Source organism: Pteropus vampyrus, unplaced genomic scaffold (assembly GCF_000151845.1).
Source record: "Pteropus vampyrus isolate Shadow unplaced genomic scaffold, Pvam_2.0 Scaffold31, whole genome shotgun sequence".
NCBI classification, from domain to species: domain Eukaryota; kingdom Metazoa; phylum Chordata; class Mammalia; order Chiroptera; family Pteropodidae; genus Pteropus; species Pteropus vampyrus.
In genome coordinates this window covers 1106467-1174311 of record NW_011888812.1, presented here as the reverse complement: position 1 = coordinate 1174311, position 67845 = coordinate 1106467, and the positions used below count along the sequence as shown (strand labels likewise).

Sequence of the window (67845 nt, the reverse complement as noted above, 5' to 3'; positions counted from 1 at the left end):
CCAAGAGAGACAATAAAGCATTATGATTAAGACCCCAGCTCTGGACTCAGCTGGGCAGAGGTTCAAATATCAGCTCTGCAACATACTGGCACGGTGAGTTCAGGCAAGATACTCTACTTCCATGAGCCTTAGTTTCCTCATCTGCAAAATGGAGGTAACAGTAGAACCTCTCTCACAGGGTTAGAGTGAGCATTAAAAGAAAAAAAATTAAAAGCAAAGTGCTTGGCATAGTGTCTTCAGGTAGAAACCATCCATAAATTATAGACTGATCAAATATTGGAATTTATTCACTCCGTTTCCCCAACACCACTGGGAAGCTGGTATGTATTCCCATCTAAGAGATGAAGAAACTAAGGAGTGAAAAAGTTAAGTGACAAGTTCACAGTCTTCAGCTAGTTAGAATTGAAGTCAGGACCAGAAAAAAAAAAAAAAGCCTGTACTTCCTCCATATCCTTATGAAGTCTCTGAACTGAGCTTTGAAAGGCTAAGTTTTGAGGGTAAGAATGCAGAGGGGGAAGAGAAGAGGGTTTAATCTGAGGAAACACATGCAGTTAGAAGGATGAGAAGCATAAGAACTGAAGAATGAGAGCTCAGGAAAGCAGGAGAAAACATTTGCAGAAAACAAGGGAGTAGATCTTTTCCTAAAGTACAGAGGGAGGTCAAAAATCATGAAGTTAAAGAAAGGCCTTAGAACTTGAAAATAAAAGGATCCTTCACTTATTCAACAAATATTTATGGAATCAGGTACATATGTTAGGCACAGCCTAGCTCTAGGAGTATGTTGGCGAACATGGCAGACAAGGTCCCCGCTCTCCTGGAGCTTACTTTCTGGAAAGGAAAATAAATACTAGAAAAGTAAATTAATAAGTTACAAATATAATTTCAGATAGTGTAGGTCCTGAGAAGATAAAATGAGAATAATATAACAAGAAGTGATGGGGAGTAGGTGAGCAGCTGAAGCCAGTGTGACTAGCAAAGGTGACTTTTTGAACTGAGACCTTCATGACTGGAAGAAGCCAGCTACATGAAGATCCAAAGAGCAGTTTGGCAAAATGAAAACAGACTCACAGATACAGAGAACCAACTGGTGATTGCCAGACGGGAGTGGGATTGGGGGACGGGATGAAAAAGGTGAAGGGATGATGAAGTACAAATTAGTAGTTATAAAACAGTCATGAGGATGTAGAGTACAGCATAGGGAATATAGTCAATAATTATAATGGCTGTGTATAGTGCCAGATGGGTACTAGAGTAATCGGGGGATCATGTCATAAATTATATAAATGCCTAACCATTGTGCTGTATACCTGAAACTAAAAAACGATAAAAGAAAAAGAAATAATTTAATGTGGTAGGTATATGGAACTCTGTGTGTTCGTTTATTTGGTAAATCTAAAACTGTAGCAAAAGAATATATCTATTAATTATTTTTTAAAAAGTTTTAGGCACAGGGAATAACTAAGCACAGTTCTTGAGACTGGGATGACTAACTGTGACATTCAAGAGGACATTTTCAGTGCCTTGATGTGAACAGAGGCCAGATTATGATAGTCAATGAAAAAGAACTGACTTATCAGGACACTGCTTATGGCGTAGACTACTTATTCAAGAAGGTGGTCTTAAAAAGAAGGAAGATTATATTAGTGTCATTTATAGCACACAGTGGGCAGGGCCAGCCATTTCTATTTAGGGATCTTTTACTTTCCTTCCTATTTCAGCGATCTCCACTCAATGCCAATATTCTCAACCAGAAAGCCACATCCTTGGAACATTTATATTAATGACTGTAGGGTATTTGTGGGGTTTGGGGATAAGAATCGTCAAATCCTCAATAATCAAATCTAAGGCTCCACTGACAGCACTAAACTTGTTTGCACTCGCAGATACTGTCACCATTCCAGCAAACACAGAGATATTTGCTTTGGACATTTTTTTTTTTTTTTTCGTTCTCTACAATTCAGAGTCACCTTTGGTTTCTAAGGCAAACTGGATCTTATTTCACTGTTGGTTAGTTTTGCTCACTACCGTTTCTACACTTACCCCATCGTCCCAGGTCAGAATATAGAGCAGTGCCATCCAATAGAATTTTGTTTGATTACGGAAATGTTCCCTATCTGCGCTGTCCCAATACAGTAACCATTAGTCATATGTGGCTGTTCGGCCCTTGAAATGTGGGTAGTGCCATTAAGAAACTACATTTTTCTTTTATATAATTTTAACTAATTTAAGCTTACACAGCCATGTGTGGCTAGTGCCTATCATTTTGAACAGATAGTTCTGAAGAGTTAAAATTCAGGAGAGTTCATAGTTCCCCAAAAAGAGTCACTTTGCAAGTTCTTTGTGAAATAAATAATGCTCGGTGCAGTGAGGGAATTTCTTCAAAATGAGAAAAGCAGAGAAAGATATACAAAGTTGGTCAAATTTGATGCGCATGAATATTGTCAGCATACTAATTTGGCCCAGACATGAAAATACTGCTTCTTCTACATCAGAGAAGAAATCACTAAAGGTGACCATTTCCCTGAGTGTGTTTTAAAGGGTACTGGTTTCACAAAATCTTCTTTGATGAAAAGGGTCCATTGTCAGATAGGTTTGGGAGATTGGGAACACTTTTTCTCTCTCATAGATTCACAGTCCCCATCATCACAACAAAAGCCCTGAGAAATCATGGCAGTGAATAACTTTGTAACAGATTGTTTAACTCAGTATTCATCATAAAACTCTGTGTGTGTGTGTGTGTGCGTGTGTGCGCGCGCGTGTGTGTGTGTACATGTGCGTGTGAGAGTAGTAATAGTATCCTGATGAACTAGAGAAATGTTAGGGTTAAGTGTATGAACTGGGTGAATAATGCCAACCTTCCAACTTATTAACTAGATGTGTAACCTTGAGAAAGTCATTTAACCCTTCTAAGCTTCATTTCTCTTCATTTGAAAATTAGGGATAATATCTATGTGTCACAGGCTTCCATGAGGATTAAATGTACGTAAAGAGTATATTGCAGTTTCTGGGACCAAGGGGATCTTCTCAAAATGGTTAGCTATTATTATTTTCATTATTATTTATGAAGTTAAGTGACTGAACGACTGAGACTTTCTGGGTCCTGGAATACGTTATGAACTGGTAGAACTCACTTACTGCCTTGAAATATTTTTAAGTATTGTGTTAGAAACGCAAATGTGAGAGCGATCTTTTCTACCTCCCTTTGTTCATCCTTGAGTAAAAATGTACACTCAATATTGAATGCCTTCTTGCAATTCATTCTTAACACAACAGCCAGAGAGGTCCTTTGAAGCCAGAAGTTGAAGCTTGTCACTCCTTTGTGGCCCCACTTCTCACTCAAAAGAAAAACTAGAGCCCTCATTCATGGCTTCCAAGGTCTGTGTGTGATCTGGCCTGTCGGTGCCTCTTTCACATTGTTTCCTACTATTGCTTTGTCCACTCTGGCAAACAGATTTCCTTGCTGTTCTTTGGACACGTGAGGAGAACACTCACCTCATAACCTTTGTACTTGCTGGTTCCTCCAGTAAGGCATCATTCCCCCAGTTACCTGCATGGCTCCTTCCCTGACATCCTTCAGATCTTTACTGGAATGTTTCCTTCTTAACCCTGCCTAAACTTGCAATACATCCTTACGTACTCCAGCACACTCTTCTTCCTTGCTCTTCATTTCTTGACTACATGTCTGATAAGCTATATTTTGTTTATTTGTTCGTTAGTGTTTTGTTTCTCATCTGTGTCCACCCATAGAATATAAACTTCGTAAGAGCAGAGTTTTTTATCTCTTTCATTCTCTGCCATAAGTCAGTGCCTAGGACAGTGCCTGGTACAGAGTAGATGCTCAATAAATGCTTATTGAATAAATAAATGCGGGAACTGCATACATTTTGTTGCTATAGACTAAGTGTATTTCCTCTAAGTCCAGTTATGGATGGCTTGTTGAAGCATGAAACACTCAGTTACAGGATGGTCTCTGTGGTTTTTATTAGTGTTTTGGGGGACCCATCAAACAAAAAGCCATATTTTGAAAAATATAATTCTTTCATAAAAGAGAAATTTGAATTTAACATAGTTTAAAGGGCAAGATTTCTGATTTTTAAAAAATAGTAGCAGTGGGCCGTTACCCACAAATTGTCAACCCAGAAGTCAGATGGGAAGAAAAGCAAGAATTGTGCAGGTAGCTACAGAAAGATTAATCCCAATTTAGCTAAATTTGTGAAGGCTTACACATCTCAGTGGTTCATAAGACATATCCTCGACAGGTTTTTATTAAATGCTCTCTCTCTTATTCTAGAAATGGAATCGTGAGAACCAATGCTGAGGTTAATTCAGCTCTGATATTGTGACTGCCATGCTGGTCTTTCTATCATACAGTAAGTGTTCATCCAATAGGTTCACATGAAGTATTTACAAAACTATATATAATATATATATATATATATATAGTTAGATAAGCACATTTCTGGTTTTGTGCCATGCACCTAGTAGGCATTCAACAAATGCTTTTTCAACTCTAGAAGAATAATATAATTGCCTTTCCCTCTTACTATTTTACCTTTTCTTATATTTCATACATTTGAAAACAACACACTTGCAAAACTAAAATCTAATACACATGACTCATCACAAGATCTCTCCATATTTTTCAAAAAGAATATATATATATATATAAACCAACCCCAAAATACTAAAACTTAGAACTGCTTTACACTTAAATAGCAATTTACATCATATAAACACATTCATAATCTTCATGGTTAAAAGAGTTCAAAGGTTTATTACTGGCTTCTTATACCAGATAAATCTCACAGTTCCTAATAAGGCAAGAGAATTCTCATCCAACATGTGACTTGAGGAAGCAAACAGCCCGTTTGGTTTCATTTCAGCACAAGTAGGAAGGCAAAGTAAGGAGTCTCACAGTAAAATGTCATCTAATAAATAATACGTTCTTGAAGGTATGGCCATTGTGCTCTTATTCCAGTGAAGAAATGATTCACATCCCAATTATAGATATGGCCTTCGAATCTGAAGAGTCTTCCAGAAGACTTGCATTCATTAACTCAACTATTTATTGAGTACCTGTATCATGTTAGGTACTGGGAAAGAAATAGTGATGATATAGTCCCTGCCCTCAAAGAGCTTACAGTCTAGAAGGCAAAGCTTGGAGGAAGAACCAGCATGTCCAAAGGAAAACTCATAATCTGGGACTGCCTGGCTCAGAAGGCAAGTACAAGAAGGTATAGGTATGTCCCTGGGAGCCAGGGCCTTACTCAGGTTTCATCAAGTCAACTATCTAGGAGCTCGGGCAATCTAAGTCTGGCAAAATCTTAGCAATACATTTCCTGCCTCAAGTTCCCATGAAAACGATAAATAAGCACCCAAGCTTAAGGAGGGTTCAAGGAGTCCATATGTAATGACCACGTCAGCATTCAGCACAGATGAGCTTCTCAAATGAGAAGCTGTGTATCCTTCAAAAGAAAGGGGGCTTCACCTGATGTTGGCTTATCTCTGGGATTTGGCTCTCCCTTTCGACACTGTGGTGGGAAGTATTCTTTTCACACCCCAAGTTGGCATGGCTTGATTACCTTGAGTTCTCCAAGTCACGAACAGCACATAGAAAAATGCAGCAAATTCAAGCCAACACAATAGAGAGATAATGCTGAGAACTTAATCCTCCAGCCTATTTACATAGGAACTGGTGCCAAGAAACTGCCACTTTCAACAAATAACACAATCTGGTAATTATCTGCAGAACTGTTCCAGCTGGTACTCCCCAAACTCACTCACAACTTAGCAAAGATTTCTCTTCAGTGGAGAAGGTACAGAAAGAGCCAAGGCCAATATGGAGGAACTTATAGGTGTGGGGAAGGGTGAACTCAGAAAAAATCTGGCCACCTTGGATGATGAACAGGCAAAGCCAGGGAAGGAATAGCAGAGAGAGAATTAGCAGATGTCCCTGATATCCTCACACAGTTCAGAGACACACAGACACACAAACATTCACATGTCTATATCAAATACCTGAATGTTGAATTCATTCTGTGTGAAGTATAGTCAAATGGTTCTTTAGTCTTGCTTGAAAAGCAAGTTGAGTCTTTTTTGCAGGAATGTCTAGGATCTGGGCTGCTCATTGTTATTTTTCTCAGTTCCCCCAGTAACTGTCACTTGACAACGCTGAGTAACAATGGACTTGGTCGTACCTTCAGAAGGTCATTCATCTCACTAAGGTAGTTCTCCAAGGTTACCATTTATAATGATTCTCATAATTAGAACAAATTATTATTTATTTTTACTTTCAGCCTTCTGACTATATTGCAAACACCTTGCAACCATTGACTAAGAATTGCTCACCTTCGCTGGGTAAGGCACTGTGGCGTGTGCTCCATTAGTTAATGAAGAGCACTCCCTCTTATTGATACGTGTCTTCAGCCACATATTATTGCTCAAGAGAGGGAGGGGAAGGAGAAAGCCAAGGACATGGGGAGCCAAAAAGAAAAGTTGCAAAAGGGATCTGGATGTTCAAACCCATTAGCTAAGTGTCTACAGGCTCACAGTCTTCCCAGACCGCAGGGCCCAAGCATAAGTCTCCAGGCACTCCAGAACCATCGTGTCATCGCAGAAGTCCCCAGGTCATTATTGCTCATAGTTCCTGAGCTGAGTTTTCTGTTTTTCTCTTACATCCTTCCTTTCTTATGTCTTTTTAAAAAAAAAAACAAAAAACAAAAAACAAAAACATTTCTTTGGTTGGAAATCTAGGCAACACGCCTTTCACTTTGATGAGTTCATATGAGGCAGGAAAGAGATGATCAAAAAGAGGAAAGATGATAAGAATTAACATCTGCAAAAAAGATTTTCCCTGGATATTTTTTTTTCTCTCTACATTTTCTTCTACAGTGTAATTTTTACTCTGTTTCGTGATTCCAGTGAAAACGTTTTTTTTTTAGTTCTTGTACATTATCTTGTTTATCTAACTTTGGCTCTAATCTGGACTTCTGAAAAGAAGTTCCTTTAGATATTAAACTCACTGTCCCTAATATTTTAAAAATTAAAAACGAGCTGACTTTGAAGTCTTGCTTTTGCTTCTTTCTAGGGACTAAAAGATCTTATTCATCTCTTTGTTCTGAGAATAAATCACTATCTTTGTCTTAACTGGCTAAATCAGTGGTTCTCAACCAAAGTCAGTTTTGCCCTCCTGGGGCCAGTGGGAAATGTCTGATGACATTTTTCATTGTCACAACTTTGGGGACAGGAGTGCTACTGGCATCTAGTGGGTAGAGGATACTGCTAAACATCCTACAATGCACAGGACAGCCAACTAATATACAACAAATAATTATTCAGCCCAAAATGTCAATTGTGCCAATTGAGAAACCATGGACTATAAGAATACAAGAGCAAACTCATCACCATCTCCTTTTCCCATTTATTTTTAAGCAATTGAGATAAAAATAAACAAGGCTGGACCCTGTCTTAAATAACTAGAAGTGAGCAGAGATGGCAATTGAAGTTTTTTTACCAATAACCCAGGTGGGAAAGGCAAAGATAGCCTTGGCATCAGGGAAATCATTCCCGAACGAGTAAAAGGCCCCAGTTTTACTCTTCTCACTGATTTAAACATTGCCAAGTCATGTGATTATGCAGTGATTAGTCCTCCTGGATTTTGGAAATCCTCATTCTCCACTCAGTGGCTCCTAAGGGTCAGGTTAAACTTCCCAGCATCCTCTGGTTCATCCTGTCTGTCTGAGACCCTGGAGTTCATCTTAGCAACCTGCCCACCTCTTTTGATGAAGCCGTGTGGATGCTTATGTGCGAAGGATACGTCACCTTTTCCTAAATCATTTTACATATAAAAACATTTAATGCCCTCTGATTTTTTTTTTTTCTTTCTCTCAGCAAGAAGCACAGGGCAGCAAACCCTGTTCTTCTTGTAGTGGAAAAGAATTTCACAATACAGGCAAAAACAAATCACAACCGCATACAGCATCATAGTTCACAGAAAACTGTGTACATTTGTTCCCCATATAGAACATACTTCAAAGTAACAAAATAATTTTTCGACTGTAGTGTTCCTTCTTCCCGTTAGAAGTAGATTTTTCCCCCCATTATGGTACATAAATATCAGAGAAAAATAGTCTTTGAAATATTTATGTCCAGAAGTTTTTGGTTTGTTATGATTTGGGGTACGTTCAGGTTGTGTTCCAAGTGTCAGCACCTTCAATTTTCATTTTCTCTCCAACCACGTGCATTCTTCCCAAACTTATATACCAGTCTTCGTCCATCAACACGTTCCAGAATTTCTCTTTTGTAGTAATATCTGTAACAAAGGACATTGTGTAAGGTGGCTCGTCAGACTAAGCCTGCCAGGGAAACAGCTGGTCGTGTGGCCTTCTCACGTTCAGAGACTAGAAACCGCTCACCTCATCGCTCGGCTGAGTTTTTCATAGGTCATACTGCTATTGTTTTTCTTTTTTCCCCATAGCTGAGCTACAGCTTCGGATTTCAAGAACCTGAAGATACCCTCAGACCGGTCTTCCCACTTGATTAACCCTGGATTTTTGTCTGGGTTCAGGAGGATGTCACGGATGAATTCCCATAAGTGAGTCCCTCGTGGATCTGAGGAGAAGCAGAAACGGCATCTAGTAATGGCCCCAGTCACAGTGAATTAGAGGCAGAATGACCAAAGAGTTGGAGTATCTTCCATAGAGTAGGAGATACTCAGTTCTCCCCTACCCGCCAGTGAAGCCAGATCACAGAATTCCCAAATATTAGATTTTTTAAAAAGGTGTTTGAGAAAGAACTAGCACGAAGTTTTCAGTTTGCAAATCAGGAAATAGACACAGAGAATTTAAGTGACTCGGCGAGGTTACACAGCTAACAAATGGCAAAGCCACGTTGAAAGAATAGGTCTTAAGTGCCCTGCATCATGAGGAGTATCTTCTAAATATTGTTGACAAATTGCTGGGGATTCATTTCAACTTGTTGCTTCCCAAGGGAGCAGCTTTCAACCAATTTTATTTAGTACCTCAACCAATTAAATCGCTCCCCCCCAGCAACTGTGTTTTAGCTAAATGCACATCAGTTGGGTTCTAGAATTTGAACTCCTTGAATAGATTCAGGTGAGCTCTCACAGAGGTTAAGGAAGGCAATTTGAAAATGAAGCAGCTACTTTAATGAGATTAGTAACCAAATTCAATTTCACCCGCACTAGACTTGTGGCACACAACCCCACCCCGAGTCCTCCAGTTTGAGGGGCTGTGCTAATTCTGTTCTGCGAGATGACATGGAATAGCAGATAAATATAGATGTCCAATTCCCTATAACTTCTAGGTTATACTATCTCGATTTCTTTCTATGCCTCCCCCTATGCCTTGTCTCTGATATTTCATACACTTTTATAAGGTTTTATTATTGGGGAAAATGCAACTCTCAAGTAGCACTGTCGAATCTTAAGAATAAACAGTCATTTCTCGGAATAATAACTCCACAAAGGTAGGAAGCCAACATTCAGCAAAAGAAAAAAAATAATACACATCAGTTCTTTCTTCCCCTCTTTCTCCTCCTTCCGCTTTTTTTTTTTTTTTTTTTTTTTTCCTGGAGAAGGGGAACCCTCTAACTCCATGCCTGCAAGCAGTTCTTATTCACTGAGCATCTCTGTTAAAACAAATAGAACAGAATGAGGGGGAAATACCCATTGAAGTTCCACTTTGAGAAGCAACTGTCGTGGGGGTTACTTTGTCAGCAAGTGATGCCTTTATTTTCTCACCCTCCTCAGTCTGAGGTGAACTGGGGTCAGTAGGCAGAGGCAATAATTGTCTAAAAACTAGTGACCTCGGGTTACACCCAACATGAAGGGACACGCCCAGCTCCATCTGAAAGCCAGACAACTTACTGTGCTTTTTGTTGTGGGACTTGGCAGGGTGGTCTTGCTCCTTCTTTATATCAGGTGACTCTGCTAAAGAGAAAAATGAGAGCTGCTTAATTTACCTATTTCCTTCATTCATTCATCCACTCATTTAACTGATATTTATTTAGCATGTACTACATGCCTAGTGTCCAAAACAAAACAGAGATAAGTACTATGGAGAAAAATACTGCAGGGAAAGAACTAAGAATGAAAGTGTGGAGATGGGGCTAATTTGTAATTTAATATAAGGTGGTCACAGAAGACCTCTCGGATAAGAGGACCAAAAGGATGTGTGAAGGAGACAGCCATGCAGAGAGCTTGTGGAACAGTCTTCTAAGAATGACAATAGTAAGCGCAAAGGCCCTGAAGTCATTGTGTGTTTGGTATGTCCACAGAGCAGGAAGTGGGCTGTGAGTAAGAGGCAAAGGGTAGGAACTGAAGTTCAGATCATTAAGGCTTTGTGAGACCTTTTTAGGATTTTAGCTTTTATTGGAGAGAGATGGAAAGTCATTGAAGGACCTAGGTCATTGAAAGTAATTTTCTTTTCTTTTTTTTTTTTCATAATACAAAAATGTAAACGTTTATAACAAAGAAAAATGACTTTTAAGCCAAAGGAGTGCCTTTTTTGGCATGCAAAGTTACATTTTAATCAGCCTGACAAAGAGGCCATTGACTGGCCTGAGCTCAGTACAGAGGGCCACCATGGACTATGGAAACACAGATTAGTTTAACAAATAACTCATTATGGTAACCTTTGTGACTATCACCAAAGAGATGACAGAGGCGGATCTGTGAAATAAAACTTCTTGAAAAGAACACTAAATGATCCAGCAGTGTGTGTGTGTGTGTGTGTGTGTGTGTGTGTGTGTGTGTGTGCGCGCGCGCGCGCGCGCGCACGCGCGTATGTGTCAGTGGACACTTCAGGTGTCAGGAGGACCAAGGCAGATATTACCTCAAAATCCCATAATTAAAAATCCACCAATTTTAATACAGAGTAGTTTTGAAATGCAAGCCAATTCTGTTAAGAAATTGGGCCAGTGAAATGGATCCCTTCTGCGTGCATTACATCAGAGCTTCCTGACGTAGGGTTCACTGACCCATGCATGTGTGGTCTTTAAGGGCATGGCAGGCTGACTGAAACTACCTGCAAAGGGAGAGGGTCCACAGCATTCATTCAATTGTCAAGAGTGGTCCATAATTCAAAAAAGTTTGAATAACCATTATAGCTCGTAACTAAAATGTTCGAGAAGGATAACTACTGTTTACTGAGCACTTACTATATACCACCCATTGTGCTAAGCACTTTACCTGAATCACTTTATTTAATTCACACAATAACCCTATGAGGCAGGTACTATTAGGGTCCGAAGTTTGTAGCTGCGGAGGAGCAGAGACACAGAGAGGTCAAACGACTTGTCTAAAGTCACACAACCCGAGAATAGAGCCAGGATGTGAACACAAAAAGGTTTTACCCGTAACCACTATTCTATGTCATTTGCAAAGCTGGTAGCACATAACAGATTTCACAAAAGTCTTCCCTGCTAATTCTATAATGCTCTAGTTAGTAGGGAAAAGACAACTCCTACGATGATCCCGTATTTCCCACTGTGCATGGACACATCCACCTATCTGACCACATAGATTGTCACGACTCAGGGCTCCCAGTAGTTTCTCTGAAAGTCATGGTGGAATGGAGAAAAGGGATTTAATAAGATCTGGTGAGAAAAGAAACCTCTTATTCTGGTTAAGAATGTCTCCTCAGGCACTGTCAGCAGGAGACCTGCACCTGACTCGGGTTTCTCTGAAATCTAGAAGGACAAATTCACAGGAAATGCAAGGAGACTCCACTCTCCCTCCCTGCAGGTTTCGGGGTGAGGTTGCAACATCCCATCAGGATGTGACAATATTGCAACAGATCTGGCACCCACCCTGATTTCCAAGTGATACATCACTCTGACAGGGCCACGTTGTTCTGCAGACAAAGAGTGGCATTTACCCAGCAGGCCACAAGCAAAGCTCTTCTTCTAATGGCAGCCGGGAGGCGTGCAGGGCCATTACCTCAGAGGCAGGGTTAAATTCAGAAAACCCCAGTGTCTCTCAGCTTATTGGCCTCAGTCGTTGTGTATGGTTTCAAGTTGATGTAGAATCAATTACTTTGGGGTTAAGGTAACTTTGTGAATAAGATGGAAACCTTGGACCTTGTCCCCAGAAAAATGCAAATATGTGTACACTTACAAAACAATCCGTAAACAATTTCAGGCGTTTGTGGTTCACTTAGGAATCCATGGACTCCAGATTAAAAAACCCCAGACCAGATAGACCATGAGGGAATTCTTCCTCTGTGATGTCAGCTATTTACCTAGGTGAGACCTCTATCCAGCTCAGGAAAGACCAAACTTTTAAAAAATCCCCAAATAAAAATATTCCCATCATCGTACAGAGGAACATGCAGCCAAAGGCTAAATGAAACTTGAATTTCTTCCAGCCTCCTTGTCCCGTTTACCAGTGTGCGAGGGCAAGCTGTGGAATAACTGACCTGCCTTAGCACTAATTTTTTTTATCTGAAACCTCTCTTTCCTATGATGGCCTCTCATCCTCTGTCTTCCCCTCACCCCCAAATAATAGTCCAAACCTTTGAAGGTAACTATACGGTTAAGTTATTCATGTTTATAAAAGAATAGCTTGCTCTGGGGAAGTAGTCCAGCTTGGTTCTCTCTCTCTCAGCTCCCAGACATCTCGGACCAAGGCCCGATGGGGCAGGGGCAGCACCACGCCACAGGCTTATGATGCAAGTCGCAGATCTTGACTTCAGTTAAGCTGCTTCGCAAGAAGCAAAGATTAGAAGCATTTGCATATGATTCAGCTGTGAGCCATTTCTTTACGGGATATACAAATTTCAGTGTTATAATAGACTGTGCCACCCTAGCTTTAGGCTCAACAAGTCAATGAATAAACACATCAAGCCTGAGTTGGCGTGATTGGCTCAAGGACTATCGGGCAGATCAGGAACACTGGCGGCGGCCATTTTATGAAATGGGTAGATGACAGAGAAATCAAAACAAAGCCGCTTCCCCACCTGCATTTATCACAGAGGGCATCAGTTTATGTTGGGCCTCGCCTTAGCTCAGCTTGTAACTTGCATTAAAACATAGAAAGATATTTAACTGCATTCAATTTAATGGGAGCTTGAAATCTAAAGACTCAGACAAATGACAAAGGTCTTTGTTTTGTTTTGGGGCGGGTAGGAGGGGGATAGGGGTCTGGTCTCATACAATAGAGACTATTCTGAAAGGAATTGATTCATATAGAGCTGTAATTAAATATCCTACTGGAGGGCTGGTACTCCAAAGAATTTGTCAACCCCTGACACTGAATTGATTCTTTAAGTAATAATTCTGATAGAGGGCCTGGCTTGCTTATCTTATTTTCCAGTCCGTGTTACAATTTGGGGATAGGAATGAGGGCTGAGGGGATGGAGTATCAAGAGAGATTAATGTAGAGCGGATTTATAAAGCCCGTTTTAAGAGGGACTATTCAAAAACGGGATAGGTAGACTCAGTGAGTTTTCTGTTAATTGCAAATATAAAAGCAGAAACCGGCCTCTAAGTCCTCTAGAGCTTCTGAGATTCTAGAAGGTAAGTCAGGATATAGAAAAGAGAAGAGTGACTTGGCTGTGAGGACGGTAAAGCTGTGATTATGGCTTTTAGGTTTCACAGGTGCCTCAAGACCTAACAACCCCTGAGGCTCAGGAAGTGGTTGGTTCAACTTTATTTTTAGTTGGAATCTTTTGCCATAAGCCAAAGACCCAACCGGAGGGACGTGGGAGGTGACACCTTAGGAAGTGTGCAAGGAAGTCAGAGGGTGAGCAGGGTGAGTTGTTTCTTCAGCTCTGAAACACTTGCTCTTGACTGAGTGGCAACAATTGCCACAGAAATTTTACCTCAGTTGGCTCAGTTCCCCCAGAAGGGCAAACCCATTGAAGAGCCAGTGTTTGATCTGTTTCCTAGTTTCAAGAAATACTTAGAATGACACATTATGCTATGAGTCGTTGAGGGGAGGAGGAAAGAGAGAAGTCAATTGGCCTCAGTTCTTAACCTCAGTTCTAGAAGCATTTACACTGGCTCCCAGCCCTCTCATTCTAGGGGCTCGACCTGAACAGAACCTCAAACCAAAAGCTTTCATTATTTCAGTTCTCAAAAACACACTTAAAAAAAAAGCAAAAAAAAAAAAAAAAAGAGGCAGTGAGGGAGGGGTTGTTGTTTGATTCTGTGCTTTCTTTCATAAAGTCATTGAAATCTATATTGCCCCGAATTCAATTCCAGGGAACGTCTAAGTTCCATTTCATACACACGAACAGGTCCACAAGTCTGTACCCAGATCAAGGGACAAGACGACACCCTCTATTCACCTCCCTAGCGCATTCGTTCTTGCACGGTCCATCCCAATGTGCCTATTTATAAAAGGGGGAGGGAATGTAATCTGAAGCCCCTCTCCCAGAATCCCAGCAGTCCAACCTTCTCACTCAGTGTAACCGTGATTGAATCATGGATAGCCACCGCCCTCCCCCCACCCCACCCCTTACACCATAATTCACAAAGTGTAATTTCTCAGATTGGAGAATCCTGAGATGCCATCGGGGTGAGATTTCAAAAACTGACAAAATAGTATGATTCCTGGGGTTCTGAAAATTTTCCAGTTGCTATCTCTCTACCCAAAGACCATCACCACTGGTTTCACAGAGCTCCGAATGCCACCGTTAGATATTCTTTCTCTAAAGCCAAATATAGTTTGTTGGAAATTAAATTATAAGTTATACTCACATGTGAATAATTTCCCAAGAGCAAGTTTTTGTTAAAAAGAGAGGTTGTTGTCACGAGAGAGTGACTCAGTGTCACAGGAGACATTTTTCCTAGAGTCATCCTTGATGGCCATTTTCAATGTACAAATATTGGCTCAAAAGCAGATCTTTTATAAATAGTAATTCATTCCTTTCCTGACCTTTTAATAAGAAAGACTCCAGCAAAGTAAAAACATAGAATGTTGGTAATTCTCATTAATGCTCAGTAAGCCCTTGCATGAGGCACACTTAGCCTCTGATGTCAGGACAGCTTACCAACAGGAAGGTGACTGGTGGTTGTCATAGAGATCTGGGCCCGGCAGAAAGTTTTGCTGTCCAACAGATCTATAGCAATAAAAAGATAAAGGACATTAAGAGCACCCTCCTTGTAATACAACTTTTTGACTGTGAGAAAAACAGAATAAGCGTGCAATGGGGCCTTAAATGTTAGGGAGTTAGTTACCTACTGTGCTACCATAGTTGGTGTCGTATAAGTAGTTCTCTTCTTTCCAGGTGTTCATGATGGAAGGGTCTGCAAAGGACAGAAAATGAGAAAAGTCAGCAATCATCGTCCCTGAGGGAAGAGTTCACCTTTTCTAACTCACTGCTCATCAAAGAAGCTCAAGACATAGGGGGTCGTCCTCGGAGAGAAGGGGTATGATTCTGCCTCAGTCATATGTTACTTTATAATAACGCTACTCCATGTTTCTTCTAGGGTCCCAGGGAAATGGACTTTGTATGGCTCTCTCCGTGTGTTCTACACCTGTCACATCTCTAGGGGAGTGAGGGAAGTTGCGACAGTGAGATTCTGTCCTAGACCAATGCTTTGGCTTCCTGGAAATTTTCTCAGTGTGCACAGGGCAGGGATGGGTTCAGAAGCCTGGTATTATTTTTCATTCTACTATATAATTACCAAAATATTTTTATACTACAAAAAAAGAATTGTTAGGGACAAATAAATTTAAGATTAATGAGCATCTTTTTCTAGTCATATTCTCCTGGGAGAATTAATGATGTTTCTTTCAAGAAAAGTCTAGTCAGTTTTATCATAGTGTCTCCACTGCTACGATCCAGACAGATCTCTCCTCAAATTGGGTGACGGCCCCCTCTCTCTAGGATTTCTCCAATTAGCTTACGGGGCGGCATAAAATTCTCAAAACGAAACTGAGGAGAAGGGAAAGAGAGTGTTACCAAATCAAACAACTTTTGAAAGTGGGACCCCGCTGCCTCATCTTAAAAGAGCATTTCTCTCTGTCTCTCTGTCTCTCCCCTCTCCCTCCCCGTCTCCCTCCCCAGTCTCTTTTCCTCTCCTCCCTGTCTCCCCAGTGTGCTGGGTAAGCGCATCTCATTCCAAGTGACTCTTCAGTTTTCAGATTCAAAGGAAAGTCCCCTCCACCTACCCCAAATGAAGCCCAACTCCTACGCAACCCCCACATCTGGGCTAGTCTCCAACAGAAGCATTTTCTTTCCTGGCTGGCCAAGAGCTATAAGATCTGGCAGGAGCTCTCACCTCATCCCCACCAGGAACTTCCTGCTTTCTTCTCCTCACAGATGGAAGCTGCCCTCAGCTCCCCTCCTGCCTGGGTTCTGAATTTCAGGGCCGGGGTGGTAAACCACTGGCCGAGTTTCATTTTGTTTTTATAACATAAAACGTATAAAACCTGAGTCACTGGCTAAGTCCTCCTGTTTACGACATAGGGATTTAGCTGGTATTTTAACTAATAGCTACATGTTTGGGCACCCCAAGCCCAATCTCTTGGGGTTACACCCTCTCTCCTTGTTGGATCACCTCATACATCTGTTGTTGTCTCTGAAAACAAACTGAACCAAAAGGTTCGGAGGTGTTGGCCCCTCTGTGAGCCTCTTCTCCCCTCCTCCTAGGGTGGACCTTCTTCTCCACCCTTCGGCTCAGCTTTTCTGAACTGGCAACACTAGAATGTCTGGATGGTCAAGGAGGAATTATCAGGCGGTTTGTGACCTCGCCATACCACCCTGGCTTCTCCGATGAGGCTCTCTGCTTGGTCACAACAAGTGGGGTTGGGGGCGGGGGCACCATCTCTCTGCCAAGACTTGTATCTGTCTTTAGGGCAGTCAGACCCGTAAAGTACAGATCATATAGGAACCCCAACCCCTGGTCTGTCGGGGAAGGACAGAGCTTCCTAATTAACATGTTTAGCAACTCTTCTTTTTTCCTTTAATAATGGTAGACTAGCCCCCTTATAAAAGAGTAAATAACTGCATGAGGACAATTTCAGCTCTGAGTGACTCGCAAATCACCCCTGGGTCAAATTCTGCCCTTGGTGACTGGCACGCATCCCTCAGGTAGGCCTGTGGCAAACTCAGTCGTCCCACAGTCTCACTGACGAAGACCTGGGAAGCGAGCCTGCAGTAGTGGCAGCTGCCCAGTTTTATCGTGGCCAGTGGACTTTGGGGGACTCACACAGTTCTCCCCAGACTAAGAGGCTGTAGGCCAGTGGTCGATATGCAAGGAGCTCTGATTGGTGCAAGGCCATGGGACACAACTTCATGAGGAAATTACTGTCCCCTGCAAGTCTCCAAGAGAGATAGAAAGTCCCCAGGAGAGAGTTTGGGACAGAGAAAGGAGGGATGATTAGGCAGGAGAAGAAGACCAGGAATGAATGTAGATACTATGGGACTGCAGAGCCCAGAGCCCAGAATGGTGTCTTTTGTCTAAAAGTGCACTTAAGGCAGGAGTTGGGTTCCACAGCTACCTTTGTTCATCCCTGCAAAAGCTCCAAGGGCCTATGGCAGGTACCACAGCAAGTTCACATCTTCCTTTTTTGTGTATGTAACACCCCCACCAAAGGAAGATGGGGAGAGGAGACAATGACCCTTCTTCTTCCCTCCTCTTGCTTTTCTTAGCTTGTCCAAGTCCTCTGACTCTTTGTGGTGAGAAGGAGGCCCCCTTAGACTTGGCGTTTTCCCCAGCTCCTGGACCAGAGCCTGTCTGATGCCCTAACCGATAGTGGGGAGCAGAGAAGTGTGGGCAGAATTAGGCTCACCATCAATCTAGGTATCAGAAATAGTTGGCAGTCACTCATCCCAAGCGTAAGCGATGAGGCTCACGGCCCATTGGAGACAGACAGGGAGGAGGCATCCCTGGGTTTCCTGCCAAAATATTGGCTATGTCCTGCTCTCATACTCCCCTTTGCTCCCTCCCAACCGTCCTCCCCAGGGCTTCGCCTACCAAGTTGGCTCTCTTTGTCTGTTATCACTCACCAGTTTGTTCGGTCTTGACAATGACATTGTGCGTGGATTGGAACAGGTCACTGCTGCACTGGCCTGTGAACAGATTGGGAAGGTCAGAGGGGGCTCGCATGGAGCCAAAACTTGATTTTAAACAAAGATGGAGCTGGCTTCTTGGAAGAGTTTCTGTCAATCCCATGCCTGATCACCTCCATGTGCTTATGGGAGGGGCCTCCCTCTCTGCATCTACAAACCCAAGCCTGGGTCCCTGGTCCAGAAAATCAGTAGCTAGGGCACCCACATCAGATGGAATTTTGGGGCTTGAATATGGAAGGCATCCAGTACGGTGGGACTAGAACTTCAAAAATCAGAAGGCCAGTTTTTCCACTAATAACTGCAAGGCACTTCATTTTTCTGGGTCTTGGTTTTCTCATCTGTAATTTTAGGGGATTAAACTAGATAAAGTCATTAGATGACTTCTAAGGTGCTTTCCAAAACTAAGATATGATACAAAATGAAAACAAAAATATAAGGAAAATCATTTTAATTTAACTAACGATTCTTTTTTAATCCTAAATGTAATCAAAACCCATTTTGATTAGATCCAATCTATGTGCTATGTGGATAAATGCAGTGATTCTTCCCTTATTTATGCCTTGCAGCTTCTCTCTAGATAAGTCATATGTAAAAGCATGTATATATCTATGAATAAATCTCATGTTTTTCTTCCCCAGACAGATTATAAATATTTTGGGAGCAGGGGTCATGCCTTTAACCTCTCTGACCTTCAGTTTTCTCATCTGTAAAACGGGAACAACACTTTTTCATAAGGTCATTAAATGAATCAATTCACTTAGAGTGTCTAGTATAAGTGAACACTTAACAGTTGTAAATTAATAGAATGTCTACAAAAAGACAAACAACAAAACAAAGGTGAGAAATCTGGTCATTAGGCATTTGCAGAGGCACCGACAGCACACAGTGGGGCCAAACAAGCCACTGAAGGTCAAAGATGGAAGGTCATAGATGGAAAGGCAAAGACGGCCGCATCCCCTCTCAGGATTCCCTGCCTTAGGCTGCAATCAAAGCAAAACTTTAAAGGATTAGATTTCATTGGAGGTGGGAGGTAAATATTTTTAATTCTTCAACTGTAAGTCTGTTCTTTCTGAAGATTCCTGGGGGTTATTTATAGAGCCTTGTTTGGTTTGGTTCTAGTAAAAGAAAAATGAGCAACCACCTCTGTAAGGTGGGTGGGAAGAAGGAAGTGCCCAGGAGCTGAATAAGGTCATCCAAAATGGCCACTACTGCTGCCACCTTTGTGACCAGACTCTGGGTCCTCCACAGTGTCGATGAGAGCTCTCAGGGTCTAAACGTGGTTCATAGCCCTGGAACTCGTGCTTTCCACAGCCCTAGCTACCTGCCTAAACACAGGTGCTGCTAAGACGGACCTGCTCATTCTGATGTGGACAGGACAGTTCACTAGTCTTATACATCACTGATTTCCAAAATATTCACAGTTCTCTGAAGAGCTAGCTTTTTACAGTCATTATCAGGGGAACTTTATGACAGTATCGAAGACATTCTGCAAGGTGAGTTGTCTGCCCACCATGTCCTACAAGCCTGTATAGAATGTACGTGTGTGTGAATAAACTGTCAACAAAGGACAGAGTCTGAATGATGCCTATCTGGGTGCTAAGTGAGACCTCAAAAGAGACATTTGGGGTTCTAGGGCAGTGCCAACTCCAGAAATCACTGCAGAAACATCCCACACATGTCCAGACCATTAATTCTACACCTCCCGCCCCTGCTTTTTTAAATTAATGGAACTTTTACAAATCTGCTGAAATATTGTAAGCCTTCTCCCCTTCTAAAACGCAAACATAGATCCAATTTTGTATATCTTTTTACCACCCTTAGGTTCTATCTTAAGAACTTAGATCTAGACTTTAAAAAAAAACAAGTAGCTATGATGATCTTAACAAGCGTATAATTGAGAATTAAACTATTAAACCCTGTTTGTGAGGGAACGTAGAAAAGGTTTTCTGAGAGCAGCAACTATTCTGTGAATGCCCGGCTAGCCCTTGTGTCCCGGAAGATTAACCATAAGGAAAGAATTAAATTGCACTGGGTTTGTAGAGAACTAGACATATCTTACATTCTAGGCTTCATGCCTATCTTCTCACTTCCCTCCTACTTCCCTGTCTTGGAAACAGTAATTCGGAAGTGAGACCATCTTCTGATGCCCCTGACAAGGAATCCTGCTGGCTGCAAAGTCTCTACCTTCTCAGCCGGCTCCTAGCAAGATAGGGAAAGAGATAGTCACCGTTCCACTTGAGGTGCTGCAAGTTGCTGTAAAGGAGCTGCCCGGCTGTCCCCGCCGCCCGGGTGAACTCCTGCAAGCTCATGTTGCAGAGGTGCTCGCCGTTGATGTCAAACTCTTGGAAAGGGATGCAGCTGGCGTCCAGCTGGTTGGTGTCCAGGAGGTGCTGGAGCCATTCCCACACCTGGTACTTGGTCCAATACTGAGGATGGATTTCATGCCACTGGCCTCCAAAAAATCCACTGGAAACTGCAAAACAGGAGGTGGTTCCGTGAGGGACCCGTGTTTGTTCTCGGGCACAATCCCAGACGAGGGGATGCACTGCTGGCTGCCAGATGTCACGGGGAACACAACCGCAGTGCATGTGTGTCGGTGGGGGTTGGAGCATGAGACAATCTCAGAAGAGGAGGTTCTTGGAAATATGGTTCTTTCCCAATTGTGGTGGGGACCAATCACTCCACCTCTGTGTGTCTGCATGCCCTCCCCAGTACAAGACTTACCCCTGGGAGCTGAATGAGGACATGAGACCTGAAATGCTCTGAGACTGTAAGCTCATTCCCCATCTTCCCCAAAGTACCATGAAAGCTGAGCATTGCTACAGTTTCAGCAACTTATTAGCTTTTTGCTTATCCCAACATAATTCTCTTCCTCTCTCCTTCCCCCTCTCTCTTTCCCATCTTTTTCTCTCTTACGCACTCACACACCCCAATTTCAGACCATTTGCAGGTGAAAATGAGGCAAGAGAGTAAGGTTCTTTTCTCTCTGACACCTTTGCTTCTCTCCAGAGTGGTCCAGATCATTCATCTGCTAACTGTGCCGATATACCGTGGCCCCACAATGGTTATTATAGCTACTCTGATGTAATGTCCCTACTCAGTTACCTTCAGTAGCTTCCCATTATCTACTGAAATTAGGCATAAAACTGCCAAAGCAGGCATTGAGGCTCTTCACTAGCTATTCTTCAAGTGAACTACAACTTTTGTCTTTTTTCTATGTTGTTCTTTGAGTTTGTATTCTACCAATCACTCCCTGCTGAATTCCTACCTAGTTTTCAAACTCTGACCACCCCACAAAGTCATCACAGATTCCCACTTACTGTGAGGGCTACTCTCTGAATCTCCAGGAGACGTGCTGAATATTTATCCTAATGTCTTTTGTCATGTCCTGATTTTCTTTACAAGTATCTAAGTATTGTCTTATTCTCCTTTGTGAATTGTATGCTCAAGGTCATGAACTCTGTCTTATCCACCTTTGTATCTCCGAAAAAAAAACTACCTTAGAGACTTTGCTACCATAGATGCTCTCTACAGATTTCTTCAATGGAATTCATTGCTGAAGAAGAAATAATATAGGAATATTAAATAGTTAATTAAATAGTTAATTCAAAAGCAGTGAAGAAGTGAAATTTATTCAATCCAATAAAAGCTGCTGAGGTCTAACCATCTATGTATGTCTCTCTCATGGTCACTTAAGAGAGCATCACAAAGTCAGCTTAAAGTCCTGGGGGTTGGAGAAGAGAGAGCCAGCCTCCAAAGGCATAGACGGGGCTGAGAGATCTTACAGTCCCCTTGAAAACAGAGGTCAAGGGGAAGAGCTCTCTTCTGGGAAAGGTGAGGGGCAGGGGTCAGGGGAAGACACTACTATAGTCTACCAAGCTGAAGGAGGGGAAATCCAAGTGAATATGACACACAGAAATTCCCACAAACTCAAGGATGGATCAATAGAGAAATGCATAGTGCAAAAAAATTGTCCCTAACTCTTTCTTCAAGATCACACTAGATCAGTACTTCTCAAACCCCAATATGGTTATGCACCACCAGGGAATGTTGTTTAAATGCAGATTCTGATTCCACAGATCTGGGGTGAGGCCTGAGTTTCTGCATTCCTAACAAGCTTCCACTTGATGATGATGATGATGCTGGTCTGTGGATACAGTCTGAGTTGCAAGAAGCCAAAGAACCCTAAAAGGTTGGATTCCCATAATGCCCACTGCCTAGCCCTCAACACCCTCAGAGGGAAGGGTGAAGGGGGAACATTTCCAAACCAACCCCTGCTTCCATCTACTGCTTCCAGACTGCAGAAGCACTAAGAGCAGGAGGTCGAGATCATTTAGGCACAAAGGTGACTACCTTGAGCAATACCGGCCACTCACGGTATGGGCTTTACTCCTCATGCCTCATAGGCAGGTAAAAGCTGCCTTAAACCAGCAGCTTGGGCCCTGGTGGGGAAGCCAGTGATGGAGAGGAACAGGGAAAATGACTGGGAAAATCTAGTCCAAAAATTTAATTACATAGAAATGTTTCCAAATATTTAAACTCACAGAGTTTAGAATGGATGTTTCCATTTCCTCTCAATTTTGGAGGTCTCACAAATACAGCTGTTTAAGGATGGGATATATTTTTTGTGGTTCTCCAAGTCTGTACTTTTTTTCTAAAATAGTTGTGGTGCTATGTCAGTGCAGCTCAGGGTGTGCGAATGAGAAGCAATAACTCTCAATGACCTAACAACTGGCATGGAATAATTTCTCTCTCGACTTGACATGATCCAGATCAAAGGCTAGTTCCTGATAGTGCATCCTGTTAGAACTTGAAAGAGCCAGAGAACTTTATCTGAAATCGACTGGGAAATTATCCCCATCGGCCAGGGGACTTTTCTGATTCCTGAAATTTCAGGAGAAACATTGAAAACCCTATGAGTTCAGGTCTTCTCTGTCATTCAAATGACTTCCCCCACTCCATCAAGGAGCTAGGCTTTCTTTGGGGGCTCTGGAAGTAAAAGTGGCACCCAATTGTACTTCCTGCTAAACAAATTGCCCCAGCTTTCTCCAAAGCAAACAGAAAGAAGGCTGCCTTAATTGAGGGTCTAGGGACCTGGGGATGCTGAAGACTTTCCAATCCGAAGAACCTTCCTGTCCTATTCGGAATCCTCCTTTGAGGTCCCCACAGGCAATCTAAGGCCTGCAACAGAAAATGTCACTGCCCAGAAAAGGCAGCAGTTTGGCGGGGCAGGTGATCAAGTCAGGGAAGGTCACCTGTTCGTGCTTTCAACCGTGTTCGGCTGAGCTTCTAAACTGAAAGAGGTGGAGCTGCACATGGGTCCGCATGGAGACTACAGTCCTTCCATTATCCTCCCACTCCTTCTCAGACTCTGCTCACCGACAGACCACTTCCATTTTTCAGGGGAATCAAGAGTGGCAGAGTCTCTGGCGAGGAGATTAGCAGCAGGTGGGTGGGAGAAGACCCAGAGCTTCTTAAGCCCACTGCAGTTTGATGCACAGCAGTCTGCCTAAACCGAATGCCTGCATAGCGGGGCGTGGGCCCTGATTCAGCAATGACTTTATTTGGTTCCACTTCTACAGTTCGCCATAAGCTTGGTCACCAAACCCTTTATAATCCCCACCACCATGCCCTCCCTCTTCTAATCAACAGGTTCTAGATTAAAGCACTAAAGGAGGGCACACGGGCTCCTCTCCCCTTCAAAGGGAGGTCACTGGAAGATGAAATGGAAAGACCGATTAAGCTGCTATGATCCTCCCCTCCTCAACTTCCATGCTTCCTCAGAACACACACACGCACACAGGCACGCACACAAATGTACCTTTCTCTCCTATCCTATCTTGATATCCTAAGCCAAATACTGTTAAAAGCTTCGACAGGTGGTCTTCCCTTTAAGCACCTCTTCTATAACCCTCTCTGCCAGGCTGCCCACTCAGATCCTTGAATATTGAGAGGAAACAATGAAATATAGCAAATGGCCTTCAGAGCCCCAGAGACTATAGAAAACTCCAGCATGAAGAGTTTTCTCCATTCCCCCTGTTCCTCACACCTCCTGCTGTATTTTCCAAACATTAAGTTGGGAAATGAAATCCAATCAAAGCAAAAGAAAAATCCTCATGGGTTGTGACACCCACTCAGCCCCCTTACCATTGCACGTGGGGTAGCTGTCTGTCCAGGCTGGCTGCTGGTGGAGTAGGTTGCTGCTGGGGTTGAGATTCATTACACCACTTCCTTCCAGAATCATGATCTGTAAGAGGATCAAACGGCCAGTTCAGTCAGTGCCTCCAGGACAAACGTCATTTGAGAATACAGATCAGAGTTAATTTAGGGGGAAAAAAAAAGAGGAGAATTTGTTTTTCCAACCATTGCCTCCAAAGCATATTGCCACAGCCTTTTCAGTAAAAGCAAAACTCACTGGCAATTAAAAATTTCCAGGTTCAATTTTCATATGCATGAGGCAAGTTTTTACAGCCACCCATTCATAAATGAATAATCTTTGATCAGGAATGAAGCGGAGGGAAAATGCAATACCTGTTCACAGGGCGCGTCTGGCCAGCAGCCAAGATTTCTTTCTTTTTCTTTTCTCTCTCTCTCTCTCTTTTTTTTTTTTTTTACAAAAGCGAAAATGTCAAAGAGATTTTGTTTAAAATGGAATTGCAATCAATGAAAATCCAAGCCAACACCTGTGGTAGCACAGACCCAACATACGTGCTGGAACCCCGACCTGAAATCAGGTGTTCCCAAATCCCAGCACACAGGGGCAGCCCCTCATCCGGGCACCCGGTAAATTTCTTCTGCTCAGATACCTGCCATGGAGGGGCTAGTGTCAGTGGGCTTCGGTCATATTTTACCTAGAGCTCCTCCAGTATTTGGCTCCATAATAATATCGGGAATCAATCTGTTTCCCTGACAAGATTCTGCCTCACCCCTTCATTCCTGGTGAAAATTCTGACTAGGTTTCCCTTTCCTTTTAGAGACCTGGAAAATACCACAAGCTTCGTAGCTGACCGAAAGGTGACTTTCTCAGTCTGAGGACTCATTTTCTCAGTAAAAGACCCGGAAGAACCACTTTTCTTCCAGGAGTATGCTTGAATTTATTAAACAATGTAAAATGTTTGTACTTTAGAAATATTTGTTTCAATTCTCCAGCATCTATAATGTTCTCACCCCTAAGCCAGGTACCTCCACCTTTCAGCCTCCAGCCCCATTTGAATGAATGTGCGACCATTCAGAAGAAGAGCAACCTGTTTTCAGAAGGTGCTCGAACATTACCCAGACACTATACAGGTAATTTGCGCTTTCTAAAATGTTGGGGTGGGGAGAGAAAGCTAGCTTTATAGCAGCAGATCACAGAAATTTTTTCTGCTTGTTTAGGGGAAATCTTGCATCCTGAGTGTCACCAATGTCCCCAGGATCAAAATTGTCCACCCAGAGTAGTTACAGCCCTCAATACCCCTTCCTCTGATTTGACTACATCTTCTCTAGTTCTGTGTCGGGCCTAAGGAAGGAAGAGAGGAGCTTAGAAAAAGAATAAAAATTCATTCACGTATTCATTTATTCAACAAAAATTATCAGCCCTCTAATGGGCTGGGCACTGTTCTTGGTACTGGGGACAGAGCAACAACGTAGGCTAAACAGAAACATCCACGATGATTATTAACATCATCATTATGGTTGTTTGGCAAATAATTAGGCCTGAATCCAGCCTAAGTAGAAGGTGGAGAAGGAAAGGCAGCGTGGGAATGATGACCATTGTGACAGGGAAGGGGCCACAGCATGGAAAGACAGGAGAGCTGTGGTTTCTGTAAGTTTCAAAGCCAAAAAGAGCTGGAGTTGACTCCAAGCTCTACAACTTACTAGCTAAAGGTAGAGCTACTTTAGACAAGTTGTTAACCTCTCTGAACCCCGGTTTCCTCATATGCAAAATACGAATCATCATACCTACCATGTGCATTGATTGGAGATTAAATGAATGTCTACACACCTTGAGAACTTGGCACAAAGTATGGCATGACTCCATGACAGGTGTTACTATGAGGAAAGTTACTACCTCCCTGGATAACCTTATCCAGAAACAACCAAGTGCCTCAGTTTCCCCACACAAACATCTAAAAAGAGGTGACTAAATTGATTTTTAAGTACCCTTCCAGAAACCCCTTTGATTCTCACCCTCAGAGAAGGAAAACCAAATCAAGTCAAATCTTCCTCTCTTTGTCACAATAACTGGACTCTTTCCCATCCAACTTTTTAGAGCAATTGCCTAAGAAATCAGATGAGGGACTTCAAGGCAAAAGAAGAACTCCCAGTCCCCAGAGGGGTGGCTCTGGAAGGGAAGGGGCATGGCCGGTCTCCTGTTTGCTCAAGGCTGGGCTTGTTCCCTGCCAGCATTTGCTCAACCACAAGCAGTAGAAAGGTTACTGTTTAACCCTGAAAGGGCTGAAGCTCAGAGCCCAGCCCATCTGCATGGAGGAATAGGCCCTCCAGGCTTGGGGGTTGGGCAGGGAAGACTTCCCTGAAATTCTTTCACAAGGATTTGCCTGGAGGGCCATTTCAAAGTGGCCATTTCAGTGGAAGCAAGACTTGCCCGGGCCAATTCTGAGTTATCTCTTTGGTTGACTCATAGCTTCTACTCCCCTACCCCGCAAAAAAACCACTTCCCCCCAAAAACCGGAAGGCAGGGTAGTACAAGGGCTAAGCACCCTGGCTTTGGAGTTGGGGAGATATAGGCTTAGATCCTAGTTCTTCTGCTCATTGTGCAAGTTCCAAGTCTGCTTATCCAAAAACTTTCTGATGCTCACTTTCTCCACCTGGAAAATGGGAACAATCCCATACTCAAAGTCCTGTAAGAATCTAATGAGGTCATGAATGTAGAGAGCTTAGCAGGTAGTAAAAAGAATATAGTAAATGCCACAGGATAACGTGGGCTCAATGCCCACAAGCCCCTTTACTCAAGACAGAAGTAGCTTCTCATCGTGACCTCCTGGAGGCATCCAGAACCACTGTGAACCCACAGAGGAGCCTCAAAAATTACAAGGTTGCTGGGCCCCATCACCATCCAGCCAGCCCCACAAGAGGCTGGAGTGCATGAGCACTGTTCCCTCCTGGCACCCCCTTTCCTAGAGAAAGCAGCCAGCATGGTGAGGGGCCCTTTTTTACAGGGTGCAGTAAATGGTTACTACTCATAAAAGAGTTTATGTGGCTTAACTCTTAGTGAGTCAGAGTTCACTGGAGCTCACCCAGGCTTGTAAGGAAAGAAGGTCAGCGTCTTTAACGTAGCACAGCACTGCAGGGACAGTGGCCTCAAGGTGGGCACAAAAGGGCCTGAGGGTGGCATAGCTGAAAGCCTTTCACCAAGTCCTACCCTGCTCTGAGGCCCAGTTCTTCAGGTGTAAAATGAGGACATTTGCCCCCAACAGCCTCACAGGACTGTTATGGCGATCAAATGAGATAATGGATAATAAATGTGCCTTGAGAATTGTAAAGATAAAAATAAAAAAAATTATTATAACTAACCCACCCACACTCTCATATACTAATGTAGACTTTCTTTGATACATGGTGGTTACTTTATGGTGTAAAAGTAATCCTTTTAATTAAAAAGTAGGAGGATTATTTAATGCTCTTCTTTAACCTTTCTACTTTACCTTCAGCATAGCTTTTATTATTTCCTATTAAAAAGGAAAAAAGCATCGAGGGTATAAGGTAGAGACTTGGGAATCTTCGAAGCCTGGATTAGAATCCAGGCTCCATCTTTGAGCCACGTAACCTCGAGTGTGTTACGTGGCTCAAACCTTTCTGAGCCTCAGTTTCTTCCCTTGTTTAAAAGGGGGAGTCATGGGGAACATGACTAAAAACTGAGCCTAAAATCTGTTTTGAAAGATAAATCAAATAATGGATTTAAAGGTATCTAGTTTGGTACCAGCACTCACGCCCTCAGTGAAAATCAATTTCTTTTCCTTTCTTTAAACATCAGTTTTCAAGGTGTTTCTCCAACACACTTTACTTTTTCTAGGACTGAAAAAGTAAATTTAGAGCCTACGTAAGAATGATTCCACCTTTTAAGCCAAAAGCAAGCTGGGAAAAGGACCACCCATCCTTATGTCTAGCTCAAGGGGGAATTCTAGGGGGTGATCCTCAGCCACGTGGGCTGGGTAAAAAGCAGAGTTTTGCAACCTTTGCATGACAGACATTTTGGGCTGGGGTGGTTCTTTGTTGCAGGGGCTGTCCTTGTGCATTGCAAGACGTCGAGCCGCATCCCTGGCCTCTAGCCACTAGATTCTAGCAGCATTGCCCCCTCCCCTCCCAAATGTCCCCTGGAGCCAAATTGCCCCCAGTTAAGAACACTAGTTAAAAATAGAGCCTATGGAGGTGACAGCTCAGGCTTTGATCTTGCTGGTGTGGTGACCTTGGGCTGTTAATGTGCAGATTAAATGAGAAATGTCTGTAAAATCTTCAGCTCAGCATGTTATCTTGTACCTGGCAAGTGATATGAAATGTTAGCTATTGTTATAGGGTCTGCCCATGAGTCTCTCTTTAAACTGTGTTGGTTGGATTTGGGGACATTCTTGTGGCCAGGGTAGACTCTTCAGAGTCAAGATAGGGTACTGGTTGATAGCTCCAGGCTCTGAAGTCAGATGGCTATGGTGTAAACCCTAGTTTCGCTAATTTACTAATGGGGCAAACTTGGATAAATAATTCAACTTCTCTGGGCCTCAGTTTCCTCATTTATGAAATAAAGATGAAATGAAAAAGAATTGTTGAAAGGTAAAATTAGAGGCTACCTGAAAAAAAATTAGAAGATACCTGTAAAATGCTTAGAAAAGTGTTTGACACTTAGTAAGTACTTATGTTTGCTGGCTTTTATAATAATAATACTTGTTATTTATTGTGTTCTGTCTCTTTTATTGACTCTCTAAAGAGGAAATTGAAGGCCAAGTTTATTTCAAACAAGGCCTCTAACCTCTTCTATCTACATAATATTCTCCAATTCTAGCTAGTTGGCACAGTTGAGCCAAAGGCTGAATTTCCTGCCTCTCCATCCCCCATTCTAGGCTGTTGTGTGGATGCACCATTAGACTGAGCTATGAAGAACATCTGTCAGCCATTGCTCACAGAAGCTATGCTATGCCCTTGTGGGCATGGTCCCTGCTTGAGAGACTGAAAGCCATCCCTCCTGCTCCCATTCTTCCCATAAGACATACTGTTCTCGAGGCTGCAAGGAGCAGTGGGAGGGCACACCCCCACAGGCTCTGGGTATCGCCCTGCATTGCACTCCCACACACCATGGGTGGTTTGCAGGTGCAAAGGAGAGCATCACGTCTAAAATGGGAGCTCCTGCCAGAGAGATTTCTTTATCCAACAGAGTCCCTAAGCACAAGGAATGTTCAGTCACCGCAAAGAAGGAGGCACCACTGAGACTCTGGCAGGGCGCTGGAGCCATGCACCCCAGAACCCAGGAGGCTCTGCCTGGTTTCAGCACTCTTAACAAAGCTAAAAATTTCTAATTGGCCTCTACTCTTAAATATTCAGAGAGAGCCTCCCAGCAAAGACCTGCTCAGCTGTCCTTTGCTCCATAGTGGGGTTACTGAGACTTAGGACCGAATGCTGTAAAAATAACAATAAACATAATAATAACTGTACTACAGTAGCTAGGGCTTATTGAACAAGTAAAATGTGCCAGCTCTGTGCTAATAGTTTAAAATATATTCTCTCAGTCAAGATAACAATAACTCTATAAAGCATTATGTTATTTCACAGATGGCCAATCTGAGGATCTGAGTGATTAGGTCATGTAGCTTAGGAAGAATTGGAGCCAGAAGAGAATTCAAATTTAGACTGTCTAGCAGCAAACCCTGGTAAATTAGCCACGTTCTGCTAAAAACAGCGTACTTTGCCAGTGAAGAATTTTGCCCTCAACTCATCCTCACTCCCACCCAATCCATACAAAGTCACAGCATTCTCCATGGGCCATCTGAGGCCTCACACTTTTATCATGGTTCTCCAAGACTATAAAATTCTCTGGCCCATTCAATCATGAAGGGACCCTGATTGCGACCCTCTTCCCCCTTTGCCAGAGCAATCTGAAGCTATCTCTCTTCTCAGTATATCCATCCAAGAGCTCCCAGGATGAAAGAATAAAGAGCTGCCTTCATTTGGCCACTTCTACAATATGCTTAGGTAGGAATACGTTAGTGGTTCAAAAGCTGGGGCAGTTTAATTTATGATACTCTTTTAGCCATTAAACAAATCTATACATACATATACATACACACACACACACACACACATATAACATATATGCATATACACATATATATGCATATATACTATAAATACTTTCTCTATGAGTCAATAAATTTATTTTTATCCTATATTTTGGAAATAAACTACCCCATAGTTATTTGTGCTTTATTTGAACTAGGCCTCAAGCCAAAAAAGCACTCTTTCCTGCTGAGAAGGTAAAGATACACAGGGAGCGATTAGGGCCACAGAGCAGCTCTCAGGCAGGGCTTGTGCCTGTGTTCTCTGTCTCTAGCCGTAGGGTATTAGGAGTCAAAGCCGTGGTCTGCCTTCTTCCCAGCTCCTTTATTCATTCAACCACATCTTCCCCAAACTGCCACAAAACTGGCTGGCTTGTGGGTATTTTTACTTTTCAAGTCAGAGGAGCAATTAGGCATTTTGAATAATTCCTTTTGTAATGACAGCAATATCCAGACCATTCTCAGTCCTTAATCAAAGTTACCAGCACGTGAATTCACAGCATTTGCCTTAGGATGTTGCAATGGCTCAGTAACTTCTAGTTTCAGTATGACTGTCATTTCAAACTACTCCCAAAAAGGAGAAAAGAAAATTCATGTCCATGTGAAATCTAACTGAATGTAATACAGATAATAATTCATGTTTTTCAAATGAATCAAAATGTGAATCACCTTGGGGAATGTGTTTGATCCTCGTGGGATTACATCATGGGGTAATTTTATAAACTTGTAATGTGTTTTGAAGCAGACATTTCATGCTCCCAGGGGCAACATCTAAAGTATTATTCCTGGGCTTTCAAGCGTTCCCATGAGCAGTGATGCAGTATCGGGAGGCCAAGTGTTGATCCATTATAGATACACTTTACTGACTGTAAGCCATTTGGAAATATACATATTATGCTGATCTTTATCATTCTTGGTGCCAGACTCAGACAAGAAGCAGGAGAGGCACCAAAGTTGATTAAAAGATGAGATTACCTTATATGACCCCTGAGGCCCTTATCAATCCCATGCAGATATGACAAACTAAGAAGAATAGGGCAAGCTTTGAATCTTAAAAGGTCACAGAGCCTTTTGAGGCCTCAACAGAAGCTAGGTCTCTCTCCTACCAGAATAGTACATTCACACTGGTTTTGCATTTATTTGTGGGTCCCCGCCCTTCAAAGACCATACATTGACCCCTATAGATCTATGGACATCATGGATCTCTCTTGTACTCAGGTTAGCTTGAAATTAAAACAAAACTTTTTAGTGGAGTCAGGATTGAGAGATATACATTTACTATACAACCTATAAGAGGAGATATTGTGGTTTTGCTCTCTTACTTGGGCTGGGTGTTGCCTCATTCCCCTACAGGGGACACTAGGAAGGACCCCACTGTCCCTTTCGTTCAGCAGCCGAAGTAGGAATCATTCATCAAGCATGGTCACTCTGGACCTCTGTTTGGCAATGCAGTGAAGAATTCACCAAATTTTCTACCACCCTGAACCTAAGTATCTATCTCTCCACTAATCTTTCTCTAGTCTAAAACCAAATGATCATAAAATTTCAAAAAAAAAAAAAAAAAGTATAGTAAAAGAGCCAGAGCTCATTTCTTATAATAACCATAGATCATTATTGGTCTTTGGAAAGGCACAGGTATGGGAACTGGAGCATCCAGGATTACCTTATGATGTTCATTTTCCTACTTGGTGGAAGAGGCCATGCAGGTATTTGTTTATGTTTGGTATATAGATCACCTGTATCATCATCACTAGAGAAGGGGTTAAACTTGAAGTTTCCTGGGGTCCTACCCAATACCACTGAATCAGGATCTACATTTTTAAGAACCTCCGTTAACTGATTCTGAAGCATTCTCACAGATAGGAACAGGTCATAGACTCACCCACTTGCCTTCCCTCAATTTCCCACAACACAATAACTAACTCCAGGAGATAGTAGCCTTGAAGGAAACATCCATAATCTCCAGGAAACCCTTGAAAAGTCAGAGGCAACACATTTAATCTGGAGAATTCAAGCTCTGATCCATCTGTGGAGATTCTGTCACTGTATTATTTGACAACTTGAAATAAAGTAGTTCCTAACAGTCGGTACCACCAAACTGGCAAATTCAACAGTGCTCAGCTACTTACAAGTATGGGCCTCTGCAGACTGAACAAACCCAGCCTCAGAATACAGCATTTGCAAAGGATTTTTATGACAATTACTTCTACGAAGAGAACCTTATGACTGGCTGAGTCATCCCTTACCTGATCTTGCCTCCACCTTAGCCCTTTAAAACATTACTTAACCATCTGAATTTTAGGCCTCATACCCAAGAAAACTGTTGTCTGAGCCGTCAGTGGAGAGAAACAATCATAAAAAAATGTTTGTCCTGCTACTAGAAATATTTATTCGTCTCCTCCAATTAATATATCTACATTCAAATGTCTACTAGACATTGAGCACAGTGCTAGGTGCTGGGGACACAATAATGAACAAAACACAGACAGCTGCCCTGCCCTGCCCTGATATTCAGCAAGGATGCCACTTCCAAAACAATGGTAGCCCTCTCCAAAGTCATCTGAGCTCCACTCCACCTCCTGTTGGGGATGGAGTGGAGCCAGAGCAGAGAGAGAAAGAGGCAACATGCTCTGGCCTTTGGAAATGACCAACCTTGAAAAGAACTTTACGTTTGAAAGCAGGACCAATCCTCTTCTCTCTGGCAACTCCGTGCCCTTGCTTTCACAGGAAACCCTTACTAAGACATCAAGTTGGCAGACAGGGTAATAATGCCCCTGAGTTTTACAAAGCAGCCTCAGCCAAAACCAACTCCACTCAAGGCAGAATAAAGCCATTGGTTGTCTGGGTGGCTGAATGTCTCTCCCCAGACAATGGTGTGTTTATGTGTAAGAGGGTTAGGAGCAGGCTGTTAACATAAAACCCACCATAAACAGAGCTGTTAATTCAGTTGCTGGCAGGGGCTTCTGTTATCTTCCAAATACCTCCCAGAGGGTATAAGCTCTACCTTTTCATTTGAGTTGGCAGCAGAGTTATTTTTTTGCACCTGTTGCTCTGCTCCGATAACAACCAGTTAAGCATTGATTTGTTGGAAAATAAACAGAAAAAGGCAAAGAAAGGCATCTGCCCAAACAGCCTGAGCTGGTTTGACTGAGCATTAATGCCAATTTGTTTTTCCTATAAAACCAAAAATACACACACACACACACACCACCACCACACACACACGCGCACACAGACACACACGCAAACCCTGCATTTTCAGTTTGAATGCTCCCCTCCCACTCCCTCAGAAGTAAAAGAGGTATCAAGTAGACCAGCCAGAGCTAGCAGAGCCAAGGATCCAGAAGACACTGTACTTTTCCATCGGCTGGCTCTGTGAGGGCACTGAGGGGTGTCCAAGATCTGCAAAATGACATGGCCAACCTCCAGCCGGCCCAGGTTACGATCATGAATCAGATTAACTAGGGCAGAGAAGAGGGCTGCCGGCATGGGATCCAAACCCAAACCACACTCTTCCAAATCGTTGACTTCTGAAAGTCAAAATGGTTCAGGAAGTAGGTGTGGTCTATGGGTTACCTGCTAAAGCAGAGACTCAGAGTGCCTGAATCTCAGTCTGGCCTCGCCCACACATCTCCTATGTCCATCCCTGGGCAAATGGCATAATTTGAAAATCCCAGTACTAGACCATAGCTTTCCCATTGGGGAAATGAGGCTCCCGTACCTGCCTCAAAGGTGAGCTGTGTAGAGTCATCCATGTCTTGCCAAGTGACTTGAAGTCCCAGGTCTTGGGTGGAAAGGACCTGAGATAGTCAGGGTGTGATTTCTGGATTAATCTAAGCATCACTGCACTCTCATTTCTCATCGCTGTCAATATCATGTGATGAGCTCAAGCCGAAAAGGGCCACAAAGAACTAAACAAATCACTCAAATGCAGATCATGACAACACTAATTAAGCAATGGCATCATCATCCAGCCTTCAACACACAGAGACAGAAGCCTCTTAATATCTCTTTCTAAGCTTTGAGAAGAAAGCACAAGATGTGGGCAATGCACGACGTTCCCCTAGATGACCACCTTCCCCTGGCTTTCTCTTGGCCATTGGGCCTGCATTACCACCAGACCACCGGCTTCGTGGGGGAGTCATGTCAGAGGGGAAAGGCCTCTGAAATGCTACTTCTCAAGGAGCACGAAGAACAGGGTGTTCCTGCAGGGGAGGGATATGGCTGGCTGAGCATTGCCCAGCATTCTTGTCATGAGCAGGGCAGGGAGTGGAGTGCCTCGGAATCAAAGCAGGCAGCCAAAAAAATAAAAGGTTTAACAACACCCTCAGTTGACTGAAAAATAAATAAGATCAACTGTGCAGGAATGCGGGAAGGGTGGAGGGAGGTAAGAGGTGGGGATTGGAGCCAGGGAGGGGTTGGGATGGACTGGGACAATTGATCGGACCATTTTGAGATTCAAGTTTCTTCCCAAAAAAGACCAAGGTGCTCCAGCTAAGGAAAGATCAACAGCCACCATTCGGAATCTCATAGACCGTATAATTATAAAACAACAACCAAAACTATGACAGTGAAGACGGTTTACATTTATTGAGCATTCCCGAAGTGCTAGGAATAGAGCTAGGGTTGATATGAATTATCTCATTTAGTCTTTGCAATAACCTCAGATATTGGAGCTAATATTATTTCCATTTTACAGATGAGGAGGCACAGAGAGGTTAAACAACTTACCTAAAGACACAGAGGATGGATGTATTATAATAAATATATTGGTGGGGGGAAAGTGCGATGTAATTCTTTGTAGCTTTGAAAATGGATCTTTGTATTTCTAAAGAGGAAGAGGCTGTCTCTTAGGATCATATACTCTTATTGAAGTATAGTTCCCCTAATTTTATTCCTAAATGTGAATAGGAGGCATTCTAATTATCCTTGTGCTCTAATATGAAAATTCCCTTTTAGCATACAACAGTGCGGATACTCCAGAAGCACTAGTTCACGGCCACTCAAACCCAACCATCAGAACTTCAGTCTGGCTTCTGTTGAAAGCTCCAGATTGACTCAGAAGTTGGGCTTGGCTGCCTGAAGCCATCTCAGACTTATTAGCCATGATAAAAGAGCAGTAATAATAACAGGGAGTAAAACTGTTGGAAAATTAAGGGGAAATTACGGCTTCTTTAGCAAAGCACCTGATGTCTGAGCTGTCACTCATGAGTCCTGATGACAGAACTGACATGTTGTTGACATCACACTGATGAGAGAAAGACTGTGGGTATGTCATTTGAGGAGCCTGAATTCCGTCACTCCAACAAATAAACCTAGGAAAATTCTTACCCTCTTCTGCCAAGTTCATGACCTTGTTTCGAACCTTGGAAGAGTTTGTAAAAACTTAGTCGTAAAACATAGATAGAACCTCTTAAGTCTTATTCCATGTTCACATTTGGAGCTTAGGAAGCAAGTGATATCTGATTTTTCTCTCAAATTAGAAAATCTCCTTTTTAGAAGAATTAGGCTTTGCTTTTTGTTTTTATTGTGTTTTTTTTGTTTTGTTTTGTTCTGTTTTGTTTTGTTTTTTTTGTATAGATAATCATTAAATGACAGCAGGCAAGAGAGCCGAGTTTTTTTCAATGCCTTCCTACAAGAATGATAGACTCGGCCCACTGGGTCCCATTTTCCCTTCCAGGACATACTTTGCTTTGCTTCTCCTAGCTCACTGGTCTATGAAGAAAACTCATCAGCAAGGCAAGCAACTTCGTACCAGAACGGTTTTCCAAGGAATCAAATCCCTTCCAGCTGATTATTTGATCATTCCTCCAGTGGCTTCAGAGGAAATCTTTGGTGCTCAAACAAAATTATAAAACTCACCAACTCAAAAACGACAGCATCCCTGCATGACAGGCCTCAGCTTTCCACCAAAGGTCAGCTAAATGAGCAAGAAAAGAATGAGCAGGGGCTCTCCACAGCAGCATCCTGGCATCGGGAGTCATCGCATGTTCAAACAATTTCACCACATCCAGCTAAATAACTGGCAGGGCTCAATGCAAAAGAAAAATGCAGGACCCTTGTTCAAAATGTATTAAGAATTTCAAGGCAGTAACAACAGAGAATGAAACCGAGCACAGGGCCTTTCTAAGTGTGGGGCCCTGTGTGACTGCACAGGTTGCATACTCATGACACCAGCCCTGTCCAGGGGAATCAGTCCCAACCTTTACCTTCACCTGCACCAATGCTCTATCACCACAGGGGAAGAGAGGGGAATCTTTTCTGTCTTTGCCCCATGAATGACCATCTGAAGTAGTTGGGAGAATTAAATAAAATATGACATTGTACATGCCTGTAAAGGTACCTGGCTTACGGTAGACACTCAATAAACGTTAGCTGTTGTTACCATTGTTAATATTATTGCCATTATCTTCTTTATGCCAAGATGCCATTGCAACTCTAAAGCCAACCATAGGTAGGAACAACGTGTAGGAAAAATATATACTCTTCACAGAGACCATCTATCAGCTGAGGCTGCTCAGAAGTCATTTCACTAGCTCTGTGTGAGAGAATGCTCTAAATTAGGGGGTCTCCACATTTTATTTATAACACGGACCTATTTTGCAGTCTGATAAGGTCTATGGATCTCTTCTCAAAACGTTTTTAAATGACAAAAATAAAATAGATAAAATTAGAAAGGAAGTTCCAATTGAAGCACAATGATCAAAATACTTTTTAAAATAAATGTGTAATGTCATGATAATATTTATTAACACATAATAACTAACACATTAAATAAGAGGATCTAGTGCAAGTTTAATAACCTCCATGATATATAAGTAGTAATGAATGTCAATACGTTAAGAAAATCTGCAATGAGTATAATGTGACATGAAAATGTCTGTAATTTCTCTTGGTGACAGTCACAGTTACAGCTAATGCTACTGTGGTGTTTTGCCTACGATCATATTGAAAGAAAATGTTAAATTTTAGTTAGATTACTGAAAACAAAAATGTAATTCTTTCACATCCATGTTCACAAATTCCCTAAATTCTCTCTGTGAACACCAAGAGACCACCAGCCTCATCCCCATGCTGAATCCCAGGTTAGGAATACTTGCTGTTTTATTAACAACAAAGGCTGCTTGTTCAATTTCAAACAGTTTTTGAAAACCACTTCCATGTGGCCAGAATCCTCATTTGAACAAATTACAGGAGGCATATCCCATCGTGTCTTGGCATAATAAGTAGTAGGAATTTTTTTCAAACCCTCTAGAATGCCAGGGTAATAATGCTTTAGCTGCAGTGGTCAGGAGCTAGCTGGAGACACTCTCAAGAATTTTAGGGGTGGGCAACGGTATATGAAATTGAAGTTTGTCATGTGAACTTCCTGGAGGGGGATCAGTATCTTCCAGAGGCTCCTATATGCCAAGCATCGAGACACAGGGATAGGAATGTGCTGTGTGCCCCCTCCCCACCCCTCGGGTCTTCCCCAGAACTTCTACAAATTGCAGTTGCAGCCAGCTCAAGACAAAGCTCAATTTGGAGCTTCCCCACTACCACGATTCATTCCTCTCCCTGCTGTCCACCATCTGCAGTGAAAACCTCTTTGCATTTCTTTCCCAAGGTCACAGTGCAGAACCAAAGTTGATCATTTTGAAAAACACAATCCCAGAATTATTCATCCACTTCAACTCAACAGGAACTCACTGAAAACATCTACGTCGAGGATCTAGCCTCAATTTCCACTCCATAAATTACTCAATTTGCTCAAAATTACTTAATTTGCTCAAAAGCATTTGTCTTGGTGCTTTCAGATTTTTTGTCTAATTTACTCCTTACAGGTCCTGTGCAGATGTCATTAACCCCATTTTCCAGGTGAGAAAACTTAGGTTCTAGAGCTTACATAACTCAGTCAAAGTCACCAAGCCACCCACAGGCAGTATCAAACTTGAACCCAGGTATTCTGACTCTAAACCCAGTGTTCTTTGTACCACATTCCAGCTGCTCCCAGGCAACCAAAGTTCACAGCCTACTGCCCATTCAGACACACAAGCAAAGTCTGCTCTTCATCTGCGTTCTTCAACTCAGGACTTGTGGTCAGTGGAGTTACAACGGGTGAAAGGTGACCCATGTGCTCTTTAATTTTATAAGTGAACATAATTGAGACAGAGGCTGATTTAGGCCAAATCTAAAGCCCATTACAAAGACAAAACACGTCTTGTCAGTAGTCACCATAAAGATAGGGTTGAAAACAGCCTCACCTTTCAGATCCCCATTTACCTCAACCACCAGAATATATCATTAGCCCTACTGAGGGTATTTTTTTAAAGGTTCCTAAGAGGGATTCCAAAATAATCTCTACAAGGCATCCATATTCTCCAAGCTCCATTGTCATATACAAAAAATAGACTTTCTTTATATTCCAAGAGACTACTCAGGCTTTTGGAAGAAGTTTATGTCAGACTAAGCAAGGGCTAGCAGGGTGATTGAAATTTCTCAGATCCATAATTGGGCAAATGAGGGCCAACTCCCAAGATTGGTTATTTTGAATCTGTGATTTAGAGTGAGGGGGAAATGGCAGAATATAAAATTTTAAGTTTACCACAATTGCAACATCATAGACAGTGTGCATCTAGACAAGGTCATACAAAGGTAAAAACAACTAGTTATGTTCAAATGCTGGGGTTAATGAGGTGGTCTATTAGTCTAATAATCAAAATATTATAGTAAGCTTTTGGACTCCTTTTAATTTTCGCTTTTGTTTTCATCAGAAAGCATGTTTTGAATGTACCTATACTGGCTATATTTTAAATCAACAAGCAGATAACTTTAATAACCATTAAAACTTTTCTGAAAAAGGAAGGGAAGGAGGCTCTGGGGGCCAGGGTGTGGAGGAAGATTGGGGGAAAAAAAAGAGATAATGTGAATCCAATGAACCAGAACAAGGGACCCAGCCCCATAAAACAAACTGAAGACAGAGTGTGGTTAGATGCTAGTGAAATCAGTTTTTAAAAGCGTATTTTTACAGGGTGTCTCTTTTAAAATAAGGCCAATTAAATCTCTGGAGCTTCTTTAAATGGGCCACCCTGCTTGATCCTGTTGTAAGTGCTGGTTGCCCTAGATACAGGCTGAGGCCCTCTAGGGAAACTAGTCTGCAGGTTGACTGCCCAGTGACTCGGCCATGCTCCCCTTCCATTTCCCCTAGGGTCCTCCTCTAGGAGAAGGAGTCCCAGTCCTTCAAATCTACCCAATAATTCATGGACAATCAGTCAAGCGAGCTGATCAGCACTACACAAACTGAGTCAACTCCATGGGTACCTGAATGTTCACTTTTCAGCAGGCTGCTCTGGTGTTTTATAGATGACGTCGTCACAGTGCTTACTCGTGCACAGCGACTGCTCCCTGTGGTCACAAAACAGTCAGCTTCACCCACTTCTACACTCCCACCAACTTTGGACATATGAGGCAAATTGATAAAGATGGGATGTTGTCACGGGAGCAGACCGTAACACCTCCAGAAAAGGCCCCAGCTATTCAGTCTTAGTACTTCCACCAGCCATCATATCCCATAGTCAAAATTCAAAGACCCCGAGGAAGCCATTTAAAGGCCCCTACTGATTTTCCTTCCTGTCTCATTTTTAGGAGAGCATCTCCCACCCCATTCTTAGCTTTTAGACTTGAGTTAAACCTGGTGACCTTTAGGCATAGCTGGTTCTCTCTGGTCATCAGAATCTGAGTGTTGAAATGGGTCATATAGATGATCGGGCTCAAACTCCTTTGTCTAGATGAGGAAACTAAAGCCCAGAGAGGGGCTCTGTGTTGCTCTGGGCACACAGCATTGCCAGAGGTAGAAAACCAGGTCTCCTGACTGCCAGTTCCTGCGCACTGTCTTGTCCGCGTGTGCTCAAAAGGTGGATCTGAAATTCTTAGAGAAATATCTTTTTATCCCCCTCTGAAGTCCAATAAATTTTTCATCCAATAACTCTGAGGGATCCATGGAAGTATCTACTCCAGCATGTTTCGGGTCCTGACATCAATGCCATTCAGCTTAAACATATGTTTCATTCAAATATTGGTGCCATTCTTCCCACTGCACTGTTTCCTGCACAGTTTAACATTCTGGCCCTTTAAAACTTGGTCCAATTTAAATAAACATAATAGTCACATATTTCTAATAAGAGAACAATTGCCTGCTCCTCAGGACAAATCATATTATTAAAAATCTTATTACTAAAAATTAAACAGAAAACATTAAATAGAGTTTATCTTTCCCATCTCTTCAGTTATTCCGCAATGCATTTAAGAGGACCCTTGCATGACATGGCCGCCTTCCTGCCTCTGTCTTCCAATGACAATTCTCACCGCAGATTCAGCTTACCCAAGCTGAAAGCCACCGCGCTCCATCAGTTACCCAGTAACAAAGCCAAGGTGAGAGAGCGTGATCTCTAAACACCAAGCCTGCAGTGGAGTCAATATCTCTTGACCAGGGCCCCACCCACAACAATAATGACGGTCACTTGAATTCTACCAGAAAGCAAAAGAAATTTACAAAAGAAATGGGCTGAAATGCAGCAAAAAGGTGTCAAATCAGGTTCCAACTTTATATTCGTTTCCTCAAAACTATGGCAATGCTTCTCGAGTGTGTTACAGGTTCTATCATGGCATTCTTGGTATCTATTCCACCTTATTTTCCAGAGGTTTTTGAAAATCACATTTTCTTTAAAGGACTTAGACTCTATCTGGAGGAAGGGGAAAAGACCGAATAACTTTTTAATGATTTGTATAAACCTCTATGTGTTCAATGCTTTAACGTTGAACAGGGTTCTTACACTGTGCTTTCAGAAAAGCAAAGTGGTCTAAAACACACAATCAAGGGCTAACATTCCATAATTTGGAGACAGAGGGTGAGGATGAGGAGGAAATAGAACATTATAAGATTCTAAAAGGCTCAATTCTACTTCGCCAAGGTGAAATTTGGCCTAAAGCTCTCACAATTCTGACCTGATACCTGATAACAAGTCTCTTCTAGTTTCCAATTCGCTAATTGAATGCATTTGAGTAAATATTTATTCTCTCAGTTTTCGTTTTGTCTCAGCCTCTCAAGGATTCAAAAAGATATCGAAAGAGGATCTAAGAAACTGGGTGAATTAGTGGGAGTGAATTAGTGGGAGCATAAACATGGAATCCTAAGTGTTAATGTAGAGGTCCACAAAGGCCCAAGTTATTTCCATATTTGGGAGCTCACAGTATACTAAAAAATGGGGGTGAAAAGGGATTGTTTGAATTTAACAAATAAATGGTTTTTAACACAAAAGAAAAAATATACTTGGATTTGAGATTTGGATCAAATGTATCACCCTATCCACAATCACCCTAAAGAAGTTTTGACTGACAATCACCCTAAAGAAGTTTTGACTGATGCCGCCATCTTGAACAGTAACTCAAGAGAATTTACAGTACAGTTGTTCCCTCGAAGTTACTTTCTTTTAAAATGCCTCTGTAAAATACTTTGGCAACATGGAGGAGGAGGGTCTCCATCATATTTATTATTTTTCAAATGTAATTACAAACTTCCAAATGACCTTCATTTCATGTTCATCATTGTTTTTCAAATCTATCCACATGAGCCATTAGCAATTGGTGTGGAAGTGACATGATTCTACACAAGTTCAGATTAAAAGAAGATGGAATTGATGAGCTATTTCATAGACACAGAATTCTAGGTCTCCAAAAGAAGATGAGCAGAGCCTTCTGCAAACTGAACATAGCTATTAAAGCCATTCTTAAAATCTCTTAAGAGCCTTTTCTGATAGAATCACTTCTCCATGAAGGTTATCCTAATAACATGACTTTGTCTTTGTTATTGGAAATTTACTTTTCCCTTGCCCTCAGTGGAATTAGCACATGGCCAGTCATGATCCCCTACTACCTACCCTTTTATACATCGAAAGACTCTATCTGAACACAACCTCACATCCATGCCTGCAGAATCAACTGAATTAGACCTTCCATCAGAAAGCTCACAGAATCCAAACACTCACTCATTTTCATTCTGCTACTAGGGTCAGTGGAAATAACCAACAGAGACACCTGTGTGCACTTAGGCTCACAGAATCTTATGCTTCATCTTAAAAGACACACACTCCCACAATACTGAGAGTATACTAAATCTCAGCAAAGACGGATGGTGAAAATGTCACTTTCCTGACTCAGTGTTTTTATTTACCAACAAGAAGATTAAATCCCCACTGTTCCCAGTTCCATCCACCCTGGGGCCAACACTTCTCCATGGTATCCAAACAAAATCAACAGAGTACCTGTTTTAGAAGAAATTTGGTGCTGCTGACTCGTGTCTGTCTGCATGGTCATAGTACCCCATTATGGAACAAAGAGTTAGTTTGTCACTTTGCAATATGGCAAAACTCTTCGCCAAAACTGGACAGAGTCATTTTTAGGTGTGCAGCTTTCCCCAATGCCCTTGCCTACCTGTCTGCCTGACCATTTTTTCCAGTGTGGATGCGTAACACCCCAGCCTGTTTCCAGCCATTTTCCGACATTGGAATATGCTAAAAATGAATCTGCCTTTCCCTACAACTGAATCAGTAAAAATAACCAACAAAAATATCTCTAGAAAGTGAGAACATGTGCTCTGAGCCCCAATAGCTATTGAGCCAACCAGTTCTTCACCAAGCTCTATCAGGATCACCTATCCCTAGCTGACTCTTCGGTTCAGAATTCAACCCAGGGTGACTTTGTCACACAAATAGAGGGAAAGAAACCAGGGGCTTTTAAATTCACAGTGACTAGAAGTTCAGACCCAACGCAGATGACATCCAAAGTAGCCCAGCTGTCCCCCAAAATACAATTCTAATAAGACCCAGTGAGGTAAGCACAAGTGAACTGAGCTTACTTCCTGCCTGCTGCTGCCTCCAGGAGTCTGCTTTAGTTTCGTCTGTCTGATTCAAAGCAGGCTTCTCTTTCCACTCAGGTGATTGAATTCCAGATTCAAAAGAAGGTCTAAAAATAAGGACTTACCTCATTTACCTAACGATTCTGGGTGGGAAATCCAATAGCTGTGGCTAATGGAGAAGAGGCAGCAGGCAGCCCTCACGCCAGCTCCTACAGGGATGGGGAACCAGGGGTGTTATCACGTCTGAGCCTTCATCAGAGTGAAGATAAATACATATGACAATAATTTTAAATCATTTTGTAGGATGTTAAGCAATAAGCCACCAACCGGGAATTCCCTAAGTCACTTCCCCCTCTTCTGATTGGCTGCCCGGCCCTTTAAAAAAATAAAATAAAGGATTACAAACATTGGCTCATTTGCATTTGGCCAACTCACACGTTAGTGTTCAAACAAAACAGGTCTAACCAGGTTATGCCTGTGCCTCAGGAACAGAGAGACAACCTGTTAATGGATGAGGAACTGATCTGGTGGTGACTGCTCTTTTCGGCTTAGAGGCTGTTTCAGGTGAAAAACACCATACGTGCTCCCCCAAGACACCACCGGGAAGGGAGAATGTAGAAACAAAGTGAGCAGAAATTCAAATCTGGAGGAGATGATGGTATAGAGGAGTGGCATCTGTCTCAGGTACTAATCTATATTTAGTCCACTCTGCTTTGGCATCAAGATCTTTGCCCCGGCTGTGCGAGTACCAGGTTCGGGTGAGGCTCTCAGCCAGGTGGCCCACGACATAGGTTCTCTCTTTAGGCACCATGATTGCTTTTTTGACAGCTACCCTTGGCAATTTCAATGGACTTTGAAAAGCCAGTCTCCTCTGGCCTTGGGAGAAAGTTTGAAGGGAAGGTTCCAGGACAGAGGTCCCCTCTGAGTTGTTAGGTGGAACAGTCAATTCTCAACAGTGCCAAGGCTGACTATCCTGTTGGCGGATTATCCAGGGTCTTTACTTCCTCTTAACATTTACATGGTCTCTTTTACTATTTATCGACACTCCTGTCAGAGCTAGAGAGAGAGAGACCAAGATGCTGAAACTGGAAATAAAACAACACAGTTTGGCAAGAAGAAGGTGGAATCCTGGGGAGGCTCTATGGATTCCAAATACTCATGCAATCTCCATTACCCTGGGCTAAGGGCCTGCTTCACAGGGTCACCAATGTACTTCCACTCGCACAGGTGAAATACTGCTCCTGGCAAGGAAAAACACCCTCCCCTAACCATTAACTTATTCTCTGGTCTTCCTGGACACTGGCTGGGCATGAGCTAAGCATCTAAGCAGATTACTTTAACTCACCAGGCCTCCCTTCTGTGGGAGAGGAAAGGGAAATTGAGTTTTGGCAAAGGACAAAGATTTTGCGATCAAAATCAAGAAGTTCTTTGTGTAGAAAAAGAAGTCTGTATATGGGCGAAGCCTGAATCAAACAAAAAATAAGTGGTTGTATTATTAAGGTGAGTGAGTAGTAGTGACATTCCTTTCTTGCTTGTTTTCCTAGTTTATGCGACATAAATGCAGAGGTTTCTGAAGGCGGGGAAGACTTGGTGGGAGGGCAGGGGTGGATCCAGAAGGGTCTGGGAACTCAGGTAGGTCTGGAAGGTTTTGAGGGTTTGGGAGTACAGTTTAAGGAGGCTCTAAAAAGCCCCTCTGCCTCCTTCTCTTTACTATATATTCCCTCTATTCTCTCTCTTCAACCATGTATTTCCCAAGGGCCCTATTAAAATGCAAATGTCTGGTAAAAACAGTATATGTCATTATTGCCTATTATCACATTAGCCCCAATTAGTCTATCAGCTCCATATCTGAGAGAAGGGCCCTGAAGGAATGGCCTGGTGACGTTTTCTTTTGCTTGAGTGATGAATCAGGAGCAATCTGAAGTAGCAACTCCACCCACTACAGGCTGTGCAGGCGTGTGTGCGTGTGTACACGTGTGCCTTGGGGAGACAGGGTATGATTAGTGCCAGTGGGACTCCTTCACAATTTTGCCTGAGATTAACCTGAAGACAGGAGGTGGGAAAGTAGGGAGGTGGGGAAGTGGGCAGGGGTTGTGTGGTCAAGAGGTGGTGAACTTCAAAAGCAGCCCCAAAAGTGACATCACTTTTTGGTCCAGTCCCAACCACCTTTAATTATAGGCCCTTAAATTTCTAGCTGAAGAGTTCCAGTTACTTCTCCATTCCTTTATCCATCTTATCTTGCCCATTTTATATCTGAGGACTGATCCATTAAGGCACTCCAGAGAAGAGTCATTCTGGGATGGTGGAGGTGAAAGGAGATGGAACGATATCACCTCATCCTCACCGGCCACTGTATTCATGGAGTTTTTATGTATATAAAATAGCTAACAATGTGTATGGTACTTAGTGGGTCCTTACTAAGTATCGATTCTCTTCTTTACTTGGGACTTAATTGAAACTTCTAGAAGAAAAGCAAAAACAAGACAACATTCCTCCCCCATCCTCAACCCAATCTCCTAAAAAGCTGGATTTTTAGGAATGTTGAATGCATAAAAAAAATTCCTTTTGGTGTATGTATGAGTTCTTTTACCCTATGGTCAACTTCAACAAGACAGCTCTTTCATCAAACTAGAAGGATGGATAGAGATGATAGATAGATAGATAGATAGATAGATAGATAGATAGATAGATAGATAGATAGATAGATAGATAGATAGATGGATGGATGGATGGAGACAGATAAATAGATAGATGTCCTGATTTTTAAATGAGGATGCTAAAAGTTGGATTTGACACTGAGGCCTTCTACTGCAAGAACCTCAAGTATTCAATAAGAATTTTAAACGTGTAACCACAATAACATCAAACACACCAGAGCCTTTATACAGACATATTGTTAGTTTCCTAAAAGTCATAACATTCTCAAGTGGGAATCAGGCAAGAACCTTGTTGTCAAGTCAGACCTCCAAGGGTAGCATAGATTCCGTTTGTTCTAAGATTCCAGAGTTCTCCGAGAGACTGATAAAGACACAGGGAAGGAAGTGACTAGAGTGATGAGACAATGCTGACTGGATTTTATGAAAGGGAAGACTTAGAGGCAAAGCAGTTTGTCCTCAGGTCAAAATCAAGATAACACTGGGAACTGGAACCAACACTACTTCATTTGCGCTGTGTAGAAATCTTCCTGGTCTTCCCTACAGGTCGAGGCCCTATCACTGTCTCAGACCAGCACAAAAAAACATGGAGGATTTGAATGGAGTCCTGATGCTGGTTTCCATGGAGGAAAAGGGAGTGGAGCAAACCAGACCAGGTCGTGTGAAGCAGCCTGGGGACCCTGCATTTCGTTGGATTGCCAACTAGAAGATAGACATCACAGAACCAAAGAAGCCCAGGGACCTTAATTCTCAAATCAAAGCCAAGACAAAGAATCTCGTTAAGCCAAGTATCAAGCCCTAAGGGGTCTGAGTCTTAATACCAACACAGGCTGTGGTTACAAGGTTAATAAGAGTTGTCTGCTTGCTTTGCAAGAAAGAGGATGCTTGCTTATTTTACACAGCGCCTTTGAACTAGAAGCCCTATATTTATTTTTGAAAGCAAGTATGTGTTTATATATGTTTCTGTCTATCATCCCCTCCTGATGACATGAATTACCTCCCGGGTAGAACAAGACAACTATTTAGTGAGAGCCACATGAGAATATTACTGTAGGACTGACAGGACCAAGAACTTCTGTCTAGTGTTGGGGAGGGGATTACGTAGAGCAGAATATTATCATTAATTACTTTAGACAGAGTCAAATAAAGAATTAAGGTTAATAAATATCATCTTGCCTCTTATCCTAGTCCTCACTAAAAGCCGCATTTCCAAAATCTTTAGATTTTGGCTTAGATTAGATTCTTGAAGATCTCCAAATCCTCTTGAGAGTAGCATCATGCCTCTGAAGGTGGTACTTGAGTTCTGCATGGGAGGTCTGACATCGACAGCTGTCCTAATAGATTTGCATGGCACCCTCTGATTGTATCTTTGCCATCACATCTGTGCCTACATACTGAGCAAATGCACTATCAATGGCACATACAACTGAACTGCTGAGGTGGAGGGACAACCTCTGTGATAGAGTAGCGGAGGATGGCCCACCGTTTCTGGAAAGAATGATCCATTGCATATATATATGCATGTACACAAATGCATGCATGCATGCGCGCGCGCGGACACACACACACACACACACACACACACACACACACACACAGACATCTCAATATATCTCCAATTTTACCTATGCACCAAAGATGAATTTTCAAAACTCCTCTTTATATTTTATTATTCTCAAGTAACCTTCATTCATGCCTGACTTAACTCACTCTTGTTCTATTCATTCCACCTACCTATATCTTATTATTCTTTTTTTTGCCTTATCTTTCCTCACAAATAGCTGTACATGGTGTCATGACTTGATGCCAACTTTACTTTGGTTCTTGAATCAAACTGTCTTGGGAGTCTAAACAGTGTTTCCATCAAGGTCTTCAAGAAGGCTCATTTCTCAGTCTCAAAGCAGGAAGAAAGACCAGGTGAACGCTGGCCACTTCCAGGCAACCTCTCACAGCCAGTATTTTGTGTGTGGGGAAGTGTTTCTTATAATTAGAGCTGTCGTTTTTACACATTATTTTAGCATAAGAACTCTTTTCCACTATCATGGAACCCCAAATATAAAACAGATTGAAGAGATGCTGCTGCATAAGGATTGAAAGCAAGGCAGCTGCAGCCTCCCCTAATCACTTGCCCTGCCCCTCACCTTCAGGCACTCAGCCTTCTCTGCTATATCATCCTACCGACTCTGTGTCCTTGTTCTAAGCCAATGGAGTATCAGAATCAACTTTACGAGTTCAGATTCCTGAGTTTCTGCTTACCTCTACCGAATTGGCACCTCCGGGGGTGGGGTGATAGCAGAGACAAAAATCAATTTTGCATCTATCACCATCCATTTCTATTTTGTGGACTCCCACATCATTCCACTAATGATAAACCAGAAGACTCAGTACCTACTGTCCAAGGATAAATTCTAACGGAGCGCTCCTTGGGTGAGGGTCTCAGTGCCCAGGGACCATGAGAAATAGCAAACTTTGAGACCTGACTAGAAAATGTGTAAAATCACCATTTAAATGTCTAATTATTTGGGAGAACCTGTGGTATTGGAAGACTAGTGGCATTCATAACCTACTCCTTCACCCTAAAAAAATCAAGATGGCTCAGCTTTCTCAGAAGTAGCCTGGTGTAGTAGAAAGAACATAGATTTTGGAGCCAGACAGACCAGGACAACCTCGTCACATTCACTTAAACTCATTTTCCTCATCTATTTATTGGGGATATAAATGTCCTCAGTGAGCTGTTTGGAAAGTTAAATGAGAAGTTGTATAAAGCATCAGAGCACCTGGTGGGCTCTCAGAAAATGTTTACCCCTGCTTCTAAGCTTGAATTCCAAGAGACCCCTTTAATGATATATGAAGTTACATACGACTGATCAGGGAACTAACTATTCGTGTTTCAAAACACAAAGTAGGAGAAGGGGGTGAAGCTGGAAAAGTTATAGGAAAAAAAGACAGTGATGACCTTTCACGTTTATTAAGTTTTAACCATGTCCCCGTCACTAGACTAAGGATTTAACTTGCACATCTCATTTAATCTTCAGTAAACTCCACAAGAAAGGCACTATTACTATTCTCACTTTACAGATGAGGACACTGAGCCTCAGAAGCCTGGTAAGTAACTTGGCCAAGATCACGCTGTCAAACAAGTGACCAGAGCTCAGACCAAGGTCAGTATGATTCCAAAAGAAGATTTCTCAACCACGACCCTCTTCAAAAAAGAAAAGCTTAAAAGCTTGTTGAAATTTGGACTATAATATCTTACATAGACATGGAAAAGCAAACTCAGTTCTGGAAGGCCATTAGAAATGTTAATGTTTCTCACTCAGAAGAGTGAGATCGTAATGTTGAAATAAAACAAAGTATGAAATAGGCAAAAAGGTGTGGATTTTAAAGAATAGTATTCAGCCCCTGTCATTCAATACCAAATATTTAAAAAGCTAAAAGTTCAGAATAAGAAGTGAGGGGAAACCCATTGGAAAATGTTGTGACTTCGTCTTGCCTGGGAATTCATGAGACTCTCTAAACACAAAGGTCACTCTGCCATCCACCAGGCCTTAAATCACCAGGCAAGCTAAATACCACAGTGAGAAACAGGCATCCGGATCCAGAAACAGTAGAGAATAGAGCGAAGGGTTGGAGTGATGATGAAGGATTAAATATGAAGGTTGAAGGCAGTAGTAGAACCTAGTTGGGGGTGAGAGTTGCCCCCCATCAAATCAGTTCCTCAATCCCCATGTTTCATAAGCAATTGAGAGTACCTCAAGAAAATGTAAAGTGGTCATCAACCAGATTCTGTTCCTAAATGCCTTCCACATAGAGATTAGGGATTCTAGACCTGCTCATGCTTCTAGAAAGAATGCATTTAGAAACCTCCTGGAAATGATATCTGAGAGTTGACAAGCACATCCCCTGGGACTATGCAAAAAACTCATTTGCAAAAATAAATTATCCATTCAGTCCATTCAAAACATATGCACCTGCATGTTGGTGAAAAGTCAAGAAAGAAGCCCTTGCAATTTTTTCTGTATAATTCTATATTTGGGGGAAATCCAGGTGAAATCATGATTCACATGTATCATGGCATGTGTATGACTGTTCTCCCCTTTTTCTCCCCCACCCCCATTCTTAGCAACCACATGTGAGTTTAGGGTTTGGAATTAGTCAATCTGTCTTTCCGGACAAGAGCTGTATACCAAACAGTCCTATTTTGAGACCTAGTTTCTTTTATGACAGTGTCTCAGGAAAGTTTTATGAGAATCTTGATTTAAGGTTGGAGGTTAACATCTGAAATTCTGGGAACCAAAAAATATTGTGTATGTGAGTGTACAGTAAAACTGAAATAAGGAACTGCTTCTCTGCAAACAGAACACAAAACCTGCAGAGTTGGTTCATCTGAAAACTCCTGAGAGGATAGGCCTGCTGTAAAAGAAAGGTACCAGCCGCAGTCTATCCCTTTCGGACAGTAGAAAGCCTGGAGGCCCTTGAGCTCTGTTATGCTGGAAAGAAGTGGATATGGAGGACAAGGAGAGGGAGCCACCCCCGGCGAGGGGAGTGTGTGAGAAGGGCATGGTCAGCTTGCTGTGGACGTTCTTCATCCACGCCAAAGTCCGACGTCGATGGACCTTTTTCATCAAAACCAGAAGACTTCAAATTCTACCCAGGGTTTACAGTTCTCCAATTCACTAGTCTGTGGTTCTCCAGGAGTTTCCAAGACCACTAGAGCAGAAAACCTCAGGGAGTTCAACCTTAGATCTCACAATTGTGTGTGGTTGTGGTGGAGGAGGGGTACCCTTGACACATGTCCAATATTTGCTAATCCATTTTATTTCCAGCTTGGCAGGTCACCTTAACTTGGAAGCTGAATGCACAGCTGGGAAAAAATAGACTTGCTAGAGGATAGGTCAATGCTCCGTGAATTTGAGTCTTGGCTGGGGGTAACATTTTTTGAACAGCCAGGTAGGACGAACCTAGGAAGCCACTGCACTGTGACAATATGGACACGATTGCCAGGCATCCAGACCCACGATGGGTCACTGCAGGGCCCACAGAGTGGACGATTCGTTTCTCTAACTGCAGGCCTCCTGCATTCCTCAGAGCTGTTGGCAGGAAGCACTAGGCAGTAGGCAGAGTTGCTGGGAAAGAGGGTAAAGTGAGACCAAGAAAGAAAGAGACAGAGAGAGAGAGAGCAATTTCTGCACATTTTATCCTGATGCCCTTAAAGAGACTATGAAATGCTCCCCATCCTACCAAAAAAAAAAAAAAAAAAAACCTCACCTGGGTATTATTTCTAACCATTTTAGTCACAGCTATACCAGAACTTTATAGACACACTCCCATTCCTCATGTTGGCTGCCTTCTCAAAAAGCAACTAGATCATTCCCTTATTCAAGAATCTTTGCCAGTTTCTCATTCCTTGGATCTGTGTTTCTCAAAGGGAAGTACACCTACCGAAGGTGATATGCAAGATGATTTTAAGTGCAAATAATAATTTTTATTTTAACAGTTATATGGTTTTGACGTGTAAAACAAACAGTAAGTAAAATAGAGAGTCTATGTAAGTCAATGTAAAAATTATGAAGTAAATAATAGAGGTGGGTCCATAAACATAGTAAAAATAGTGGGGATAAAATGTGAATGATTGAAATTTTGGAAACGGTGACTTAAAGACAACAGTCCAAACTCCCTGAGGGCACGCCATTTGCTGGTCCTCCACCACGTGTTCTCCTCCGACATCCTCAGTCCCCTGGTCTCCAGCTGTACCTCACAAGGTACATCCCAGACATGGTAGACTCAGGACGTTTTGGCAAATGTGTCACCTGCTTCCCTGCTTCTTGCTTGTCCTCCCCATGTGGCTGGTCCTTTCATTATCTTTGCTCAGTGGAACTCAACCCATTTTTTCCATTCAGTCTTCTCCAGATATTTAATCAGAATTTAAATCTCCCAGAACAGTCTCTTGGTACTCGGACCATTCTCTAGTCAACATTCGACAAATGTTTATCAAGTTTCTACCGTGTGCCAGGCACTGTGGTAGGCAATGGGGATTCAGTCATATGAGAAAATAAATAAATAAATAAATAAATAAATAAATAAAAGACAAAAATTCCTGCCGTCAGAAAACACAGATTCTGCTGAAGTGAGACATCGGCACGCTTCCTCTTCTGCCATGTGGGGCCTCTTTGGGGTGCTGTTTTTTTCCCAGCCAGACTGGGTAACCAGGCAGACAGGAGCTTCATTGTCTTGTCCCCAGAAAGGCCTGGCATGACTCCTTTCAAATATCATATCTCAGGATGGATATATGATATTTCTCAGAGGTTAAAATCCCAGAGCTGGGGTCCTGGTGTTTACACTCATAACCTACACACCCTGTGTGTCTATGGTGCTTTAGAAACTGCTTCCTCTATGTATCTTTAGATCCTCCCAACATCCCTGGGATGTGAGATGCACACAAAATGATTGAGATGGTGACCCCAGCAGGCTTGGTGTCTTTCCCGAAGTCATGCATTACTGCATGGCAGGCAGGGCCCTCTGGTCAAGTTCATGGTTCTCAATGGCTCCTCTTCTACCACGGTGAGCCTCAGGGAGAGACATTTTTGGGCACAGACAACTCTAATTCCCGATGGGAATCAAGCCCACAGGAGATATTGAGTATCTCTACTGATGTAAGGCTCTGTGCTGGCTGCTGAAAAGAGGAGGGCCCCCTGAGAACACTGCCGGGAGTGGGAGAAGTCCTGAACATCTTTCCAGAAAGAAATAGTACAGAGCTGTGCTATTGAGTTCTTGCAACTCTCTCTTTCCCTTCCTCTCACCCCTATCTTTTGCAGAATCACTGCCAAGCCTGGGCAGTGAGGCTGCATATAGAGTAACCAACTCATCCCAGACTTTCTCAACTTTAGCACTGTGTGCCCCATCTCCCGGGAAATCCCGTGATCCCAGGCAAACCAAGAAGTTTGGTCGATCCGGCCATATACCACGTAAACTGTGCTGCAATCTGATCCTCTCTAACAGCTCTGTGTCCTTGGTCAGTTACCTACCATCTCTGAGTCCCTATTTTCTCATCTGCAGATGGAAATAATACCATTCCCCAGAGCTGTGGTGAAGATTAAAGAGGTAAAGTATGTTTAGGGAGTGTGCCAGTGTGCCATAAATCATTGCTGTTATTAATCCATTTGGAGACTGGACTGAGAGTAGAGTAGTGTAAAAAGGAATTGCCACGGTAGAATCCAAAGACCTAAGAGCTGGTTAATGCCTGGTGAGTGGCTCTCTTTTGGAGGTGTACATGCCAAGGATCATGTGGCCACAACGGACAGTCTCGCCAGGGGCTCTGAATGGCAGCAAACAAGAGACTTGCCAGCAAAGTGCTGTAAACCAAACCCACAATCCACCTACCTCTGCTTTACTATTTTTATTAAGCATTTCCTATGTGCCAGCTATTAAATATCTATATTCGATTTCTTATTTAATCCTTAGAACAGCCCCTCCACATAGCATTACGATCCCCCATTTTAAGGATGAGGAAAATGAAGCTGAGAAATATTTATTAACTTGCCCAAGGTCACACTGCTGGGAAAGATAGACAGAAACCAGGGCTGCCTGACCTCAAAGCCTCTTCCCTAACCACCACCTAACCTTATATAGGAGACATCTTTTCCCCATACCTTGGAAGGAGCTGACCACTTTTCTCCCTTCCAAATAGAAGGAAACTGGCATTTTAAGAGGCACTAGGCAATCTGATCAGCCTTGGAGAGAAGGGGAATTAATAGGCGAGCCCTTGCTTGCTGGGCGATGGCTTACCCTGAAACCCTGCTGGGTTTCCCAGAACCCTGAGTAAATATTTGCATAATCTCATTACATGACTCCCCAGCTTCAGACTGAGGAGAAAACATGGAACTAACCTGGGCTCATGAACCATTGTAGTTTGGACGCATTATTTTCCAGCCCACAACAGGGTAGGAGGCAGACTCATTCCTGCAGACTATCCTTCAGAGAGGAAATGGTTCCTGACTTGGCAACAGCCTGAGGTTTCCATCCTACTCTACCTTTTACTAGCAATGCCACTTTGGACAACTGGAACCTCGGTTCCCCCATCTGTAAAATGGGCACGAAATTTGTCCCAGTGACATCACCATCATCATACCTCATGGAATATTTACAGTGTGCTAAGCACTTGCATCTTCACATCAGATCCTCTCAAAAACTCTTTGATGTAGCTACTATTATAATCTCTAGCTTACAGTTGAGGAAATCAAAGCTTAGAGAAGTTAGGAAATTTGGCCAAATTCATATATCTAAGAAGTGGCAGAGCCGGGCCTAAAACTCAGGCAGCCGAACATAAGAACCTCGCTCCCTACCCTCTTTCTCTTTTTACCTGTGTATTATCTCCTGTAACATGTACTGGAACGCTTTCAATGAGATGGCACATGTGAGCAAGCCCAACTCACAGGCTACCCTCTGGTAGCATCCTCCAGTCCATAATTCTCAGTTCGCTGCTCCTTATCAGTGCCTGGAAGGAAGAGAGAGGGGCTTAAGGAGGGAGCATCCTCCGCACGGGAGAACCTCCTCCTTGCCCGACTGTGTTGCCCTCCTAGGTGACAGTGAATGATTCACCGGTCCCCATAAGTACCCATGAGCCTGAGAGTGACTCAGGATCCAGAGGGACCAAGGAAAGAGCATCTCACTGCAGAACAAAACCAGGTAGCAACCTGTGGCAAAGATAATTACAGGCTGGAGAGGCAGCATGGAGGCAAAAGGATGGCTAGTTTATAGGACTCTGAGGATGAATCACAGCCTCAAAGTTTTTGAGGAGATCTAGAGGCTCCAATGGGCCACTGGGGACCCAACTAGAATATTTGAAACAAAAGCCAAACACACCTTCCTCCACCCCCACCATGTCCTGACAAACCACCCCATATGACCCCCTTACCTCTCCTCCTTCCATATGACCATGCCTAAGTCCCCCAATACTGACCCCACTAGTCCAATATTCTCAAATAGTGTGGGAGGAGAGTGTTGATGTTGGGACAGTGACAGAATTGTCAAATAGACAAATATCAGCTATGTGCTCGAAAATGGGATTCACGGCTCCTCATGTTGTCTGTCCTATGACAAGGTAAAAATAAGTCATTTTTCATCAAGATAGAAAGTAAAAACCTACCAGTATCATATCTGGCAATCTATGACACCATCCTCTGCCTGCAAGCTGAGCCCTGCCAGGCTAAATGAGGCTCCCCTCAGCATTTGGTGTAGGGTCAAAGAGACTCGAGTTTGTGTCCCATATCTGCCACTTGTGGTTAAGTGACTTGACCTCTTAGAACTTCTGCTTCCTCGTGTATTAAATGTAGACTACAGCAGTACTAACCATAGGGTAATTAAAGGAATTAAATTAAATAATACATTTAAAGGGCCACTTTGTTAGCTATTCGATTTATTATTCCCATCATTCATAATTCTGCTTCCTCCTTCCCCAGCACCCAGCCTTCCATCTCACATGGTTTCCACTGATCACCATTTCTCTGTAGTTTGTTGGGTTGACTCCCTGCTCCAACTTATAGAAGTTTTAAAATGGGGCCCGTTGAATTAGCAAGCAACTGCAAACTCAGATTCCTACGTCTTTGATTATCCCAGACAGGCCAGCAGTGGGGACTGTGTCATCTGTAATCGGCTCCTGGAACTTTTCCAATGGCCCCTTGTTTTAAGTTTCAGAGGCTGGAGAGGTCCCCTTCTTTCCCTCCTGACTCTCGAAACCCCCTCTTCCTGAGAGTGCTCACACCTTACCTGCACATAACACCAGAAGGTCATGGGCTCTTTCCATGGAAATGCTATTTGGTTACCTGGTGTTTCAGTTGTAACACCAAAGGCTTGGAGGTGACTAGGACATGTGGCCAACCACAGCTTGACAATGACAAAGTCTCGCTTTTAAAAACTAACACCTTACACCTTTTCCGCACCTTCCTCCTCTCTCAAACTACCGCCCCTCCAAACACAACAAAGATTAGAACTCTCTATCATTACAATAGCAACCATCATTTGCTGTGTCAGACACAGCGCTTTATGCTTAAAGTTAATTACTTCGTTGCTTCTAGGTTTTACATTTCGAAATGTGGGCACTCCATTTAACTCACAAAGTGAGTTTTCCACATATTCTCGGGCCTGATTCCTACTGTTTTATTGGGTCACCGTTTCTTAGATGTCCTCTGCCTGCAGAGGAATAAAGCTGGTCAGTGGCCCACATGGCCAGTGGAGGGAAGAGGAAGCTTTCATAGTTAAAGCCTTAACAGAACTGAAAACATCGTGGTTGGTTCGGGTATGGGGAGGAGGCACGCTGTTTGTGGGAGGGTATATTTGGTGGTATCCGTCAAAATTTTAATGCTCACATCCTTTGACTCGGCAACCCCACTTCTCAGAATTTTGCTCCTAGATATATCTATTCAAGACCACAGAAATATATGCTGAAAAATTGAAAATAACACTAGCGTTAATCGGTAGGAGAATGCTTAAATAAACTATGGTCCATCTATACCATGAAGTAATATTAGGAAGACTAAATCTATATGCTATGACATTTAAAAAATTTCATATATGGTGGAAAACAAACAAGCTAAAGAACACAGCTTATATATCGTAGTACTTTTTTGTTGAAACATACGCATTTTGCACACGTCTGGGAGAAGAGGAGATCACAGAAGCCTTTCTACAACACGCATCTGCTGGTTTAACCTGCTTTGGTGGCTCCCATGCCCTTCGGAATCAAGTCCAGTCTCCATGATGGGATTCACAAGACCCCTTGTGATCTAGCACCTGCTTGATTTTTCAGCCTCATCTTCAGTTATTTCTCACCTGCCATTCTACATATTGACTTCATTCAGTACCCCAAACAGGCAGATCATTCTCTTCTCTCTGTCTCCCTCTCCTCCAATCGATTCCATGTGCTATACACCATCTGCCCGGAGCACACTTATCCCCCTTTTTCTCCTGGCTAACTGCTACTCATCTTTCAGATCTCAGCCCAAACATAGCTTCCTCTGGGGAGCTTTCCTGATCAGATCACCACCACCCTTTCTCCTGAGTTGTCGTCTCCCTTCTCCCTGGGTCTTCCTCTCTCTGGCACTTACTGTACCGCATCGTAATGGCTTACTTACTTGTCTCTCTCTCTGGCTGGACCAGCAGAGTGGCTGGTACATTATAAGAATCCCTAAATATGTAGTTAATGAAAGAGGAATGACGTGGTATGGCTGTCATCTCACGGCAGAGGACAGATATCAGACTTCAGCAGTGGAACTTTGCCTTGCAGCCCTGCCTGGTGTCACATAAATGCTGTTGCCAGTTCCTCTTTGGGAATTCTTAAGCTTTGAATGACAAGGTATATGACAAAGGGCAGTGACCCTTGGGAAGTGTATTGTGAGAGATTTCTGGCAGATTCTAACCACAACTCCTTAGTGGGAAAAACAGAACACCCTCAGGCTTACAAGATGGTAATAGAAACAGAGGGTAATGTCACTAGGCTCAAGAGACCACAAGTCAAGTCCCTGCCTTCAGGCAAGACTGGCTCAGTCACAGGCAAGAGGGTGTCTTCTTGAATTATTAGTAGAAGTATATTATTATTAATATTATTAGCAGTATAATAATGGTTCCACTAAAAACATGCACTCACAATCTGCCTCAGTCACCCCTCCCTAGAGTCAAGAGAACAAGGAACCTGGTCTCAATGGTGTAAGGTCTAAATACATCCCTCATGTCAACGCGATCGCCCAGTGCTAACAGAAGGGAAGCGAGAAGGTTCTCCCTCAGAAGAAGGCAAAGAAAATGTTTTAGAGGCTTTGAGTGCACAGAGTCATTGGGGTCACAGTCAGGCATCAGTCCTGCCATTTACAATCAACTCAACTGTTCCCCTGTGCACAGGGCTATATAGCACTCAAAGTCCTCACCCACCTGCGATCTCATTAGGTTCTTACAACACCACCAGGTGACACATGCAGCCTGGGATAGAGAAGAAACTGAGGCTGGGGCAGAAACTGACTCTAGGTCAGTTTCTCAGTGTTCTGAGTCCTACACAGTCACTAGGCTAGGATCGAGGAACCAAGACATTTGGTTACCAGTCTGATGTCCTTCACATTTTGACATTCTGCTTCTCGGTCTGGAAAGAAAAGAGGGAATAGAACAACTCAGCCCGCATGCCCCACAGTTCATGCTTTCAATAAAATACATGAGTGCCTATTATGTTCCAGGCACTGTTCTAGGCTCTAGGAATGGAGCAGTGACTAAAACAGATTAAAAACCAAACAAACAAAAACAAAAACAAAATCTGTCCCCATGGAGCTTATATTCTGGTGCTGTGGTTTTTATAAATGGCTATCAATGATATGATTTTAGATGATACGTGGGCCTGGAACTCTACCATATCGAATCCCATAGTGAGAAATGTGTCGCCTTTCTAATTCTTTTAACCCTTCACAGAGTTTAAAGGAGGCCCCGGTCTGCCGACATCTCCTTTCAACAAAAATGGCACAGCTACAGGATCCAGTGTGGCATTAATCCCATTGTCGGGTTTCCATCTTGTTTATTAACAGTTAGCATATTATGTGCAAATGATGCTAATTTTTCGTTAAAGGTAGTGATATCATCACTTTTTGCATAAATGTAAACTTTTAAATCAGAGAGTCATTTTACATAAAGGACCTAAGAAACTAATAGGACAGACAGGTGGTCAATGAATGTAGCAAAGCACTAGATGTTTGGGAGACTTGAACTAGACAGTGACAAGAGTGTGGCCAACAGCGCTGCTGCATCTCAAGACCCGGACATGTTCACGTCACCTTATTCTTGGGCTTTTAAGAACCAACACTGGGATAGACCAGAGGTTCACCGCCTAATGCTTTAATTAATCCCACATCTGTCACCTTTGTTCCCCCACCCACCCTCCAGCCACCCTCTGGGCCCTCCCCACACTGTCTCCGGGAGAAGGGGCTACAGGAGCTAAGTCTGGAGCCCCACGGCAAACACCCTGCCCTTCTTTCTGCCTAGCACCAGTGATTGATCTCCCTTATCTCAGCCTCCACACTTTCACTGAGGGCAAAGTTTACGTGCAAGAAGCTCCCTCCAAGTTAATCACCTTTCACTCTCAGAAGCCAATTCTCAACTCCTGTTCCAAGTGAGGAAGAACTGTGTCTAGCCCCCACCGAACCCCAGGGTCTCCCCAGTTTCTCCCCAGGTTGATGGGTCCCTCACAGGCTCAGCATCAGAAGCACCTGAGGGGGCTTTACCAAAATATTAGGTTCCTGGGCCCCATGCAGACTCTCTGAGCGAGACTCATTAAAAGAAGGGGCCTGGAGCGCTGCATTTTGTGCTCCTTCCAAGAGTCTGAGTTTCAGCTGGGTCTGGAAGCTGACATTCTTGGTTGGAAATGCCTTCCTGTGTGGCTGAGGAACGACCCACAATTACCTGATCAGAGCAGCAGATGTAGTGGTTTAGTACTTGGGCTTTGGAGTTAAGCAAACCTGGATTCAAATCCTGGGTTCACAGTAAGGAGGAAGTGGCCTCAGGCAAGTAGATTAACCACTCTGAGCTTTAGTTCCCTTGGATCCAAAGCGGAGGTGACAATGGTTCCTGCCATCCTCAGGTTGTTTGAAGGATTCCATGACATTATGTATGTAAAGTGCATTGTACAGGGACTGGCTTGGAGTAAGAGCTAAAGAAATACTGGCCAGCGTTAACGTAGGATTGGGTTTTTTATCTTGGTAACCCAAAGGGCCTCAAAGTAGTTTGCAGAGAAGACAAGAGGGGAGGAAGGAAGAGGGAGGCCCAAAAGAACCCACACAGTCTAAATCGTGTCTGCCCCTTCCCTTCCAGACGTGAGGTCCCTCAACTCAGAGGCCAGGATTCTCGTTCATTCCTCACCACTCTCCCCCGACTCGATTTCTACCCACGCTGGACTTGTGGCCAAAATTACCAAGAGAACCACAGATGTGAGGCAGAATTTCACCAAGAGAAATAAACTGAGGGGACATAAGCCCACGCTGAGGAGCAATCTAACCCCGCGCCTCCCGCCCCCCGTATCAGGGATGAAGGGGTTTGGGAAAGCCCTATCTCCTCACTGACGGAGGACTACTGTCTTCCCCGCACTGGAGTCCTTCTTTTCTTCACTTGGAATCCGGGACCAAGGAAAGTGGAATGACTCAACGGTGGTCTCTCTGCCAGCATCCTGGCTCGCACCGCCTCGCCCGACTTCACACGCTGCCCATACGCTGGGCAAGGTCGATAGTTTGTGAGGATGCTTGTCTCTCGGCCTCTATTAGATGCCTGGCTCAGCGTCCGGAGCTCAGGACTTAGTCGCCAGCTGAATGAATACACAGTTTGGGAACCAAATCTCCTACTAAAAGGAGACAATGTAAGCAACAGAGGCAGCGCTTCTAAGACTGTGATGTGTCAGATGTTAGGAATCACCTGGGGATCGTGTTAAAATGCAGACGCTGATTCAGGGAGTTTGGGATGGACTGGGGTTCTGCATTCCTAGCAGGCTTCTGGGTGATGCTGACACACCTGGCCCCAGACCATAACCTGGAGCCAGATCGCTTGGACTTGAAGCCCAACTCTGCTACTTACCAGCAATGTAGCATTGAGCCAGTTATTGTGCCTGGGTTTACTTGCCTGTAAAGCAGGAGTAATAGTAGTTAATGCTTTACGTAGTTATCAGGAGGTTTAATGCTTTCATATGTGTTAAGCACTTTGCTCAGTGTCTGACACATATTAGGCACTCGAAAGCTGTTGGCTGTTATCAGAGGGTAGGAGAGCCTTCCCTATAGTAAGGCAGCCCTCCTGCTTTCTGTCCTGGACCCCCACCCCAAAAGAATTAATACAGTCTTCTCTGGAATCTGGCTAGCCTTGGTCCAAAACACCTTCAGACAGCCCTGAGAGGGAAGAGGATGAGTTCACTTAGCCGAGGTAAAGGCAGGAGTAGCCCAAGGCCTACCCCCAACCTCCACTGTCTTGTAGCTGGTAGAGCTGAGCTGATGAAGGGCTGCAGGCGGTTGGAGCAGAGGTCTGCCTTGCGGAGCTGAGGTTACAGCTGGCGGTCCTTTCATTTTGTTTTCTCTAAAAGCCTCTCAGAGCTTTTAGGAGGCAGAACATTTTTATCTCCAAGACTCTGAAGAGCCAGGAGGTAATAAAGATGATGGGGTAACTGAGGAATCCTGCTGATATCATCAGGAAGAAGGCAGGCATGCTTATCAGAGAGTTCTCAGAAGACAAGTTAAAAGCCCCTTGGGGCTATCAGGTCCGCAGAGGCTTAAGAAAAACTGGGGGAAAGTGGCAACCAGGTGCCCAAAGGTTGGCTCCTATTTCTCTGGGAGACTCTTCTTTTTCTCTACTCTCAGCAACACCCCAACTTTCCTGCCCGCCCGCCAGCAACATAAGCATCTGCTTCATTCATACTAAGGTATGAATGGCTGTCAGCAGCTTGAGTGGAAGTCTGGAACTTTTGTTTTCCTTGGAATTGAGAAATACTCCACCGAACATTTTAGACACCAGCCATGGGAAATTGGTAGTTGGAAGGAAAGTGATGTGGTTTTGAGGTCAAGAAGTCCAGCATTTACCAGCTGCATGTCCTTGGGCAAGTCTCCAAGTCTCTCATCTGTAAATGGGGCTAATAGCAACCATGCTATGGCTGTGGGACCAGAGACAATGCATAGGAAGCACCTAGGATAATGCTTGGCACTGACAACCCCTTGGTGACTGCCATGATGACCTCCTTGGGGTAGCCCTCCCCATCTTCCCAGATAGCGCCGACCCTTCCCTCCTAGATCCCAGCATGTCTGTCTCCTCCTCCACTGCTTTAGCAGGTAGACTGCTGGAAATCATTCATTCCGTTTGTATCTGTTTCTTTCCCCGCTTTGATCACGGAGGGCAGGGAGACTGTCTGATTTGTCATGGGTCTCCAGGTCCTGCACAGGCAGGCAGAACAAGTGGGCCCATCTGAACTCCAAACCCAGACCTTAGAGACAAAGGGGCCCTCCCTGAGTACCTGCCCCATTTGTCTTCCAGGCTGAGGCTGGAGGAGAAGGTCTATGAGGAAAGTTAGGAGCAGTGTAGCTATCGGACCCTCAGTCCCGGGGTGTCGTGGGACTTCTCTCTAGTGGACAGCCTCGAGGGGGGTGTGTGTGATCCCGGCTCCTCGGGGCAGGTGCAGTCCTGGCGTGTGCAGGCGGGAAGCTCTGAGCTCTAGGTTGGGCATTTTCTCCATTGTTTCTCTTTCTCTCTCTTATCTCCAGCTAGTTAGTGATTAACTGCTCTGTGAAGGTTTCCCAGCCTCCAAAGTTCCCCCAGGAGCACAGGTGGCTACTGGGTTGGAGCCGGAGAGCCTGACTCAGGGCCCAGTTCTATCTGCAAGGCAAGGAGGGCCCAGAGGCACAACCCCCGGGTCATGGGCCTGGCAGGGCAGAGCCAAGAAGTTTGGCCCTGTAGTAACTGGCGGGGCACCAAGGAGGTGTTTCTGCAGGAGCTGTTTCCTTGGAAGTGTGTGTATGTGTGTTTGCAGGTTGGAGGATGACAACCAGGAGCTGGGAGAGAGAGGGGTGACTTTTGCTCACCAACCCCGACTCCACCCCACTCCCAGGGTTTCTATACAAACCCTGACTAGCTGCCATCAGATAAAGGTACCCTTGCAGCTCTTATCTGATGGCAGCTACACAGGTCAGGGTTTGTACATAAGTTGGAGCAACCATCTCCCACCCATTTCCAGCAAGTCTCATCTCAGGTGGGCCATCAAGAAGACCAGGCAGAAAAAAGAGCTGACTCCGTCAAGCCCTGCCCAGACCTTTCCAGGGGACGTAAAGACCATTTCCCTTCAGCGTAGGCTCCACCTTTTCCTTTCTTTAATTCTGGAATTTTTGATTTGAGGTTTGGACTTCTGTAGAGGGACTTTCAGGGAGACCTTTGAACCTCTAAAAATATACACAATTAGCAAAACAATTGGGAGTGTGCATCTAAGTACATTTTTCTAGAAATGGGCTTCCATACTCAGCCAAGGTGATGTGAATCAGACCGTGTCCCGTTTCACCCTAAAACCTTTTGCTCACTTCCTTTTTATTTAGCTGTTTGTGTACATGTGTGTGAAATGGGGAGCAAACCCTTATCGTGTCACAGAGGCCCCGGGCTGCCCTCTGTCGCCCTCACCTTCGCTCCCAGCCTGGGTCACTGGCTCTCAGGCCCCGCTGGCTTCCTCTCTGCCTAGGCTTTGCTGTTCCCTCTCTCTGCCTCTAGCTTTCCTCCGGATCTTCTCACAGATGTCCCCTTCTCATTTCTTTCTCAATTCGGAAAGAAAATACAAATGTTTATACACCTTATTGTCCTTTTCATTCGAGTAAAAAATTATTGTATTGAGGGGAGTCCCAAGTTGAAAAAATATATATTATTACAGTTCAGGTTCACCTCCAATGTCTCATTCTCAGAGAGGCCTGCTCCGACGGCTCTGTCTGAATCAGCATCGCTCCCTCTTACCCTCACCCTGGTTCCCCGCGGCACCCTGTTTATGTCTTCATAGCACCCAGGAAGTCTTGCTTTGCTTGCTTAGTTAGTGTTTAGAATACAAGCTCCTTGAGAACGGGACTTTGTGGTGCTCGCTGCTATAGCTCCAGTGGCAGGAGTACCGGAGACCTCGAACACATTTGTGGGATGAATTAATGAACGTGAAGCTTTCCTTGGGTCCTCAGAGGGTTGGTTGTAAACCCTCAAACTTAAGAACTATTGCTCTAAATCAGGAATTAGCAAACTAGAGCCTCTGTACCAAATCTAGTCCACTGTTTTGTATAGCAAAGAATGTTCTCTGTTTTTAGATGATTAAAAAAAATCAAAAGAATAATATTTAATAACATGCAAAAAATATGTGAAATTTAAATTTCAGTGCCCATAACTGAAATTATATTGGAACACAGTCACACTCATCCATTTGTGTAGTCTCGCGGCTACTCTCACATTATAACAGCATAACTGAGTGGTTCTAACAGAGACTTTGCGGCCCGCAAAGCCTAAAATATTTTCTGCCTGGGGCTTGGCAAAAAAGTTTGCTCTTTCTCTCACTGATGCTAAGAAGGGAAGTAGAGAGGAAATCCAATTCGATACAAGAAAGGATGGAGGGAGGGAAAGGAATAAAAGTAAAAGAGAAGGAAGAAAAGAGAAGAGAAACAATAAGGAAGAAAAAATAATAATATTTTATTGAGCACCTATTACGTACCAAGCACTGTGTTTGGTGCTTTACGTATTTTATTTCTCAGCTCTATACAGAGGCAAAATCTTCGATCAGGAAGCCTCCATCCCTGGACTCTGTGCTTCCTCTGAGTACCTGTTGCCTGTTGACCACCCAGCCCTGCCTCCTGTCATTAAGATATTCAGCATTGACCCTTTTCCCAAAGCATTTCCTGTTCCAGACATTTCTCTTTGTAGAGATCAAAGCTTGCTTGCCCCTCCTAGTCCCTTAAAGTCCTACTCTCTGCTAAGCGACAGGGAGAATGAAGACAGATCCTCTGTGTATTACTTTCACCCCCATCCATGCTACCCAGCATGGTATATGACACATAATAGGAACTCAGTAAATATCTACTGAATGGCTAAATTAGACAATCCTCAGGGCAGAGGACCCCAGTGTGGGGTACTTCTGAAAGGAAGGTGCTTGGCAACAGACGGATCCTCTCAGCAATGTGACAGTCTGCCTGCCCCCATCCCCTCCACCAAAGACTCTTCTACAGAGACCTGAAGGCTCTCAGCCCACTCCCCCATCTCCCTGCCCTGCTGCCCACTCTGTGGAGCTGCCCACCTCTCAGCCCCAAAGCCCCTGTCCCTTCTGCTTGTCCTACCACTTGGCTCTTGCTGCTCCAGGGAGAAAAAAAGTAATAGAATGAGGATTGGCAAGGATAGACAAGTGTAGCAGGAAAAAAGGATTCTATTTGGAAAATGCACTCCCCTTGTGGTTGCTCTAAGACAGGAGTAGGAAAAAGCAAGCCAGCAGGCTCAGTCAGAAACCAATCCCAGATGACCTCCCTGCGTGATAAGACATGACAACACATCTATCTGGTATTTCCTGTAAAGAGAGATGACTCCTACTTTGGTGGCTGGTTTGAGGAAGAGGACAGGCCTCCTTATAAAACTGAAGAAAGAGAGAAACTCATGAACAGTAGCCTTGGGAATTCAAAGAGAGAAGGGTAGGGCGAGAGGATGGGGAGAGGTTAATTTCAGAAGTATGACTGATGCATTAGTGAACCCAACTGGGAAAGACCTATGCAATGTGGGCCCAGTCCCTTCGATTGCTTCTGCTGGCAGAATTATGTTTAAAGACCGTTCCATACTGTCAGTGGAAGGCTCTCCGTCTCCTTGTCCCTCCTCCCCACATTTGTTAGAATGGCTTCTAGTGGCAACTACCCATAACAACTAGGAGCCCCAAGACTGGAGTTGAGAAAAAGACCCTGGGTCACAAAGACTCTTTTCAGGCAACAGGAAGGTCCCAAGAAAGGAAACCAGATGACAGCAACAGAGAAGAAGTAGGCAGAGCAATCCACGGAACCCATAGTAGAAGACTGAGTGGGTTGTCCTGACTTTCAGATGTGACCCATCTTCTCCAGGGTAGAGCAGGACCTTTGTAAGGGTTTCCCCCACCTGCACCTTCATTTTGCAAAGTGCTATTGTCTCTTCAAGGGTGAGTGGCTGTTTTTGCACCAGCAAAATTCGGGGAAAAAATGACAAATGTTTATACAACTTATTGTCTTTTTCATTCAAGGAGAAATTACTTTATCGAGGGGAGTCCCACATTGAAAGAAACATATATTATTACAGCTTAAATTCACTGGTAAAAAATTATAAAGCCAATTTGAAAATGAACATCTTTAAACACATGAAAAGATGATCAGCCTTATCAATAGAGAAACACAAACTAACACACGAGAGGCCACCTCCTGAACCAAAAAGTCTGATGATAAATGCTATCCAGGAGGTAACGAGGAAGAAATTCCAACCCACTGCTGATTCAGGACTATAGATTTTTATAAACACTTTAGATAGTGATTTGTTAATTCTAGTAAAGAGGAAGCTATACATGCCAGTGACTCAGCAAATCTACCCCCAGATACAAGTCCTAGAAGCAGGCTCACAAAGTAACAGTACAAGATATTCATCATATCACTGTTGGTAAAACAAACGATTGGGAACAAGCTAAATATACTTCAGTAGGAGAATGGATAAATAAATTGTGACAGCACCCACAGTTGTTGTTTAATTTGTTCCTTCACTCATCTTCGTTCAACAAATTTTCATGAGTTCTTATCAATATGTGTAAGAATCACCTGGGAAACTTGTCAAAAAGGCAGAATTTCTGGCCCCACCCTCCAAGTCTGAGTCCTAAGTCTGGGAGAAAGTTTGAGGAGGGGCCTTTTTTTGTGAATATAACATGTGATGCCAATACATGTGGTCTTTGAGTCACATTGTATCTAATCAATCATCACAGAGTTATAATTCAAGCTGGATTGTTAAATTAAATGGGCCATATGTGGTCTCTGGTTACTCATCACTTACTAGGTAAAGAGTCCTGGACTGGCAGAATTGGGGTGGGAAAGGGTGTGGCATTTCTTCCCTATAGAATTCAGTCTGCTCCCATACAATGAGAAAGCCAAATGAGAGAATGGCTAAATGTTTCTTTTCATTTCTTATTTGTAGGGTTCTCTCCCTGGAGGGACATGTTGCCCAGTACATAAGCACAGTTTTCTAAAGAAGCCCACAGCACTACCTCTATATACAGCAGCCTCTACAGCCAACAAACGTCATTCCTTTAGCCAGGATCTGTTAACAGGCACTTCTGACTCCATAAGTTCTTGTGTGGTCCTGCACAACCCCAAGGCATCTTCCTCAAAGAAGTATTAAGTTATGTTTAAAGACCGTTTCTCAACTTAATATAGATAATGGGATTCTAATGGCTTGAAAAAGTCAGTACATACATAATAGATATAACTATAAAACTCAGGATACCTGATTAATTATTTGACTATTGTAAAACTAGGTAGGGTTCGGGCAAATGTTGGCCAGACTCCCTACACACACTTACTTCCCTGCCTCTGTGGAGAAAGAAACATAATATTGACCAAAGGTTCAAATAAAAGCTTGATTCCATGCCACCTCTTGTATCATGAATCTTGGTCATTGTGGAGGCAGTGATCTGATCTTGAATCTTAGATTTGGGGGCATTTTTAATTTTTGAATTGAGTCATTACATGTTGCCAAGGTACAGGATGGAGCAGGGTAGCTTTCTTAGCTCCAAGACAAATTCAGTTAACAAAGGTATGTGGGTAGACCTGTGACCAGGCAGAAAATCAGAAGATGTGCTTGTTCTGGCCTGTTGCCCTCAGATCTGTTCTGTCCCTCTTCCCCTTTCAGCCCCCCCTTCCTTTCTACTCTCTTCCTGCAGGTCTGATGCCTGAGGCTGCAAGGGTTTCTCAGGCTCTGGTGTCAGCCAGCTTCAGGCTGAGTTCAGCCAGTAAGGACGCCAGCAAGAGACTGAAGAGAAGAAGTGAGAAGACAGGTATTTCTTCCCATTGGTGCCACTACAATTCTTCCATGGCTCCAGCTCCCTCCAGGCAAACCCATTAGGGACTCTGATACATGACCTCCTCCCTCTCTCTTCAGCCTGTACATACTAGTGACTGTCTGCCCTTGCTAATCCTTGAGTTAGCTTGTCATCCTCTCTTTGGCTTTGAAACTCTTCCAACACTAGAGTGACCCATTCTCTACATTCAATTCCTTCTGTTGAAACAAGTGAATTCTTTTCTGCTTTCCTGGTTAGACCCCAACTGATACAGGAGGGAACTGGCCTTGACTTTCCGGTCCAACCAATATTCTAATACTTTGTCTTCCATGCCCATCAAGCAATTTGCCTTTGTCAAAACCTGTTCATCAGACGTAAATCCACGGGATCCCTGAAACATAGACAGGGCAGGGAATACCACTTTCATTTTATAGAAGAGGAAACAGATCTAGAG

General features: G+C 43.2%; 1 protein-coding gene across 3 annotated transcripts; it reads right to left on the bottom strand.

Moving 5' to 3' along the window:
* Positions 1–7832: 7832 nt before the first annotated feature.
* EHF (ETS homologous factor) lies at positions 7833–43436 on the bottom strand. Of its 3 annotated transcripts, none has more exons than XM_011356812.2 (9): positions 43319–43436; positions 24189–24288; positions 20269–20514; positions 17979–18041; positions 15202–15270; positions 15015–15083; positions 9887–9949; positions 8415–8610; positions 7833–8311 (listed from the first exon to the last, which is right to left on the bottom strand). In XM_011356812.2, the coding sequence occupies exons 2-9, from the start codon at positions 24283–24285 to the stop codon at positions 8212–8214; spliced, it is 903 nt and encodes a 300-aa protein (XP_011355114.1). In that variant the 5' UTR covers positions 24286–24288; positions 43319–43436; the 3' UTR covers positions 7833–8211. The 3 variants fall into 3 exon arrangements, with proteins under 3 accessions (XP_011355114.1, XP_023384428.1, XP_023384429.1); XM_023528660.1 differs by lacking the exon at positions 43319–43436 and adding an exon at positions 26211–26386; XM_023528661.1 differs by lacking the exon at positions 43319–43436 and adding an exon at positions 26211–26386 and having other exon boundaries at positions 9887–9946.
* Between the last annotated feature and the right edge of the window lie 24409 nt (positions 43437–67845).

What these genes read in the sequence shown, in the direction of transcription:
- EHF (XM_011356812.2), bottom strand. Translation starts at nt 24,285, where the DNA reads ATGATTCTGGAAGGAAGTGGTGTAATGAATCTCAACCCCAGCAGCAAC. An exon ending in CAGCTACCCCACGTGCAATG is followed by an intron (nt 20,515 to 24,188) that starts GTAAGGGGGCTG and finishes CCTGTTTTGCAG; the next exon opens with TTTCCAGTGGATTTTTTGGA. An exon ending in AAACTCAGCCGAGCGATGAG is followed by an intron (nt 8,312 to 8,414) that starts GTGAGCGGTTTC and finishes CCTTTGTTACAG; the next exon opens with ATATTACTACAAAAGAGAAA.